At 41.9% G+C, this 60,948-nt stretch overlaps 1 protein-coding gene across 1 annotated transcript; it reads left to right on the forward strand.

Annotated features, from left to right (window-relative positions):
• Positions 1–33,909: 33,909 nt before the first annotated feature.
• Tnfsf8 (TNF superfamily member 8) lies at positions 33,910–58,944 on the forward strand. The gene is made up of 4 exons (XM_038335068.1): positions 33,910–34,252; positions 43,492–43,534; positions 54,538–54,609; positions 56,955–58,944. Exons 1-4 carry the CDS (start codon positions 34,043–34,045, stop codon positions 57,347–57,349), a joined length of 720 nt encoding a protein of 239 aa, XP_038190996.1. The 5' UTR covers positions 33,910–34,042; the 3' UTR covers positions 57,350–58,944.
• Positions 58,945–60,948: the final 2,004 nt, after the last annotated feature.

Genomic DNA, 60,948 nt, shown 5'->3' on the forward strand with positions numbered 1-60,948 from the left:
GACATCAACAAAACCTAGTGGCTCTACAACAGCAAGACTTCAACATCTAAAACAACACATAAAAAATAACTTTAGGAGAATGTTTGAAGCCCTTAAAGAGGAAATGAAAAATTCCCTTAGAGAAATGGAGGAAAAGACAAACAAAAAATTGGAAGAAATTATTAAATCCCTCAAGGAAAATCAAGACAAAGAAATCAAACAGATAAAAAAATGATTCAATACTTGAAAACTGAAATAGAAACAATAAAGAAAACACATACCAAGGGAATTCTGGAAACAGAAAATATGGGGAAATGATCAGGAACCACAAATGCAAGCATAAATAGCAGAATACAAGAGATAGAAGAGAAAATCTCAAGTGTTGAAGATACAATAAAAGAAATAGATTCATTGGTCAAAGAAAACATTAACTTTAACAAAAACTTAACACAAAATATCCAGAAAATATGGGACACCATGAAAAAAACCAAACCTAAGAATAATAGGTATAGAAGAAGGAGAAGTCTAACTCAAAAGCACAGAAATATATTCAACAAAATCATAGAAAAAAACCATTGCCAACCTAAAGAAAGATATGCATATGAAGATACAAGAAACTTACAGAACACCAAATAGACTGGACCAAAAAAAAAGTCCTCTTTCCACATAACAATCAAAACAGTAAAGATACAGAATAGAGAAAAATATTAAGAGCTGCAAAGGAAAAAGGCCAAGTGACACATGAAAGCAGATCTTTCAGAAATACACCTGACTTCTCCAAGGAAACAATGAAAGCCAGAAGCTTTTGGTCAAGGGTTATGCAGACATTAAGAGACCACAGATGCTATCCCAGAGTACTATACCCAGCAAAACTTTCAATCATCATAGACAGACAAAACAAGATATTCCATGACAGCACCAGACTTATCTAATACCTAGACACAAACTCAGCCCTACACAAAATGACAGAAGAAAAACTCCAACTCAAGGAAGTTAGGTACATTCACAAAACACAGATAATAGACAATCTCACAGCATCAAAGAAGGGAAAACACACACACAATAACATCACCAACAACGAAAACTAAAATAACAGGAGATAGTTATCACAGGACATTAATATCCTTTAGTATAAATTGACTCAACTTATAAAAAGTCACAGGACAGGCTAACAGATTGTATAGGAAAACAGAATCTATCTTTCTGGTGCATACAAGAAGCACACCATAACCTCAAAGACAGGCATCTGGTGTGGGACAATTCTAAATTCTGTCAATTATATTTTTAAAAATGCTGATTGGAAGACAGGCGACTGAACAGAGAATTCTCAACAGAAGAAGTTCGAATGGCCAAAAGACACTTAAGGTCATGCTCAACCTCCTTAGCTATCAGGGAAATGCAAATCAAAACAACTTTGAGATATCACCTTACACCTGTCAGATTGGCTAAAATCCAAAACACCAATAATAACCTTTGCTGGAGAGGTTGTGGGGTAAGGGGTACACTCATCCATTGCTGGTGGGAATGCACACTTGTGCAACCACTTTGGAAAGCAGTGTGGCGGTTTCTCAGGAAATTCGGGATCAACCTACCCCAGGACCCAGCAATTCCACTATTGGGAATCTACCCAAGAGATGCCCAATCATACAACAAAAGCATATGCTCATCTATGTTCATAGCAGCATTATTTGTAATAGCCAGATCCTGGAAACAACCTAGATGCCCTTCAGTGGAAGAATGGATGAAGAAACTGTGGAATATATACATGCTAGAATACTACTCAGCGGTAAAAAACAATGACATCTTGAATTTTGCAGGCAAATGGATGGAAATAGAAAACACTATTCTGAGTGAGGTAACCCAGACCCAAAAAGATGAACATGGGATGTACTCACTCATAATCGGTTTCTAGCCATAATTAAAGGACATCGAGCCTATAAATTTGGGATCCTTGAGAAGATAATAAGAAGGTTAACTCCCAAAAAAAAAGATATAGTAATCCTCCTGGATATTGGAAGTAGACACGATCGCCAGGCAAAATTGGGAACTTGAGGGTTGGGCAAGACTGGGCCAAGGGAAGATGGGGAGAGAAAAGTGTGAAGGGGAGAACGGGGGGAGCTCGGAGGAATGGGGTGCTTGGGATATAGGAAGGGTGGTTATGGGAGCAGGGAAGCATATATCTTAATTTAAAGAGCTACCTGAGGGTTGTCAAGAGACTTGACCTTAGAGGGGTTCCCAGGTTTCCAGGGAGACGCCCCCAGTTAGTTCCTTGGGCAGCTGAGGAGAGGGAGCCTGAAAAGGCCAGTTCCTATAGCCATACTGATGAATTTCTTGCATATCACCATAGAACCTCCACCTGACGATAGATGAAGAAAATGACAGAGCCCCACATTGGAGCACCGGACTGAGCTCCCAAGGTCCTGATGAGGAGCAGAAGGAGAGAGAACATGAGAAAGAAAGTCAGGACCGGGAGGGAACCTCCAGCTGGCGACAGATGGGGAAGGTGACTGAGCCCCACATTGGAGCACTGGACTGAGCTCCCAAGGTCCTGATGAGGAGCAGAAGGAGCAAGAACATGAGGGAGAAAGTCAGGAACGAGAGGGGTGCGTTCACTCATGGAGACGGTGGGACAGAACTAATGGGAGATCACCAACTCCAGTTGGAATGGGACTGATGGATCATGCGACCAAACCCGTCTCTCTGAATGTGGCCAACAGCGGGGGCTGACTGAGAAGCAAAGGACAATGGCTCTGGGCTCTGAGTCTTCTGCATGGACGGGCTCTGTGGGAGCCTTCTCAGCTTGGTCGATCACCATCCTGGTCCAGGGGGGAGTTGGGAGGACCCTGATCTTAGCATAGAGTGGGGAACCCTGATGGCTCCTTGGCCTTGAGAGGGAGGGAGGGGAGGTTTGGGTGGAGGGGAGGGGAGGGAAGGGGGAGAAGGAGGGGAGGGAAGGGGGAGGAGGAGGGAAGGAGATGGAAATTTTTTAAATATAAAAAAAAAATAAACCATGAGGGAAAAAAAAAAATAAAAATGCTGATTGGATGATAACCAGGCAGGAAGTATAGGCAGGAAAACCAGACAGGAAGTGAGGTGGGGCAATGAGAACAGGAGTATTCTGGGAAGAAGGAAACTCGTTCCTTAGTCCTCCCCAGATACCGAAGAAACAGGATGTGACCTGACCCACTGAAAAAGGTACCGAGCCATGTGACTAACATAGATAAGAATAATGGGTTAATATAAGCTACAAGAGCTAATAAGAAGCCTGAGCTAATGGCCAATCAGTTTATCATTAATATAGAATCTCTGTGTGATTTTCTTTGGGGCCAAATGGCTGTGGGACCTGGTGGGAAGACAGAAACCACAACAAGTAGGCCCTTATGTTACAGAATGTTACATAGACAACTGCATCCACATAAAGCCTGACAGAGCTTGGGAAGTAATTCTAGACAGAAAAGAATAAAGCATGGCTTCTTGGTAGCAGCAATTTCTTGATTCTGCTCTGCTTGCTAGAGTCAAGAATTCTTATTTAAGAGAGGCTTCCTGACTCAGCTTTAGATGTAAAACTCTGCAGCTTTCTAAGAGGTCCTGCCATAAAACACTTAAATGGTGTTGATAATTTATTTTGGTTTCTGGTTGCACAGGGGTAAAAGTCTGTTATGGTAGGCAAAAAATGACACCAAGTAATAGCCATAGTGACCAGAACAGGAAACTGAGAACACATATCCTTAACTATGATCATCAACGAGGGAGTGACCACTGAGGGAACAGGACCAGGCCAGAGTCAGCAACCTTCGTGGGAGCAGGTCCGGGCAAGTAACCTCTGAATGACCTCCAGGATTGCAGAGCAACCTCCAGGAGCAACCAAGCAACCTCTGAGAACACTGTGTGACAAAATGCTGACCACATGCTTTTTGGTTTTCAGTGATAGCAGAAAAAAAGCTGCGCCATTTTAAATTGCCAGCTTTCTGGGCCGTCCTGCCAGTACAAACTCTGATTCTTTCAGGCAGGTGGTCTGACTACGGAGCATTTGAGTGTGGTTTGTGAGCACACTGCTGCAATTTGCTTGCTGGCAGGGACCTTGAAATGCCATATAACATGGCAATAAACATGGCTATAGCCAGTACCTCTACCATGAGGCTGAAAATCTCAGAAAGCTAAGAAATGGGCTGGATCCAGCCGTCAAAGCCAAGGCATTAATTCTACCCATATTGCTTAGTAAATTAAAGACTCGTGTGGTCAGAAAAAGAGAGATACAGTAAAGATAGATTAAAAGATGAAAAAAACCTCTCAATGGTTTACTGTGTGTTTAAAAATATATGCAGGCTTGGGAGAGAAAAGAAAAAGGTCAAAGTCCTTAAAATAAAAAAGAAAGAGAGTAGTTGGGTGTGATGGTACACACCTTTAATACCAATGCCTGGGAGGCAGAGGTAGACAGATCTCTGTGAGTTCAAGATGTGGTAACATACACCTTTAATCCCAGAACTGGGGAGGCAGAGACAGGTGAATCACTGTGACTCCAAGGACAGCCTGGTCTACAGAGTGAGTTCCAGGACAAAGATACATAGAAAACCTGTCTCAAAAAGCCAAAAGTTAAAAGTAAAAATAAAAGTAATAGAGTATAAAATAAGCCGTGTAAAAATGGAAAACACACAGAGAATCTGGATATTGTATGTTATTGGGTTCTCTTTGAATTGTTTGAATGCTGAGGAAGGAGCAACAGCTGCTAAAAGATATTTGCTTATAAATGCTGTTGAATTAATCCAAGATAGGTATTTTGAAAATACCTTGACTTTAAAATTGAAGCAAAAAAATATGTTACTTTGGAGAAGAGATTTTGCTTTTGTTTCCACAGGAAATGAGAGACTGTGGATTCATTCTGAGTTAAGAAAAATCAGGTTTGATCAAGAAGACCACCTGAGAAATCTTCAGTAGGAACAAACGGCCTGGATGTCTGAGTTCTACATCCAGAACAGATTCAAGATGCTGTCTGAGATGATCAAGCTTCACAGGATACTTCAGTCAGGACTTGATCATAACTTTAAATTTTCTTTAGGTCCCCATAAGATTATCAGTGCCCCCAACCAGCCAGAAGTAGCCTGGAATACTATGCCCACATTTCCAAAAAAAATAAATAAATAAATCAGACTATGGATGTTCTTGTTTTCTTTAAAAAAAAAAAAAGAGGGGGAAATAGTGTGGGACAATTCTATATTCTGTCAATTATATTTTTAAAAAATGCTGATTGGCCAATAGCTAGGCAGGAAGTATAGATGGGAAACCAGACAGGAAGTGAGGTGGGGCAACGAGAACAGGAGTATTCTGGGAAGAAGGAAGCTCTTTCCGCAGTCCTCCCCAGACACAGAAGAAGCAGGATGTGACCTGCCCCACTGAAAAAGGTACTGAACCATGTAGCTAACATAGATAAAAAATAATGGGTTAATATATGCTACAAGAGCTAATAAGAAGTCTGAGCTAATGAGCCAATCAGATCTTATGGAGACCTCTGTGTGATTTTCTTTGGAACTTGTCAGCTGTGGGAAAAGGGCAGGACAGAAACCCCAACAAGCCCACTCCTCATGTTACAAGCATCACTTCAGAGTAAAAAGAATTCCAATCAAATGGACCTAAAAAAAAAAGCTGGTATAGCTATCCTAATATCTAACAAAATAAACTTCAAACTAAAATCAAACAAAAGAGACAAAGAAGGACATTTCATATTTCCTACAGGAAAAATTAATTAAGAGGAAATCTCAATTCTGAACATCTATTCCCCAAATACAAGGTCACCAATAGGTAAAGGAAGAAATAAAGGAAGAAGTTACAGACTTCCAAAATTAAATGAAAATGATCACATAACATGCCCAAATTCATAGAAGACAATAAAAGCAGTGTTAGGAGAAAAGTTTATAGCACTAAATGCCTACATAAAGAAGCTGGAAAAATCCCCATACTAGGGAGTTAACAGAACATCTGAAACTCAAGAACAGAAAGAAGCAAGCTTACCCAGGAGGTCTAGATGGCAGAAAGTAATCAAGTTGAGAGCTAAAATCAGCAAAATAGGAACAAAGAAAACAATACAAAGAACCAATGAGACAAAGAGTTGGTTCTTTGAGAAAATCAGGAAAACAGACAAACCTTTTTTCAAACTAACCAAAAGCCAGAGTGAGAATATCCAAATTAAGAAGATCAGAAATGAAAAGAAGGACATAACAACAGACACAGAGGATATCAAAAGAATCATCAGGTCATATTTGGAAAGCCTGTACTCCACAAAATTGGAAAACTGAAAGAAAATGGAATTTTCTGGATAAATATTACTTCCCCAAACAGATCAGATAAGCAAATTAAATAGACCTCTAACTTCTAAAGAAACAGAAACAATCATCAAAAGTCTTCCAACCAAAAAAATCCCAGGACCAGATGGTTGCAGCACAGAATTCTACAAGATTTTCAAAGAAGAATTAATATCAATATTCCTTAAATTGTTCCACACAGTAGAAACAGAAGGAATATTGCCAAACACTTTTTATGATGTTACAATTACCCTGATACCCAAACCACACAAAAACATTATTAAGAAAGAGACTTACATGGGCACATGATGTAAAAATACTCAATAAAATACTGACTGGAAAATCAAATTCAATAACACATCAGAAAAATTATCCACTGTGACCAAGTAGGCTTCATCCCAGAGCTGCAGGTATGGTTTAACATATGAAAATACATCAAGGTAATCCACCATATAAATAAACTGAAAAAAGTCCACATGATCATCTCATTAGATGCTGAAAAAGCCTTCAACAAAATTCGACATCCCTTTAGGATAGAGGTCTTGAAGAGAGCATGGATATAAGAAACATTCATAAACATAATAAAGGCAACATGTAGCAAGCCAACAGCCAACATCAAACTAAATGGAGAGAAACTCAAAGCGGTTCCTCTGAAACCAAGAACAAGACAAAGTTGTCTATCCACTCTCTCCATATCTATTCAATATAGTACTTAAGGGTCTCGTTAGAGAAATAAGACAACAAAAGGAGTTCAAGAAGATATAAATCAAAAATGAAAAAGTCAAACTCTCACTATTTGCTGCTGATGTGATATTTTGCATAAGTGACCCCCCAAAAAATCTACTGAGGAACCTCTATAACTTAAAAACAGCTTCAGTAATGCAGCAGGATATAAGATTAACTCAAAAAAAAATCAGTAGCCCTCATTTACATATTTGGTAAATGGGCTGAGAAAGAAATCAGAGAAACAACATCCTTCACAATAGTCAAAAATAACATAAAATATCTTGGAGTAATTCTAACCAAACAAGTGGAAGACCTTTATGACAAAAACTTTAAATCTTTGAAGAAGACACCAGATCTTCCCATGCTCTTGGATAGGTAGAATCAACATAATAAAAATGGCAATCTTACCAAAAGCAATCTACAAATTCAATGCAATGCCCATAAAATCCCAGAAAAATTCTTCACAGACCTCGAAAGAACAATAATCAACATCATATGGAAAAGGAAAGAAACCCAAGATAGCCAAAGCAATACTGTAAAATAAAGGAACTTCTGGAGGCATCACAATTCCTGACTTTGAGCTTTACTACAGAGCTACAGTACTGAAAACAGCCTGGTATTGACATAAAAATAGACAGGGGGGACCAATGGAACTGAATTGAAGACCTAGATGTCAATCCACACGCCTATGAACACCTGATTTTCGACAAAGAAGCAAAACCTATAAAATGGAAAAAAGAAAGTATATTCAACAAATGGTGCTGGCACAACTGGATATCAACATGTAGAAGAATCAAAATAGATCCTTATCTATTGCCACACACAAAACTCAAGTCCAAATGGATCAAAGATCTCAACATAAAACCAAACCACAATGAACCTCATAGAAGAGAAATTGGAAAGTACACTTGAACTCATTGGCACAGGATACCACTTCCCAAATATAAACCACAGACACTGGGAGAAACAATTAATAATTGGGACCTTCTGAAACTGAGAAGCTTCTGTAGAGCAAAGGACATGGCCAACAAGACAAAACATCAGCCTACAGAATGAGAAAAGATTTTCACCAACCCCACATTGGACAAAGGGCTGATCTCCAAATTTATAAAGAACTCAAGAAATTGGTCACTGAAAGAACAAATAATACAATAAAACAAATGGGGTACAACCTAAACAGAGAATTCTCAACAGATGAATCTAAATGCCTGAAAGGCACTTAAGGAAATGCTCAACATCCTTAGCCCTCAGAAAAATGCAAATCAAAACAACTCTGAGATTCCCTCTTACACCTCTAAGAATGGCCAAGATCAAAAACATTGATGACAACTTATGCTGGAGAGGATGTGGGGTAAAGAGAACACTCCTCCATTGCTCGGGGGAGTGCAAACTGGTACAGCTCCTTTTTATATCAGCATGATTTCTCAGAAAATTAGGAAACAATCTATCTCAAGACCAAGCAATACCACTTTTGGCTATATACCCAAAGGATGCTCAATCATACTATAAGGACATGTACTCAACTATGTTCATGACAGCATTGTTTGTCATAGTCAGAACCAGGAAACAATTTAAATGCCTCTTGACCAAAGAATGTATAAAAAAGATGTGATACTTTTACACAATGGAGTACTACACAGCAGAAAAAAATAATGACATCCTGAAATTTGCAGGCAAATGGATGGATCTAGAAAACGTCATATTGAGTGAGGCAACTCAGATCCAGAAAGACAGATATAATATGTACTCACTCATAAGTGGCTTTTAGACATAAAGTGAAGAAAACCAGCCTACAAATCACAGTCCCAGAGAACCTAGACAACAAAGAGGACCCTAAGAGATATATACATGGATCTAAACTACATGGGATGTAGAAAAAGACAAGATCTCCTGAGTAAATTGGGAGTATGGGGACCATGGAATAGGGTAGAAGAAGGTGGGGAGGAGGCAGGGGAGAGGAGAAAAATGTATAGCTTAATAAAAACAGTTTAAAAACAGCGAGCATCAAGCAGAGAGAGAAAACTGGGAGTGGCACAAGGCTTTCAACTCTCACTCACTTTCTCCAGTAATGCCACATCTCCTAAAGCTCCTGGCATCCTGTGACTTCATTGCTTTCCTAATAACAACACCAGCTATGGAACAAGTTTCAAATATCTGAGCCTGCTGGGGACACTTTTTCAAACCACCACACTAGAGGAACTACAAACTCACTTCTACCTTCAGAGAAGATGGCTCTAAGAAAATGAGACTTAAATGAGAATTTCAAAACTAGCCAGCCTTGTTGAGGAAGGAACCATTCAAGTAGAGGGGCAAATGCATGCCTATGAAGTGGAGTATCAATCACTTCGAGTAAGGAGACTTGATGTGATTGATTGGCTCAAAGGAAAGTGTGAAGGTGAAAGGCTTCTGGAACAATGTAGCAAAGACAGTGCTCGTTCTCAATCCAAAGTCAACACTGTGTCTCTGCATGACTATATAAGTGGATTTATAAAAAGATGCTTGCAAGGTTGAGAACAGGATTTATAGCCTTTTCCTTACATAGTCTTAGTTTAATTTTTTGTTATAAAATATATCATAGCAAATGTAGCTTAAGGAAGAAAGAGTTTATTTTGGCTCACAATTTGAGGGTACAGTTCTTTATGACAAGGAAGTCCCGGAAGCAGGAGTTTGAGGCAGCTGGTCACATTGTAACCCCAGCCTGTGTTCAGTTGGCTTTTCCCTTTATAGATAATCTAGGACCCAAAGTCAAGGAATGGTGCCGCCCACTTTAATGAGTCTTCTACCTCAGTTAACCAGACCAAATTAGTCCCTCACAGGCATATCCAGAGATGTGTTTCCTAGGTAATTCTAGATCTTGTCAAGTTGGTAATATCAACCATAGCATATCATTTTTACATATTAACAGAATCAAATCCACAACCTAACAGGAGGAACTACCAGCCCATGAGAAACACAGCCAGTATGTCTCTCTTTCCCAATACAACATGTCAAACTCAACCATAGCTGATGATCCGTTCTCTCCATGTCCGTGACATCTTCTGGAAATGGTGACTCCTGAGGAATGTCTTCTTCCATTTATGAGTGGTGGATACTTTGGAAGCTGTTTTTTTCAAGTAAATTCCAACTGTGTTGCTGTACCACCTGCTCCTGTCCCTTACCCCTCTTGGAGAGTTGCATACAAGATTCCCTATAACCTCTCTTGCATTGATTCTTGAGCCCTACAACAGCAGCAGTAAGCACCTACGTCACCACCACTGGCTTTTTGTGTTGGAATTATTGAAGAGAAAGTACTTTTTTATTGTACTGGGACTAGAGAACATTGGATTAATAACATAAGCAGTGGTCCTCAATTGTTTTGGTCTGAATTTTTTTTTGAAAACAAAAAACTTTTATACTTATGACTTTAGCTATGTCATATCAAGAAACTTTTAATATTTTGTAAACTGGTTTTAACAAAACAATATTGATCCCATTACATCTTAAGATAAATGTGTCAAATTGAAAAGACAATTTTTTAAAATTACTAAGAAGAGTGACATTGGTATTACAATTATAGGTAATACAAGGCAGGGAAATTCTCATATTTGTGCCTTCATTCAGTCTATTGCACATATCACATGTCATCAAACCTCTGACAACTCCATTTACACCGGTAAGAAAACGAGATGAAAAAAGCCCAGAGCAGGTTGGAACTGCAATGGAAATAGTTTAATCTCACTGACGCCATGAAAGGATTTTAGTGGCTGCTGTGGTTTAGATGTGAACATCCCCACATCCCCCATAGGCCATGAGTTTGGATACTTGGCCTCCAGCTGGTGTTTGGGAATGTGTGGATCCTTGGAAAAGTGGAGTCCAGTGGATAAATGAGATGCTGAGTGGCAGGCCTTGAGGCTTATACCAACCTAACTTCCATCCCTCCTACCTCCTGCTTCCCAGCATATAAGGGGAGGGGTCCCAGCTGTAAGTTGCTGCCACCAACGGACTGCCTGATACCATTCCTTCCTCTTTGTCCATCTTCCCAAACCATGAGCCAAAGCAAACCCTTCCTCTTTTAAGCTCCTTTTGTTCACAGTATCGAGGAACACAACTAATACAGGGATTCCTGAGTCACGTGCTGAGAACCATGGACCCAACTGCAATACAGCAAAATTCACTTACACAAACATTTTGTTTTAATATTCATTGTGAGTATGTCACTTGGGTCCACCATCCATCCCATTATCTCAATTGCACTACATATGAACAAATATGAACCTGTATGTGGCAGGCAGAAGTCAGCATTGGATATGTTCATCTGCCACACTCCACCTTACTTTCCAAGACTAGATTGTGTGGTTAATCCAGGGCTCACTGACACAGCTGGACTGTCTGGCTAACGAGCCATAGGAGCCTTCCTATTTCTGCCTCCCAAGAGCACAAATGTCAGCTTGTGTTTATTGATTTATTGATTGGTTGGTTGGTTGGTTGATTTAATGTGGGCTCCAATAATTAAACTCTGATTCTTCTACTTATGCAGAAAGCATTTCAACAACCGAGATATTTTCCTGGCTGCTCTTCCAGAGGACCCAGGTTCAATTCTTATCAAGAACTGTTTTTTCTTCTCACCAAAAAGTATATCGGTAAACTTCAAAATCAATGCCTTATTATGTAGTCATGTCTGATACACAGTCCCTATCAGACACTAAGCAAGGATATCTTTTTGTTGGCTTTCAAACTCTTTATTCTAAAGTTGTATTTAGAAACTAGTTCTCTAACTAGTGGGTTTCCCTAAGGCTTTATCCCACTTCCTTAGCTTTTATTAATTCACCCACAATTACTTCTTCTCCCCCACACCCCTGCCTCATCCCTGCTTAATCCTTTAACCCTCAGGATCCTCACCTCTTCTCTTTCCCCATGTGTTCTAGTGACTTTAAGATGGATTGTCTGTCAGGAGATTCCTTGCGGCTTTTCCTTTGTGTTAACCCTTCCATCACTCACCCCTCTTTGACCTCACACTCCCATACTCTTTTCTAGTTAAGCTTTTCTCAGTATCCCACCTTGCCATATTCATTCCATCTATGACCTTCTATCTAGCTTCCCTTAACATGTTCCTATGCCCCACAAAGACCTCTTTTGCTTTCCTGACTTCTATTTATGCTCTTAACATTAGAGGTAGGGTTCACATATGAGAAAGAACATTTGTCAGGCATTTGTCTTTTTTGGCCTGAGTCACCATATTCAATACTTTTTTTCCAGTTCTATTCATTTCCTTTCGCATTTCATAATTTCATTTTTCTATACATCTGAGTACTACCCCACTGTGCCTTTGTATCACATTATCTTATCCTTGATAATTCTCACCCCATTTGTCTGCTGATGGACAGGCATATATAGGTTGATTCAGTTTCAGGATATTGTGAACAGAGCAGCCATGAGCATGGATATGTGTGTCTCTACCATAGGCTATAAAATGAATGTAGCATCAAAGAGCATGGATGCATGTGTTTCTACCATAGGCTGTAAAGCCCACTGGATGTGTTCCCAGGAACAGTGTAGCTGGGTCACATGGAAGTTCTTTCTATGTCTGTTTCTCAAGGATGAAAGGGTAACCTTTCATTTTGATTTCCAAGTCACTATATTAGTTTATACTCCCACCAAGAGGGATTAAGTGCTCCCCTTTCACCATACCCATTCAACATTAGATGTCATTTGTATTCTTGATAACAGATAGCCTTTTTGACTGGAGTGAAAGAAATCTTAAAGAACTTTTAATTCGCATTTCCCTGATGGTTAAGTAAGATTGACAAATACCTTTAAAAAATGGACAGGATGCAGAATTAACACACAAAATTTAGTATCATTTCTATAAATCAATGACAGACTGAAAGAGGAATAAAGAAATAAAGGAAACAACCCCATTAATAACCACCAAAAAAGAAATAAAAATGTTTGGAGAACAAATTTAACTGGCAGGGGGAAAGACATCTATGATGAAAATTTTCAAACACTGAGGAAAAAATTAAGGAAGACATTGGAAGATAGAAAGACATCCCATGTTTATGAATTGGAAGAATTAATGTAGAAATGACCATTCTACCAAAAGCAACCTGAAGATTCAGCCCAATTCCAATCAGAATCCCAATGTCATTCTTTACAGACATAATTTTTTTAAAGTATATGGAAGCACAAAAGACCAAGGCTAGCCTAACCCATCCTGAGCAAAAAGAACCCTGTTGGGATATCACCATACCTGATTTCAGATCCTGCTATAGAGTGTACTAATAAAAACAGCACAAAAGTGAGATGAAACAAACACACAAATCAATGAGAGACAGTTAAGAACTCATATATAAGTCCACACAATTAAAATTAACTAGTTTTTGGTAAAGATACCAAAATACACACTGGACAAAGAATGTTTTCAGCAAGCTGTGCTAGGAAAGCTGAATTTCAAAATGCAGAAAAATGCAGCTAGATCTTTATTTCTCTTCCTACACAAAAGTCAATGTCAAGTGGATCAAGCACCTCAGATTAGACTTTATATCCTGAAACCTGCCAGAGGAGAAGGTAGGAAGCATGATCCAACTACAGGCCCAGTAAGGGCTTTATGAATAAGATCTGTGAGCACAGGAAATAAGACCAGCAATCAATAAACAGCATCATGAGAAGCTAAAGTACAGCAAGGGAAGCAGTGGAGTGAATGAAGGGACCAAGTGGAAGGAAGAAAGCTTTGTCAAGTATTCACCCAAGAGAAGATTTATGTAAAAAATATACAAAGACTTCAAAAACTAATCCTTAAGAAAAGTAACCACAATATAGGAGAAGAAGATGTGCCGATAGATTTGATAGATTTATTAGTAAGAGCTTGAAGGAGAGAGGATGTGGAAGTAAGGTAGGGGTTTCAGAAAGGGAAGAGTTTAGAAATGATTTGGGGTCTGGCTCAAAAGATAGAGAAGAAAAAAAATCCACCCCAATTCAGCCTTCTCTTCTTCCTGCTGACAGTTTCGCCACACATCCCTTAGCACACAGATGTGTACAGGCTTTTACTACATGCCAAGCACGCCATTCTGTGCTGGAGGACTTTAGGTGGATGCTCCCTAATTCAAGTCAGTTATGAAACTCCATAAGTGTATCTAGCATCAGAAGCCCGGGATTCAGGCTCAGTGGGGTGACATTCCCCCAAGTTTAAGATGTATGCAAAGGCCCAGATGTGCCTTGTAAACTAATTTTTAAAAACTTTTTATTGATTCTTTACAGATTTCACATCATGCATCCTAATCCCACTCATCTCCCCATCCCCCTACTTCTGCCATCTGCTGCTGCAACCTCCCCCACAAAACAAAATTCAAAAGTAAAACCAAACAAACAAACAAAAAAATCTCAGCTTGGAAGCTGTACTGTGGCCTAGTAAGTCCTTTAATCCATACATCTTTACTTGTAAGTGCTCATTTCAATGAGTCTTCGGTCTTGTTTGAGACCTCTGGCTTCTGTTATGCTATGGATACGAGACCCTCACTGGCACTTCTCTTGAATATCCTATTGTATGTGTGATGGACCCTGTCTCCATGTCCAGACTCTTCACACACTCCAGATGAGGTGGGTGTTGGCGTGGGCTGTCATAGTCCTGGTTCTAGGCCTGGGTGGTAGCTTGGGTGTTCAGCCTGTCCACTTTCCCTCACCGTCACCACGCACACAAGCTCTCCAGCTAGCTCACCCAATGCAACGGGCAGCAAGAAACTCAAGTAATATTTAATGCCAGAAAGTATTCACAAGAGCTTTCCATTTTCTACATGGCCTGAATGTGGGCTTTTCTCTCTCCCCTCCTTCTCTTCTTCTTTTGTAAACCTTCCTTGGGCTCTCCCTTAGTAAAAAAAAAAAAATAGTAAACTCCTTACACACAACTAAGCAATATTCTGGCAACTCACCAATTTCTCACCACAACTCACTTGTATCACTCACACAAGTAGAAGTCTGTGCTAAAACTTCACAGAAGTCATAGATTATATATAAAAATGTTTTTATGTCCCCAAAAATCAGACTAAAAGATTAACAGCAATGGTTCTTAAGAGATGTCTATTCTATTTCATTGAAGACGAACTTCCTCATGCTTAGAAGTTGGCATAGGAGGGTGGTGGTAAATGATAGCACATTTGAGACCACAGCCAGCATTTCAAAGATAAAACACGTCCTGTTGCTAATAAAATCACAGGAGAGATAGCTGAATCTCTCCAGTGGTTTTCTGATAACCAGCCCACACTTTTCTCCTGGGAATCTATGCAGGCCTGTTCTGTTTGATGTTCCCATATGGAGCTCAAAAATGTTCCAGGGGTAGGAAGGAGGAGGGTGCTGGAGAGATGACTCAGTGCTTAAGAGCACTTGCTGCTCTTCCTGAGCATCTGGGTTTAGTTCTCAGCACCGTGTCAGGTGGATTATAGCCTTCTGTAACTCCAATTTCAGGGGATCTGATGCCTTTGGCAATGTGTGTATATGACCACATGCGGGCGTACATCCTCCACATAACTAAAAATGATAAAAATTAAATCTTTAAACAAAGTGCTACATCTTGTACCAGAGAGCAGCCCGACAGAGACCGTTACTGAAAACCACAGCTGGTCAAAGCGCCCATGTGATACCCAGCCCCATTGATCATTTTCAACACAACTCCTACACCTAAGTTCAGGGACACTGAGAAAGAGGAACACAGTGTCTGCTGTGAGATTTCCTTTCCTAGAAATGTCAGGGAAGTATCCATGAAGTTTCAGCAATGCAGCAGCCTAAATGAGGAGAACACCAACAAACAGGCTAACATGGAAGGGGAGAGATTTCATGGTCTCAGCCCTACAGAAGAAATTACAGGTAAGTAAGGAATTCTGAGGCAGGAGAAAACAGCCTTTCTCAGGAAAAGTCCACAACCCCCAATTGGTTATCCAACACCAAGTGGTCAGCCCCAGCACTTGCACAGGTATGTGCACACAAGAGGCCGGAGGCTATGGATTTGAGAAACAGCAAAATAGAGATGTATAGGAAATGGAGAAAGAAAAGAGAAAGGACAAAATTATATAATTACATTTCAAATCATAAATAACATTTATATAGTATTTAAAAACAAAACAAAACATACAGGCATGACTGCATGTACCTTTAATCTCAGCACTCAAGAGGCAAAGTCAGGTAGGCATCTGTGATCTAGAGGCCTAGCCTAGTCTGTGTAGTAAGTTCCAGTCAACTGCAGGTACTAAATGAGACTCTACCTCTACACAGACACACACACACACACACACACACACACACACACATACACACACACACATACATGAAAATAAAAACAAACAAATACAAATGTTCTATGGGTTTATTGAAAATGCTTATTATGTAAAAAATAGTTCCTACAAGGACTGATGATCTGAGTTCAATCCCTGAGATATACAGCATATAAGGAAAATTCCCACAAGTTATCCTCTGACCTACACACATGCCATGACACACTCATGTACAATAAATAAATAAATTCTGCCATATTCAATGTCCTTGCCCAGGCCACACATCCAGTATACTGACTGAGTCTGTTGTGCATTCCTGAGCCTAGTCTATTCACATCTTATGCAACCTCCAGTTCTACCCAGGTTACACACCCTGTGCTCCAACCCAGTCTGATGAGCTCACTTAAACCTGGTCCCCCATACCCTCCCCAAGCTCCAAACCTAGCCAGGTGGCACATCCTGTGTTCTGGTGAGTCCTGCATGTACTGTTGCCTAATATTTTGGCTTAGCCCATGCAACACATCCTGCCAGCTGGCCTAATCTGTGAGTTCCTTGGGTCCTACCCTACTTGTACCATATCTACCTTCCAGGCCTAGTCTGGAATACACATTTGTGCCTGGGCTGGTGAATCTCTGGGAGTTTACCTGCCTGTGCCACCTCCAATCCTCAGGCTTAACCTCCATCTGTAGACTGTGCTGCAGTGGCATCACTTGGTGGGTGCCTATTTTAGTGATTCTTCTATTGCTCTAATAAAATACTGTGTTCAAGGCTACTTATAAAAAAGGCATTTAATTTCAGTTCAGAGTATCAGGGGGTCAGAGTTCATAATGGTGGAGCTGAGAGTGTACATCTTGATTCAAAAGTAGAAGCAAAAAGAGAGACACTAGGAATATCACAACTCTTTTGGAACCTAAAACCCTGCCCCCAGTGACACATCTCCTCCAGCAAGGCCACACCTCCTAATCCTTCCCAAACAGTTACAGTAACTTGGGACCAAGTATTCAGACTTATGAGTCTGTGGGTGTTGTTTTCATTCAAACCACAGCAGTGTCCATGGTCCCTAACCAACCACAGTATCCTTGCAGTCCCAGACAGCTTCGGTAGCAGAGCTGGCACACCAGCCCAAGCAGATCTTGCCATTTATCCCACTCACATTCTTTCCTGTTTACTGTTGAACTGGAATCACTGTGTCCTTTCAATCCATACTCCACACTGAGTATCTGAAGGATCCACCTACCCACTCTACATAGCTAATCTTAAATCAAACAAACTTGGGCAACAATAAAAATAGAAGCAAACTTCCACCCAACAGAGGCAAACTAGAATCTCATATCAGACATGCAGACAATGAAATAAATCTGATTGCCTAGGTATCATCACAAAACCCAAATTATAAAGGCCAAGACAGCATGCCCCACCCCCAATGCACCGGTGCTGTAGAAACGTTCTCCAGTGAGATTTAACTAGATGAACCTCAGTGCACATAGCTTGAAACAACTATCACAAAATTCATCCAGGAATCCAAGGACTTTAAGGAAACAAACAAACAGCCAAAAGACAGTACAATGAACTTAAAGTAAATACCAACAAATGCATATTCTTTCTTATTTGTGATTCATAGTTCTAAATCTTTAAATAAGTTGGAGTAAGCATGCAAACAAGAAAAGTAAAAGGGACAGAGGTAGGGGCAAGAAGTAACTCTGCATAGGAAGGCAGGAGGACTCAGAGGAAGTGAACTGGGGAAGGAGAAAACAACTGGGGACTTTACCTTGGGAAACGAAAGAGAGAGCAATACTGAGGGATGGGGAAGGAGAAAAGGGATGGAGGAATAAGGATGACTAAAAAGCCATGGGGAAACATTTTGTGTTTAAAATACATATATGTGTGAATATATATGCATATATATATATATATATATATATATATATATATATATATATATATATTTTCAAGCTATGCCATTTGGGGTGCTAATGATCCTCACAAGAGCCAAAAAATACCTAACAAATCACTTTATTGTTAGCCATGAGAAACATCCCTCAAAGCCATTCATCAGAGGACTCCAAGAGACTCCAGAAACAACACTGGCTATTGTCTCTCAGAATTTGCACTTAAGACCCTATTGCTGAAGACACCACCTGCTTCAGGCACAGGACTTGGAGGAATCCCAGCTAATCTGGAAGCCTGCTCCTGAAGATTAGTTCTCATATCTGAAGGCACTGTTCAAGCCCTCAAGGAGAGAAGCATTTCAAAGTCCTACCCAGCTAGAAAGCCTACAAACCACAGCAAAGAGCAGCATTGCAAGTTATACTCCAGGGCTCAACAGAAGCACTTATGTTGTGGGGGTTACCAACAGCCACCTTCTTGGACTTAAGGTCAATTCAATAAGAAGTACACCATGTCTGCTACCATAACCCTAGCATCAACCCCTGTGGCCGGTGAAGTCCTAGACCCGAGAGGAGAAGCCACTACTGCCGCTTTCCTAAAGTGGTGTAATTCTTAGCTGCATTTGTGGTGCTGTACTCATTTATGAAGTGATCAAAAGGAAACAAATTAACAAAATTTATAAATTTAAAACAGAGTTGCATGACTCACCACTGTCCACAGCATAAAGCCCTAACTCTCTTCCCTGGAATTATTGTACTCATGGGGGATGCCTTGTCTCTCTTCAGTTTGTCAACCTGCTTTTTCTCTCATGGCTCCTCTAGCAGCTTCCTACTGATTCCAAGGTAGCCTATGGCAAAACATCCTAAAGAAACACATATGTTGTCTCTTTGGTTCACACACAAATTGCTTTGATTGGCAATGCCCAACACTGCTCTCCTTTCTCTGGTCTGTCTTTCCACTGTTGGTACCTGAGACCTATCTGTCTGGCAAAGTGCCAGTCACATGCTTGCACCCTGACCAAACCCTTAATATTCACCTCATCTGTGGCGGTGTTAGATATCACTCTGCCCCCAGTCATCTGCTAACATTGTATACATCTGTCTCCCTATGGTTCCAGCATTCTGCTAGGAAGAATTATACCTTTAATGCCTGTGGAGATGCCCTCCCATCCCTGGTAATCTATATAGATCCCAGATAGAAGTAGTGTTTATTGATGGCTTTGAGCACTTACTTAATAGGATGATGAAATCAATCTGATCATAGCACCCTCCTTCTTAAATTCATCCAATGCCATTTACTTCACTCAGACTGAAAACAAATTCTTTCCACTGTCAGCGTCCATTTCCAGCCTCTTCTAGTACTACTTCCTCTATGTCCCTACATGTACAAACCTCCCTGCCATGACTCGGGAACATAGAAACTTGTCCAGCCTCAAGACCATCAGATACATTTTTACATATTTTTAAACTCACTTCCTCCCATTAAATACATAATCTATAAATTCTGACATTTCTGGTTTCAATACAAAAAGTCATATCCTCGAAAGACTCTTTGAAGTATACATCCATTGGGGTAATGTCGGGAACCAGATGTTGTAGACAAATGGGGTAAAATGTTCATAAGCAGCTATAAACTGGAGGGTTTAGAGACACCAGGAAGAGGAAGAGACAGTACAGCTACCGTGGCTCGTGATAACGGAAGAGGACTGAAGCAGGAGGGGCTACTTTTAATTCAAGCACTAAGGAGGCAGAATCTCTGTGGGTTTGAGTCTAGCCTGGTCTACATAGCAAAGTCCAAAACATCTGTGAATACACAGTAAAACCCTGCCTCAAAAATAAACAAATCAGTAGCATTCAGTACAGGATTTCACTCAAGTTGCAATGTCTCATAAGAATCTGATAGGGAATACCCAGCTATTCTCCTCCCTCCATCTGGAGAGCAAATTCACAGCAGAGAGCAGAGAGATCTTCAGGAAACCCATGCTGATCAGGCTCCCTGGGCTAAGGAGTGGTGAAACAGGTACCCAGCACACTTCTCAGTCTAGCAAGACTTATTTGCTTGCATTTCTCCCAACAGCTTATCCATTTTCTTCTTAGAAGTCAGTAAAATGTCCACTTCTTGCTTTGACTCTTTTGGCTTATTTCATAAGCACCTTTCAAGTGTACATCTCATGGGCACAATATCATAAACCTTGTTTCACAAGCACATTCTGGGTTCCCCACAATCCAACCTATTAAAGATGCTAAATATTTGCCATAGAGAGGATTTGTCTGTATGGTTGACATGGGCCATCATCAGATGTGCAATGCATATGCAATTATACATTTAGATATTTCAGCTTCAAAGAGATAAACCTCAGATCTGAAATTAAATACCAGAACTCTTCATACTTCAGTCAAGTCAGTGTGGGGAAATGCTGTCTGAGGCAAAGCTTACACTCTAACTTTAAACAGAACAGACTATATTCTAAAGCAGATGGGGAATTCTTTTCCTATCACTTTCCCATAAAAACACCCAGCTAGATGAGCTATGACCCAGCACTTTATATCAGATCATTGTCTTTAGTCCACAGTGCAGGTTATGCCAACAGAAGACTCCACTTTGAACACTAACCTTTATAATACCTTCATCTCTCCTTCAAAGGAAGAAAGGTACTAAAAAAATCTATTCTTAACAGTTCTATACATTTTCCCCAAACCTATATTTCTCTGGAGCCTTGTAGTAATGTTGTGAGGGCTCCACACAAAACCTTCTAATTAAGTTCTCCATGACGTCATGCCACGTTACATGTTAATTTCACTTATGTTGCTGTGTTAGAATGCCCTGACTGACTTAAAGCAACTAGGGAAAGAAAGAGTTGATTTGATTAACAAGTTCAGGTTATGTTCTATCAATGTGGGAATGTCGAGGCTGGAACTAGGGGCTTCATATTCATAAAGAAGAACAAAAAGAACAAACACATCCTGCTTTCTTCTTAGTGTCTTCACCAGAAATCAGCCTAGGGAATGGTGTTGCCCAAAGTGGGCTAGGTCTTCCTATATCCATTAAAAATCAAGATAATCAACCTGACCTATTATTTTCCTGTGAAGACTCTTCATAGGCGATTCAAGGTTGTGCCAAGCTGGCAGCTAACCCTCACCGGCATGTATATTAATGCATTCTATATAGTTGTATTTGACATAAACACAAACTTTCAAATTTTCTTTTTTCTTCCTTTCCCCAACATAAACATACTTTAATGGGCAGCAAATAATTTTACTTTAGCATTTTGTTAGGTATGATTCCAGATACTTTACTTCAGTTTCTCAAATGACTCATGAACTGTAGTGATGAGCTGCGGGCAGGCCTGCTTTTCATCCTGCCCGGCTCCCAGCCACCGGCTAGCTTAAGTCCCGAAATAACAACAAACAAACTGCATTCATTTAAACACTTCCTGGCCCATTAGTTCCAGCCTCTTACTCATATCTTGATTAACCCATATCTGTGTAGCACCACGAAGAGGTGCCTTACCGGGAAGATTCTAGCATATGTCCATCTTGGGCCGGACCTTCATCACGTCTGTCTCCCTGAGGAGAGGCACGGCAGTCTGGCTCAGTGAGCAGAGGCATGGCGATTTATTAACTTCCCTTCCCAGCATTCTGTTCTGTCTACTCCACCCACCTAAGGGCTGGCCAATCAAATGGGCCAGGCAGTTTCTTCATTAACCAATGAAATCAACTCAAACAGAAGACCCTCTCACATCAATGAACCATGATCTTTCCAAACACAGGAAGTCTGCACTTCCTCCTTTTTACTGTGAAATGTCCCTTTCCTTTTCAAAAAAAAAAAAACTATAAACAAAAAGGTTAATAACTAGGCCATGGTGATTAAATGACCTAAACAATACATAAACATCACTTAGTATAAGGTTCAGAACATAGTAAGAGCTCAATAAGTGCTATTATTATCATCAATATTACTATTTTATTTCCTAATTATTCTTTACAAGAAGCAAACCTCAGTTGGCTATATTTGGCATCACCAAGGAGATGAGATAAGACTTCTGAGCATGCCATCAAAAAGGGCGTTTCTAGAAAAGTTTAACTGAATAGTGAAGACCTGCCTTGTATGTAAGTGCTACCATCTCATGGGCCAGGAGTCCTAAACAGAATACAAGATGGAAAGAGGACAGCATGAGTAGCAGCATTCATCTCTCTGCTCCCTGGCTGCAGAAGTGATGTGAGCCTCCTGTCACCACAGTAAACCTTCCTCCCCTGAGTGATTTGTATCACAATGAGAAATGTCATAAAATCACCTGATCTCCAAGTCTCTGAGCAAGTATTATTCCCACTCCAATAAAGTTCTATGTCCACTATCAAAGGGGACCATGTGCCCTTAATACATATATGTATGTGCATATATAATATTCTGTTTCCTTTTTATACCAAATTAATAAGACTACATTATCAAACAAAAGGCACAAAAGTAATACAATTCTCTAAAGAAGAAAATCCCAAGAGGATTGTTCAGCAAGTGCATGAATTATTCGTCACCATTGTATCAAGTTTCTAGAAAATTGTTTTGGACTTGGTGCTCAGAAGACACTGGAAGAAGAGAAAATCAATTTTCCCTCTCAGCCTGTGCCATGACAATCACCACATTTACATTCATCTCCTCACTTTCCACTCTTTGAAGGCCTCTAAAGAGAGACAGTTAAGAAAACTAAGGCATCAAGAAGCCACATGAATAGAAATTCCAATTTTCAGAACCACAGGAGGGCCAGAGCCCACAGAAGCATATTTCAAATCATGAAGTGTCTTTGGATGGGGAAGAAAAATGCAAAAAAACATGCTATGGAATAAAAACTTCTGCCCTGTCCAAATTTGTGTGCTGAATGGCTTATCCCAATATGCTATCATTCTGAGGTAAAGAATTTGGAGGCTCTTGGGTTTACATAATAATGTTGTTGGGGAGATGTTCTTATGATTAGCCCTTTCTCTCCCCTGTGAACACAGCAGAGGACATTTGTCTTCAAGACAGAAGTCCCCAGAAGTCAAGCATGCTAGCACAAGACAGGAGAGAAATAAATGTCTGATGTTTAATTCATATTTAATCTGGTATTTTATTACAGCTGCCCAAGCAGGCTCATGGTCTCCTATTAAAAACTGGAGTGCGAGATTCTTTCTTTCAAGCATGTGACCATGAGAACTTCAGTCTTATTAAAGAATTTCCTATTAGTTGTCAAGGCCAGGTCTTAAAGCATACTTTTCTTTTTTTTTTCTCCCTTGCTTCCTTCCTTCTTTCCTTCTTTCTTTCTTTCCTTCTTTCTTTTTTCTTTAGCTTTTTTTTTTTGTTGAGATGGGGTTTCTCTATGTAATAGCACTGTAGAACATGCTGGCCTTAAAATCACAGAGATCCACCTGCCTCTGCCTCTCAAGTGCTGGGATTAAAGGCGTGTGACACCACACCTAGCAAAATATAATTTTCAAAAAAAGTAAAAAATGCATTATGATCACCACAGTATTTCTTCTTGCAGGATACACATACACACACGCACACACGCATGCACATACACACATGCACATACACACATGCACATACACACATGTGCACACACATGCACATACACACACATACACACATGCACACAGATACACATACACACACACGCACACACATGCACACACATTGTATTCCCCAGCCTCACTTTTTTTTGACATTCTCCAATACTTTTATTATCTCCAGTTTTATGGTACCATATTATGCTTTTCACACTGTTTAAATTTCCCATTTTCAAAATGCAAATACCAAAAAATTATCACGTATTCCCTTATACAGTCAGAATAGGTTTACTGGAATGTTTTCAGGTAGAGCTGAAGGCAGAATATTACAACACATAGCTTTTGTTAATCCGTAACTGCGGAAATGGCCTGCAAAGCAACTACAATATGAAAAGAATGACATTCTTGCAAATACTGATGGGATGGTTATGAATCTCCTTCAGCATGAGAGTCAGGACTCTACACAGGCTTCCTGACCACCAGAATGACCCCAAATTGGGGTCAGATTCAATTCCATCCTATAGAATGCAGGCAGCAGTACAATAACTCCCAAATGTTCCCCAGAGACTATTGCATGTGTGATGTTCCACAGTCACCTTGCTGCAAGGGTTTGAACATTGATGTTGCCCTTATTCACTTGCCAAAGGCTTGGTTCCTGGTTGGTGCTGTGGGGAATTAACCCTTAGAGAACCCTTAGAGAATGGAACCAAATGAGAAGTCTCAAGGGCATTGGCGCATGCTCTAAAAAAAAGACTGATCCATTCCCTTCTCCTTCCTCTTTGGCCTCTTGACTATGAGAGCAGTTTGTTCTCCCATAGGTTCCCTGCCATTAGCATCTGAGCCTCCACTTCAGTCATAAAAAAAATGGATCTACCATATCATGAGCTGGAATCGCTAAAACCATGGACAAAACAACCCTTCCTTTTGTGAAAGTCAGCGTCTTAAGTAACCCGTTAGATTGAAAGGGAATTTACTAAAGCCTGCTCCCCACTTTCGAAGCTACTGGAACTACCTGCCACAGATTACATCTCACAGAAATGAGAAATTGATAGTCCCTGATATTTAAAGGTTAGCAGTTTGTGGGAGCTTATCCTTGTACTGCCTTGACGCATTTGAAGACATGTGCTAGAACACTAGAAAAAGAAAGGAAACGATCAAAAGTTTCAGGCCCACCTTTTTCTCAGTTTAGAGAATGAGACTAGAAAGTCATATCCTCTCTAGCCCCAAATTACTCACCCGTGTTACTCACACATGAAGAGATGATCATACATGGTCCCTGCTTTCCCCATCTCTATCTGGAAGCTGAAGTCAATGCTTCATTACAGCCTTCCCTCCCACACATAGGCAAGGCTCTCTATGTACTGGCGAGTCATGTTGTTTTCACTGAAACAAAAATAGTCCATACCTAGAGGGGCCATACATGTCCTGCAGTTTGACTAGAACAGGTTCCATTTATATCTATGTACATACATACATATGTATGAATGACTGGTGTGTCTAGATGTGTGGCCTAGGTAGAATGATCTTCCAATGTGTCTAACACTTCAAATCAACAAAAGAAAAGTTCAAGTATATTCTGAAAAATGCAAAAAAGTACCCACTTTGTACTTGGAGGGATCCCAAGTTTTCTCCAGTCCACAGCTTCCTCCCAACCCAAACTTTACCAAAAGTAAGATGATCACTATATTCCAATGAAAGCAACCAAGGTTTGGGATGACTGGATGCCTTCCCAGCTCAAAGACTGCAAGCACCTGCCCACCTGGGGCTCTCCTCAAATGCTGCTTTGAAATACAAGGAGTAGAAGGAGACACGAGCTTGGTGCTATATACTCTGGGTTCCTTTATGAGTGGTTTTTAAATACCCACCAGCTGCTAACATTTCATCGAGGCAAGATTTCTCAGCAAGACCCTCCACCTAAGCTTTCTAACTTGGGTCCCCACAAAGTCGTATCTCTAACCCCATGACCCACAGGTAACAAGTACATTGGCACACTTGGGCATTTTTAGCCTGCCAGTGTGCCCTGCATTTCATAGCTAAAAGATCAATATTAGAAAAGGTAAAGTTGGGTCAGGATGTTTTTGTTCTCAGCAAAAATAATCACTGTGCAAAACGCATTGGTGTAATCTCTTCTGTTCACCTGTTCTTCCCTGCTTGGCCTTTCCCAGCCAGAAATATGTGCCCCTGCACAGCTGGCATAGCTGACCGAGGCTTTACCTGGCTGCCCTAACCATCTGGAGATAAATTGATTTTTACTTCAAAGTCATGACTGCTGAGCTTACATATTTCCTAGAAACTGAAAGAAGAAAATGTAGCCCACTTAAAAGAGAAAAATGTCACTTCCTGATTCTGCATCAGAAACGAGTTCTGTGGGGCATGGGTGTCTCCTCACACCTCCCATGATGCTCCATGCGTCCAATACAGTGTGCAAAGAGACTGCTCACATTAAATATTTTCTTAGTTGGGCCACAAAAGAGCTATTTTTGTAAAAACAACAACAAACCGATTTCTACTAAGTGTCATTGTATAATCATATGGTTCCAGAACTGAGGTAGCTGAGGCAGGAGCATCGTAAGTTTGAGACCAGCCTAAACTACAAGGTAAATCCTGTCTAATAATAATAAATAATACTAATACTACTAATAATAAATAAAACAAATCAAAAACAACCCTCACACCAGAAACTTCCAAAATGTATGGCCCTCTTCGCGCCTCTACCCCTCACTTTCTCCTCTCTGTAAATGGCACCACTGGTCTGTCCACTCTTTTCACAGTCGTTCCCGGGCATCCATTCTGTCAGTAGAGTGACAGTTTGGGTCTCTTCTCTTTAGAAGACATGCATGTTTGCTATGCAAAGCAAGGGCTACCATGGGGAGGGACAGCACTGGGGGATATATGTATATATAAGCTGGCACTCGGGATTGTTGTAAAATTACCAAGACAGTGAACAAATACATTCATGAGGGAATGACACAAACTTGGAGTTTACTAACATGCTAACAAGTTGGATCTATAAAGCAATTGTTCTTTTTCTAAGTATTACTAGTAATCAGAGGAAGAAGCATGCTATAAGCCCTAACAGAAGAGAGGTCGGTTGTAGTGGTGCACCCAGTAGGATTTGCTGAAGGAGGTAGAGACAGGAAGATCATGAGTTCGAGGTCAGCTTGAGTTAAACATTTTTTTTAAAAAAAATAACAAAAAGGAAAAAAAGCAAGAGAAGAGGGTTTTATTGTTTACTGGATGTGAGAGGAAAAAGAATGGCAATATTTGAACAGTAACTTAAAACATGTAAATACAAGTAACATTACATGGACTGAGAAGATTGTATTTATATATGTAGGAGTGTGTGTGTGTGTGTGTGTGTGTGTGTGTAGCAACAACTAGAGAAAATATCATGAGGTTGGAAGATTGATTGCCTAGTGTTTAAGAGCACTTGTTGCTCTTGCAGAGGACCTGGGTTTAATTCCCAATACCCACACATCAATTTATAACCATCTGTAACTCTAGTCTGAGTTAATCCCATGATTGCTTCTGACCTCCTCGGGTACCAGTTACATATGTGCTGCAAAGACATGCATGCAGGCAAAACACTTATGCACATAAATAATAAAATTTCTAAACATATTTTAAAGAGAGGTTATAAATTTGAATAAGGGCTTCAAAAATTAAAATAAAAAATGTGGTGAACTCCAAGAACAAGAAATGCAAGAAAGAGCTTCTGATGTTACCAAAGCAGCGTCATGGAAGAGGCTGACAGGTACATGTGTTGGAATAAAGCATTGCACCTCTAATAAGGGAGTGATTCAGTAGGATGGATCAGATGAGAAGTAGAGGGAGGCAAAAGAAGCCTTGCAAAATGGTCTGGCCAGGATTCTGCAGGCAAAACAGATGCTGACAGATTGCAGTCCAGAAGGGGAAGGAGTTGGATGGCTTGCTAAGAATTGGTGGTGGATTCCTTCTTGTTAGTAATTTACAGCTAGTATAGAAGTCAAAAAGATACTGCAGCCCCACCCCCACAAATGAACCCTAAAGCATGGTAGATCAGCATGAGTTCCCCATGTGTGCGCACAGCACTCTGACCAATGTTAAGAGCACCATCCATGTTATCTTACAGGTACTTGTTTAAATGAGCATCATAGTAGCCTGCCCATAAGCCCCATGCAAGAAAGGATGATTCTTTGTATCTCCGTGATGTGATGATGCTCACCTCCTTCTTTGTCATCTCAATAATGTGATGATGTTCACCCTCCTTGCTGTTATCTCGATGATATGATGATGCTTGCCTCCCTCAATGTGCCTTGATGGTGTCCTGCACATAGACTCCCCATGCCCAGTGAGGATGCCTCTTCCTGTACTGTTACTCAGCAGCAAGGAAAACCCTTTCCTCAACTTACCACACAAATGCAGTGCTAACAGTATTCTGAAGGACAATTACAAGCGTTTGAGTTTTCTATACCAGCTAACTGGAAGAGGTCAGGGAATTAATACATTTTTAATCTCTTGTTTCTTTGTTTGGTTTTCCCACTTTGATCATTAGTTCTGTGTCACTGAACTAATTAAGAAAGTAAATTTCTTTGCTAAGGCAAGTTCTCACTGGGTACTCTGGAATAGTCCCAAACTCTCAGTGCTCCTGACCCTGTCATCCAAGTGCCAGGATTATAAGCATGTCCTGACAGGTCTGGCTAAAGCTACATTTGCTTTTAAAACATGCTTCAATGTTTCTACTGGTTAAAGTTGGTTGTTATTCTAATTCTTCGGAATGGAATTTCAAAAATTATATATTTCAAAGTGTCTTTATAACCAGTAAATTGTGAATTTCTACTTTTGAGATCTTTGTTTTTCATGAGCAAAGGAGAGTGATGTAATCCACTATGCTCCCTTCTTTGCCCTGATGACCAAGAAGCTTATAGATACCTGTCATACTCAAATGTATTTCTCAATTCATTAACCTTACTCCCTCCCTTTAAATCTCTGAATTTATGTTGACCATTTCCATTATTACCCATAAATTTTAATTGTCAGAAAACTTCCACATGAAATCTATAAACAAAGGCATGGAAAGCTGAGAGTGTCTGTGATATGTGTCTCCCAGATGCTCTTCACCCCACCATCTTCTCAGATGCTAAGTTCTTTCCAACAGTCAGCTTTTGTATTGCACCAACCCATATACATAGCTTCTCCACAACAGCTGAACCCTCAAAAGAATCTTATTATATGAAAGTATTGGTTAACAAAGTAAACTTTCACAAGGATTTATGAAGGAAGTTTAACCCTGTCTCCATTATTCCCCCAAGCCTTCTTGACTGTTTTGCTTTGAGTATATTTTAGCATTCTAAATCAGTAGCCAGCAGACTCTATAAGGTGCTAAGTAGTAAAGATTTTAGATTGTTAAGATTATGATGTCCTTATTGTGTTGACTGAGGTTTCTGTCCAACCAGGTTCCTCAGCCATCCAGTCCCAATGAAACACACAGTGGTCTACATTAATTATAAACTGATTGATGTAGTAGCTCAGGCTTCTTATTAACTCTTATAACTTATATTAGCCCATAATACTTGTCTGTATTAGCCATGTGGCTTGGTATCTTTTTTGGCAAGGCAGTCACATCTTGCTTGCTCTGTGTCTGGCTTCCTCTTTGTCTAGGTGATGACTGCAGACTTAAACTTCCATCTTTCCAGAATTCTTGTTGCCCTGCCTCTACATTCTGCCTGGTTTCTCCACCTAGCTACTGGTCAATCAGCATTTATTTAAAATACAAGTGACAGGGTACAGACCATTGTTCCATAGCATTATTACAGCTACTTATCTCTACCATTATAAAAACATCACAGCCACAGAAAGTACATAAATGTTCATGACTATTTCAATAAAACTTTATTGAATAAAATAGATGACTGCCAGATTTAAACATGAGCCATATTTCATTGTCCTTGCTCCTAACCTGTCACTGTTTCACTCACAGTGACTCTTAGAAAATTGCCAAGTCTATTGTCCAGGTTCTTGAAGTTAGCCCCAGAAAGACTGAAGGCTCTCAAGTCCTCCTCCAAAAGTAGTTTAATTCTAGGCTTTGTTGCTTAAAACATACCTTAGGTGAATTCATCCCCTTTCACATATACTAGCTATTTTTAAAGTCTTTATTATATAAAGATATTTCAAACAAACTATAGATAAAAAATCATCTCCATTTTGTTCTAGATATATCTCCATCTTCATGAGCAACAGTAGGTTTAGATCCCACAGTTGTAACTGAGGTTAGACAGGTGGCTTACCAAGGTACTGGAAAAACAGTCCTCATACAAGCATTTCCCAACCATAGACTCTGTAGACTAACTTTATTCTTCACTTTTCACAGCTACATAGTAGTATAGGATACCACTATACTATACCTGCTCAAAGCTGACCTTAGAAGCTCTTTCTTACCCATTATCCTACTGTTTGTCAGACGTTCCCAGGATACTCCAAGGTGCGTTCCCAAACATGTATTCTCTGATATCAACTCAAGCAATTGCTTCAGTAGCTCCAGGAGCTTTTAAACTTCACTCTTTCCCTGATGCCGATGGTGCTGAGCTAGAGAACACCCCTTAAGTGCTCCTAGTTTGTATGGTGGAGTTCCCAAACTGCATGCTACTAGGAAGCAATGAAAGGTAAGAAGCCATAGCTGTGTCCTCCCTACTTTTTCAAAATGATGTTTACTTATCAAAGGATGAGAGATTAGCTTATTTAGCACAGTGTCAGGTGCTGGAAGCAACCGGTACCTTAACAACTCCTGATACACTAGAAGGACACCAGTGGAGAGTTTCACTAGAGCATGCTAGAATGGGAGTGCGGCTGGGGGATAAGTATGGAAGGTGGGACATAGGAAACAGCTGAAAAGCAAAAGAGACAGAAAAGTCATCACACAATTCTTTTGTATACCCAACCCTCTAGAACGTTCTTGTTCCATAAACACCAAGTTAAGACAACCATTGATTGAGAGTTGACCATTTATAGACCCAGCCCTAAATTATACAGATAGGATGGAGAGAATGAGAAAGTATGTAGTGGCTTGGAGACTGTTATCTCACAAGGTAGGGAAAAATTTATACACAGTCGCACACTTGTAAATAAGTAGAGTTAGGTAGGTAATTAAATAATTAGGTCACATGACCTGGACTTGGGTATCTAGAGAATATGTTGGTGGACTGCTTAGCTATAGGCAAGTTTTACATAAGAAGATGAAGCCAGATGGCCAGAGTTCAGAGATTAGAAAGACAGAGCCAGAAAAGGTGAGAAAAACATTCAAGGAAACCTGCATGGGCTCAGCATAGTGTCAGCATAGAGAGCTGGAGAACAAGAAGAGGGGGGAAGAAACCTGTTACTCTCCCTCCCTTTGTGGACCTACTCACTGCATTTGAGAAAGGGGTATGTGTGTGGTGTGAATGTTCATGTCAATGTGTGTGCAAGTACACCATGGAGGTTACAGGTCAGCTTCCAGTGCTATTCCTTAGAAACCATTGGTCTTGCTTTTGGACACAGGATCTCTCAGTATCCTGAAACTCACTGGTTAGGCTGGGTGGACTAGTCAGCAAATTCCAGGGATTTACCTGTCTTTATCTCGCCGACTGTGTGATTATAAATAAACCCATTCCACTGTGCCCAGCTTTTATACGTGGGTTTTGGAGAACATACTTGGGTCCTCATGCTTGATCAATGGGTGAGTTCCCAACCCTTCGAGTCACTCCATTTCAGTGTTTCCATTTCCTTCCATGAGAAACGAGTAATTTGAGCTAAGCAATCAAAAGGCTCCATATTCTGTCTATCTTATAATGACTCTGGGTCTGATACAGCAAGCAATCAGCTAGCATCAGCCTTTCTGCCTGGCCCTCCTTTGCTCCTACCAGCAAGTTCTGCTTTTATTTTTTTCATTTTCCATTTTCCATTTCCTGTGCAGTTTTAGTCCAAGAAGGATTTGAAAATCACTCAACAAAGAACTCTATGGGATCCTTCCATTTGTATATCGTGTGCCGTAGTAGAGATAGAAAGGATCCTGTTAGCACAGAGAACTGACTCCTGGGTTATGGACCAAATTCTATGAGTGTAAAGCACAGAATAGTTGAGAATGAAGGAGTAGGGAATAGGGAGCCATGGAAATTTCATGAGCAGAGGAGTGCACCAGCAAAAGAAGTGAAATTTGGCCCACAATCTGAAAATCTCAACTGTTGAGAGGGTTCTAAGAACAAAGGGTGATTTTCCCCCGTGTCAGCCTTCCTCCCAGGACACTGTACAGTATGCAAAACTGTAAGCAGAAGACAAACATTTTTTTCCACTGCCTCCTCAACCCCACAGGCCTTCAGGAAGACCTGAACTTTAAGCAAAGCCCTTTTATTTTTCAACACCCACAGCTTCCATTCAGCAATCAGAAGTTTTCCATTTTGATCAAAGGGGCTAAACAGAGAGAGCCAAGGGAGCAGCCAGTTCTCAGCAGCCCTGGGCATATTGCCACCCACTCCTTGTCTGTACCCAGCAAAGGACGGGGCCTTCTCCCCAAGTCAACCAAGTGTACCCCCCCAAAATACTAGCTTACTTCATCTTACAAAAACCATCAGGCAAACTAGTGTCGACGTATATTTCTTCCAAACCTAAGCTCAGCTGGGACCACGGGGGTTCAGCCTCCTTGACAATCAAATGGAGAAATTGGATGCCAAGAAACCTGTTCACCAGTTCATCTCTCATTGCCTCCCCCACCACTGTGGATTTTGATTTTATAAACCCACCAGAAGGGTCTCTAGATCATCTTCCAAGTCTAAGCTGCCTTGAAGAATGCTCAAAGAGAGATCTCCAGAGAGCCAGAAAGTTCCAACCCAAGGCTGGCTTTGGGCATAGCATTTCTTTGGGGCTTCTGGTATCTCCCATGGCTCACAGAGGTGACTACAATCAAAAGGGAAGGGAAATAGAAAATGAGGTTTCTGAAGGCCACATCTGGAGGCAACTATGATACAGTGATAAGTACTTTAAGAGGTATTCTGAAGTGAAAATGGTTCCTATCCACAGATGGGATCCAGCTCTATGTCCCAGGGACTCTATTTATTATATTAAATTCCAGACATGGCCCAGAGGGCAACTTGGGCTGTTTAACAGGAATTGTTCAACAGCAGCTGCCAAGCCAATTCCCATTCAGGAAGCACTCTTACATCATCTTGTTTGATCTTCTCAATGACTGTAAGGCAGAGGGGGTTAAAGCAAGGGCTACTGTGACTTATCCCAGGGCCAAAGCTAAGTGGAGGAAAACTTAGGATGGGGTACGAGGCTTTCAGCCAGTAGCAGAAGATTCCTGCAGGCTTTCGGGACAATGCTGGTTTGGATACACCAAGTTCTTCCATTATATTAGCACTGTTAGGTTTCACGAACAAGTTTTCATGCTTGTCGGGCCTCTGTTTTCCACTCTGTAAAGAAGAAATGTTACCTGCCTCTGAGGCTGGTGAGAAGTGTGAAGTCAGCCACTGAACCAATTTCCAAAGACTGTTGCTGAACCAGAATGCTGAATTCTAGTACCATCCATGCATGAATTCATCACAAATACATGGAGCACTATTTGCACCCCAGCACACCCCACAGACACCTCACTCATATGCACACACATTCCATACCATTCAACCTCCCCGTCCTGACACCTCACTAATTTCTTCCTTTTATATGAACTTGTGGCAAGCCAGCTCCATCGGCAAATTTAGCAGACCCCAAACACTGCAGGCATTTAGGAGTTTTAGTTCAAATGCTAATTGTTTCCAAATTCCTATTCTCTCACCGTTTTTTTGAAACTATCCTCAAATGTCCTACAGCCACAAGTTTGTCACCAGGTACGTGAGTGTCTACACTGCGGGCTCTTCTTTCCCAAGAAAGTGTGTTTCCAGTTTCCAGCAGGCTGTGACTGTCAGGGAGCCCTAACAGTCACTGCAGGATTGTAGTCTCCCTGGGACCCAGCAAACAGACTAATCTGGAAGCGTTTCGGGGCCACCAGCGTGTAGAATGCAGTGTGCAGGATACCCAGGGGAAGGCGTTCTGTGGCTGAGTCTAGAGGAAACAGAAGTGGTTGGTGCGCACAAATGCGGAACTGTCTTCCTCCTACCGCCCTCTGATACAGCCATCATCGCTCGCTACAATTTCTCTGCACTCAAATTAATCCCGGGCAATGAAAAATGAACCTCTCCCCCACCCTTGCATCCACCCTTCGCTTCACGCCCCCAGAGAAGAGTTCTTCTGTCCGGCAACTGGTGAAGGCTTTTTTCCAAATCACATGATCCAGGATGCAGGGGGAAAATCCTTCTTGGAACAGAGCTGAGGGCAGAATCGAATCAGATGAGGAGAGATAAGGTGTGATGTGGGGCAGACTATATAAAGCATGGAGCCAGGGCTGCAGCAAGCAGGCAGCTGTGGGGCCCTGTCCCCTGCCCCAGCCATGCAGATGCCACCCGACTCGGTGGCTAGCGCCTGGAGAAGCACAAGGTCCTGGAGAATGACCAGCCACAGCTACTTTTACCTCAGCACCATCGCGCTGGTGTGCCTCGTTGTGGCAATGGCGATCATACTGGTCCTGGTAGTCCAGAAGAAGGTGAGTAAGCTTGTCTTTGCTTCTCTTTCCTTATTTATAATCTGTACCCCCTAGAAGAGAGAATAGAGAAATTGGGAGCAAAAAATTAAAAAATGCAAATAAATAAAACTATGCATATATACAGACGTCGTAACAGAGAAAGGGGAGAAATAGGGATGAGCTCCCCGCACTAATTTGTACTTCTTTAGAGAAATGTAACTGGACTTGAGCTCAAAAATTTCCAGATGTGTTTGAGCCAAAAGAGCAGAGTGGAACCACTGGCCTTGAGAAAGGACGCTGGAAGCCCGGCTGAGGCAGAGCCTCGCAGTAGGCAGAGAGAAGTCACCTCTGAAAGGCGCTCAGGCTGCTTCTAGAGTTATGTCCTCAATCCATGCTCCCAGGACTTCCCAGGCCTCTCTGCTGCCAAGAGTTTGTTGTTACTGTTGGTTTTGTTTGTTGTTTGTTTTTAGTTGTTTGTGTTTTAGCTAAGTTTCAGAGACTGTGGTATAGAAAAAACAAAGGAAGAGAAGCCAAGGCTCCCTCCAGAGCTCTGGGTACTTTAATGTTAAAACCCACAAAAGAAATTGAAAGCTTCCTCACAAGTCACTAGCTTTGAAGAGCCTTGGGTGTTGAAAGAAACAGAGCAGAGGAACAGAAAATGGCAACGTTTTTTCAACCGTACCCTCTGAGATGCTCACACAACATGAAAGACGGCAATGATTTGGAAAATTTACTTTGTTTGAAATGGGGGAGGGCGTAAGACAAAAGAACTGAAGGCAAAAACCAAAATGTAGAAAACTAGAAACTCAGCCTCTAGAAAATACTGTACCATCCATATGCACAACTCACAGGCTTGGGTGAGAACCAGTCATGGGGATTTGGGGATGTATGAATGACACCCATGTAGACAACTCCCTGGCCAAGTGTGAATGTGTCTGATACTATTTCATAATTCTCACTCATCGTCATATTATAATCTTCTAGACTTTTTCCTGGCTTCTCCTTTTTTGTCTTGGATGAAAGACTCAGCAACTTTCTAGTTGTTGAGAGAGAACTCGGGCCTTAGTGTCACCAAGTACTGACATTTAAGGGAAGTGTTGAGGTTACTCTTCTGCGCGGGAGTGTTAGAATCGTGCTGTTGACATTTGATTTGGCTGTCAGGGCTCGTGAGGCTCATCACCTGCTAAGAATGACTCTCTAGACAAACCTGTGGGCACCTTCTGGACACACTTGCCACTGTCAGTGTGGTTTTGCCACAGAAATGTGCTGTTGTAAGCAGTGGTCAGATAAAACAGACACGGGTGCCTTGAGATGTTCTTCAGCTGAAGGATGCAGGTAGAACTGCTGGGTGTGAGGGAGAAACCAAGATGGGAAGCAGTGATGATGGTGGTGTGCAGAACCAAAGGGAACTCTTTCCCAGTCTGCTGTAGAAATGATTCCTCCTGTGAACGCTGGACAGGCTTTTCTCTGCCCTGCTTCTGCAATACAGAAAACGAAGCCCAGGCAGGGGACAGGGCTTGAAGTCAGCTACCCTGAGCAAGTGGTACGGGGGTGGGGGGACTGCTTAATTGCTTTTGATTGTTCCATGGGAATGCTTCTCCCTCTGCTTGCACTGACAGTGGCAGAAAAGTGGAAGGCCTTGGTTTCCATTTCTCTCTCGGAAGTTTATCCTCTAGGGCATCGATTTGACTTACCTCCGTGCCTGGCCATGGAAAGATGCACTTCACAGTCTGAGTCTATGTTCTGGTGTGCAGGGATTTCCCAAATGGCCAGTACTTCATCACAGGCTAGGGCTTTCCATCTTAACTCTTATGGCATAGAGAATCTAATGCTTTGTGTATATGATTTCTAGTACATTAACTGTGATGGGACCTAGGGAAATGTGAGGTCCCCAGGCCTGGGCTCTCAGGGATACATCCAGTAGGAAGAAGGATGGGGACTGTTAGAAACAGGTAGATTTGGCATCTGAAGATGCTCAGGGGGAAATCTGTCAAAGAAACCAAAGAGAGGGTCCAACGGGTTCAGACTCAGATCCTAGTATTAATCAGGGATGGGTGAGGCCACATAGCATTCTCTGTGTGCCAATGGGACTGGTTGAGGAACTGTGAAAATAGAATCACTTTGCTGACGTACATAGAACCACCTGAGAGCACCAGTGAAGGGTGTTTACCCAGCAGACTGAAGAAGAAATTGGTGTCTGGTCAGAGTTAGAAATAGGAATACTTTTCAAGGAATGAATGAAGTGAGCAGTCTGAGAAAGAAGATGGAGAAGGGTCAGTTAGCCAAGCATGAGACTTGGCTATAGGACCAAGTAGCTCCACATGAAAGCTCCAAAGGAGAGACAAAGGGGAAATAGAGGCATCAATCTTGGTGTTCATCGAGTATCTGCTTTGTACAGGGCACTGTTATAGACACCGAGTACACAGCTTTAGCGAAAATTTTTAGCAAAGTTCTGTCCTTGCACTGCTTATCCAGTTCTCTCGTGATGTCTATGATGCCTCCTGCAATATCCGTACTTATTTACCTTTAACAAAACATTTATTATGAAATACATTCACATTGCTTGGGAAAACTAACCAACAAGGGGAAAGAAATTAAATGTTTCTCACATCTTGTCCTCCTAACAGCAACCTGTATTTGCTGAGAAGGCTACCATGGGCAAATTCCTGTGCACTCGTACATAAATATGAGAACCTACAAATACCTAACACACACCTGTCATTCTATTCACTTGGTGGTGTATCTTAGAGATCCCCCATGTCTTTGTGCAGAAGCGCGCTTTGTGCCACTGTAGAGCCACATTTTACTCTGTTGTGCCGATGCTTCGTGATTTATCTGTGCCTCGTAGGGGGCTGTTACATTTCCCTCTAGGACTTTTTGCCCTTTGTGCATTTTTTCCAAACCGTCACGTGTAAATAAAGCCCTAGCAATGGGAATCAAATGTGTATTTTGTTACCTGAATAAATGTTATCTATCAGCCTCCACATAGGTGGTACTATCTTGAGTAAAGGAAAGTCTACCATAAAGGGCACATCCTTTTACATCACTATAGAAAGAAAGAAAAACTGAGTAATCCGGGTGTATGGATACTTTTCCCATAACCTTGGAAAAACTCCAGAGTCAAGATGAACTGTCAACACACAGAGTAGAGCAAAAGAGAAAATACAATAGAGCATCTCTTATCTCCCCCGGGAAAGAGGAATCCATGATGGCTCTGGCTTCCCAGTCACTTTACAGACAGGTGTTTACATTTGAATAAAGCTCTGGACCCTCATCCCCTTATTCACTTCTGTGCTTCCTAAACCAGGAGGCTGGGCTTCTCTAGGCCAAGGCAAACACACACACAGTCCAGAGTGGTATAGCAAGGTCTCGGGTTGTCTGATTTCCACATTTTGTATACCATCTCTAGAAAGAGAACGCAATTAAGCCGACCTTTCTCTTTTGAGAGAGAATGAGTGAGTCTGGGTCGAGAGTGAAGTCGAGCACTGACATGGTGTGGTGATATTTGGGAGAGCTGGGATAGAACTGGGGCTGTTTAGCAGTTTGTTATTCAATAGTAGATAGTGGAAGTGAGTTGAAGTGCCCTGGGACACTTTTTAAGTGACTCCCTGAATTTGGATTCATTCTATTTAAGAATTTGTTTAACTAATTGAGCTTTTCCTGATGCTGAGAATTTTCTAAGGACCAAGCCCTACTCAGGGTTTTGAAGGGAAGACTCACATGGACTCTCCCAGTTTGAGAAAATGAAGCCTATGAACTTGAGCTTCAGGCAAAATGTTCCGGACCAAGCGAAGAGTAGTGACATCCGCTTAGGATAGGGAGGGTTCTGTGCCGTAACTAGAATGTAAGCTGAACATGAGAAATTTAGAAATGGTCTTTTGAAAATGTCCAAAACTGGTATGATAAAGCCCATGTAAGCTTCCACCTAAACTGATCAAATATCCATCACATTCATGCTGCCCCTCTAAGCATCAGAAAGCAAGCTGTAGGCAGTGGGGCTTCACTCGCCTGTATTCCTGCTGTCCATCTTTATTCACTACAACACTGTTCCTAGAGCAGAGAAAGTTCATGCTAACTTGGCAATATTGCCTAATGACGTACAATCAAATACAGTCCATATTTCATCCCCATGTCTTCTGTGGCTGTTTTGTTTTATTGTTATTTGGAGAGTCTAGAATTCAACCTAGGCTCACACACTGTCTTACGTGTGATCACTACTTATGTTTAAATCTGAAACACTGTGATTTAATGGGTAGCCCTACCAGGTTGGGCATCACATACCTGTGGTCCTAGCTATTCTCAAAACTAAGGAAATAAGGTCACAAAGTTCAAGTAGTCTTCTTGGGCAATTTAATGAGACTCTGTCTCAAAATAAAATAAACAAGCAAATAAATAAATAAATTGTCGCTGAGAGCTTCTTAGAAATACAGACTTGGTTTGAGAAATGGCCTACTGGTTAAATCCCTTGCCACCAAGCACAAGGACCTAAATTTGCATGTCCAACATCTAGGTACACAATTGTAAACCCATTGTTCCTAGAACAAGAAAGGAGCTAGAAACAGCAGAATTAAAGTAGCTTCTAAACCAGTTAGTAGGTAGTAAACGCAGTAGTGACCAACAAAGAAATAAAAATGGCAAAAGCTAAAAACTGATACTCAAGGCTGTCCTTTAACCATCACAAGTACATCATTTCGTATACATATCACACTCAGACTCATGAATATTAACAGATACACACCCACACAATAATGCACACACAGAGAGGGATTGAGATATCCTAGCCCCATCCCAGAGCTACTGAGTCAAACTTTCATTTTAAGAATCTTCCCAGAACATTTTTAAAAACAAAAAAAAATGGCAAGCCCTGAGCTAACCATCATCACACCTACCCTAAAGTGTTGGTTTTGTGGCATTGACTATTCTGCAAGAGACAGGCCAATTATGTAGTAGAACAACATACATTCTGGGTCTGCCTGAGGTTTATCCATGCTTGGTCTTATTATACCATATCTAGGGGCATATGTCTGGTTATCTATGGCTATATGTTTAGTTCCATCATTAAGGGACAGCTAGCAACAATCTGATTTGTGAAACACTCTTTCTTGGGAATTACATTTCTTGTGAATATAATCTATGAGGTGGCATTCTGAAGACATGTCTTCCACTCAGCAGTCTGGCATTTTTTGATGATCCTTATCTGAATCCTTTACCATCCTGAGGATTGATGATGGAAGATTACTAGATGCTGTCATTCCTTCCACTCACTTGCTATGTTATATAAAGATGAGCTCTCCATTAGCAGGATGGAAGCAGGTGGAGGTGGGACCCAGCTAGCCATGCAAGGAGTGGAGGCATGCATGGCTCAGAGAGTTACTGCAGTATGAACAATGGCCGTCCTCCAGAGCAGACAAAGACAAAGCAGGAAGTGGAAATAGATAACAAAATACATTGATAGATGAAGCTAAGTACCAATTCTATCTTCAGAGGAGGAAGATTTCCTCATCTCAATCTGAGTCCAACTCCCTGAAGCCATCTTTCAAGATCACAAGTATTATACTTGGCTATTGTATCTTGAAGTCAGAGACTCTCACAGAGTGGGCCACGGCTCAGACATGCTGACATAGCCAGGAGACTAACTAGACCTATGTAACACCACAGAGCTTACCCCAGACGCTCACAGGGTGGGCCATGTCTCAGACATGCTGACATAGCCAGGAGACTAACTAGACCTATGTAACACCACAGAGCTTACCCTCTGCATCAGAATCCCTAGTTTCATGAATGTCTCACAAGATGGTAAGTCTTGGCAAGTAGGAAAAATGCTGATTAAGTCACTGTGGTAGCAGTTTCAGACCTGCCAAACCACAAGTTCCCAAGACAAACACTTTCCTTGGCAGTCTTCGATGACTGTCATTCAGTCTCCCCTTGGGTTTTGGGAAAACATGCTGCTGTTTTGTCTGCCTGAATCTAGAGAGGCAATGCTGTATGTCACTGGCCTTCACAGCCAGTATGACCAAGTTTCTCATCTCAGTGATCTTTTGTGATCCTTAAGTCACTTTTGTATGTCTTAGACAACTTCTAATTTTGGGTATATAATTAAAGACCAATACAATAAAGCCCAGAGAGGCTTTGACTCCCAGAGCAACCTACGTTAAATCTTTAATCATCTTAGTGTAAGGATAATAGAGATGCTCATGTGCTGTGAGCCAGAGACCCACCTTAGAAGATAGCAAAGCCAGAAAGACAGATGGTCTGCAATTCTCTCTACAACATCCACACGTTGGTAGCCTTTGGTAACTTTCAGTAACAAAGGATTTGGTTTGATAAGCAAATTTGGGAAGCAAGGAACTTGTACACATTTGTTCCATGAGCTTCCAGGGAATTATGACAAATTAAACACATTCAAAGGCCCAAGCAGTACCTCTCAAATAGCCACTGTTTTCAAACAATTGCTAACAATTTACATCTTGGTGTGATGCCTAGAGTAGGAATCACTGGCCCTCTAAAAACAGTAATGGAAGAAGAGAAGAAAGCAGTGCTAGGCTAATGATTAAGGTGGGGTCATTTCACCTGGGGATAAACTAAGCATCCATTCTTTCCTACTTGCAGAAAGAACTCTAGGACTGTTGCAATGCCCATCACATGTCCAGAGGCTAAAAGAAAAGAGGAAATATCTTCAAGGAAATGTATAAGGGGCTGGTAACCATGGTGACTGTTTTTCCTGAGCTACTCTATGGGGCTGAGACAACAGCCAGAGGGTATTCATTTGTTTGCATCTAGGTCAAGTCTGTGCCCTACCTTACCCAAAGCCAAGACATTAAGCAGGATAGCTCTCCTTTCCCCAGTCAAGGTCTTGAATTCCTAAGCAAGGTTTATTAAAACAGTTTCCAGACTGCACTCAGCATAGTGCCCGGGGTCTAAACAATCTCTGACAAAATCTAACAATAATTGTCATGTCTGATGGAGTGAGAAGTCATCATACCCTCAGGCTTTGCTTCTCCATCCTCCAATACAAGGACTGCTTGCAAAATAGGGAGAAAAGAACAATGAACCACTCTGTCCTTGGCCAGAAGGAAGCTCACTGGAGAAGTTTAGCCCAGCATTGGCCTTTGACTAGAGTATCTTGGCATCCTTCCTTACAAAATCAACTTGAGGTTCTGAAAGATGTCTGGGCTTGTCTCTCACTTTAACTCTGGAATCCCATCGACTATAGGTAGCTAGAGGAAGCTGTAAAGACCTCGTGTTCTTCAACATAGGAACAGTCACACTTCTGTCCTGAATTCCCTGAACCCTGGGTAAAGGATTAAGCTACAGGAACCCTTGCCAATGTTTTTGGCATTTCCCTGCCTAAAGAGAAAGAAGGAACTCTCAGTTAACAGGCAAAAGCAAGGCCTTACCTTCCATGACTGCACCCCCATCACATACAATTGATCCTCTTCCCAGATGATACACTGCTTATACCCTTGATGTTCAAAGCTGATGCTTTTCTGGAGGCCAGGAGTGTCAGCATCACCTGTGAACTTGTGAGAATCATGGCAAGCCAAGCTCTAACCAAACTTGCTGAATGAGAATTTATAGATCAATCCTCAGAACCAAAGCTTTAAGCACTCTGGTCCTTTCTTAGCTCTGCCACAACTCACAGTGATGATTCCATATTTTCCAGTAGTTCTTCAATGGCTGTGTTTATAAACTAGGTTCACAGCATATCTATATGACACAGTGCACACCACAGGTCACCCAAAGCTGAGCGAATGATTCACTGGCGTCTCTGCCCCTGCGGTGGCTCTGCTGGTGTCTTTTCTCCCACCAGTCACTCTAGCTACCTAGTTGGATACAGGGCACTTGGTGCATTCAGTCACGTCAGGCTTCATCTAAATGGAGATTCCTTTTTTCGTGTGTTTGAACTTCATGTCAATCGAAACTCATGCTTGGTATTGAGTCAGCTGCCTGATAAGTTTTGAAGTGCTGCCTGTTGTCTGACAGAGACGACATAAAGGGGAATTTTGTGATGTCAGGTTTTCCTAAGAAGCATATGGGTGATCGTGCAATCACAGATGCCAAACAGTATTACCCTCGTTCAGAACTCTCAGGGGGAAAAACACAATCAGAAAACAAGAAGAGGGGAAGAGATCTTCAAAGTCAATTTCCCATCCCTTCCCCTGAAAAACTGAGGCCCAAATTTATAGACTGTCTCCAGATCAGTGTGAAACCAGAACTTGTATTCCCAAGGCCGCCGAGGCTGAGCGCCACCTTTTGGACTAGAGAAAAGACCTACTTCTCAGATAACAGTGTCCACAGAAGGAGAATAATGGGGTCCCTGGGGACATAAATTAAAATGATACCTCCAGATGGTCATCAGCCCTTGCCCAACAAGTCCCATGGGGTCAGTGGCCACCTTCCAGCTTGGTAGATATGGGGATGCTATTTTTCCCACATGAATACTCATCCTTTCTGTTCTGCATTGTTGTCTCGGCGAAGTGCACTAGCGGTGACTATGACCTAGCTGTCCAAAGCAAATGTGACATTCCATTCCTTTATGAAAGATCTCTTTCATGCCCTCCTAGACTAACATGGTAAGTGAGGGCCACAGGAAAGCTAGTCTCTGAGGAATCTGTTGGAAACCAGTGCCCCTCCATCTCTGTGGGCCACCTTCTCAGAACACTGTAGCTACCTTTCTCTTTAAGCCTCTCTGACCCCCAGCATAGTTTCCTCCTTAGCAGACAATGTTCCCACCAACTTCTTACCCATTTACATAAAGTTTATGTAGACATTTATGATTACTACAGAAAGAATCATATGCAATACAATGTGAATGAATATACTTCTGTTCGTGCTACATATTTATAAATAGTTGTTCATTATAGCTGGACATAAACTTGCAATAAATCCATGAGGTCAGAGAACCAGTTTATTTACCATATCATCACTATCTTTGGAATATAAACACTAATTAATACAGAATTTCCCAAAACCATCTAAGTAGAAAGATATTTTCCATGTATATTCACAGCACTTAGAGATGAACTAAATATGGAAAGAAAAAAGTACATATATTTATTGACTTTATTTGATCTCATGTTGACTTAAGGGGAAAACCAGTCACATGTGAGGAGAGTAAGAGAGCTCTCGACTGGGAGGTGAAAGCTTCACTTTTGGGCCCGAGTTCCGTGAACTTGCTGTGTACCCCTGGTCGAGCCATCTTTTCCTGTTTCTTGTTTGTGAGATATGGATGTTGACCCTGCTCCTCTCTTTCCTTCCAGGAATCCACTCCCAGAACAACTGAGAAGGTTCCCCTGAAAGGAGGTAAGAGCTCAGATTTAGGATGAATCATTCAGATGCCATCACAAGAGGCAGTGCCTGCTTATCTACAAGAAATGCCATGACTGTCCGCAATAGGAGTAGGGCGGATGAGCTGGGGGTGAGCTGATGCTTCTGACTTCTCTGGGTAACCCCTGATCACTGTGCCTCGCCATACAACCTAACAAAACTCACCATTGGTGCAGCCAGGCTGTGGACTCTGGCGGGGACACAAGGCAACCATGTATTTACAGCTAGAAACACAAAATTGAAAAAAATTAATATAACTGTATGTCCCACAAGGAAATCTATTACACTTCCCTTAAACAGAAATTACTGTGCTTATCTCTCTGTGGTTCTAGAGGAGCCAATCAGAGCAAGCTCATAATTGCTTGGCATAACAAGCAGCATATAGTCATGGCCAAATAACTGGCAATAGCCAAAATGCCTTATGAGCTGAAGACCTGTGAAAACAGACTCATTCCCTCTACATTACCAGCCACAGAAGCTATTGATTAGCATATTGTCCCTACTAGTCCCTAAGGGCATATAGGCAGAGTTCAGATAATACTGAATATTAAACTCAAGATCATCTATCTAATGTCATATCTCAGAGAAAGACAAATCAGACTTAGAGAAAAACATAGTGTCTTGCTCAATATCATAAGGGCTACACAAAAATGTCTATGTCTCTCAGTTTTTCTACATTCAAAACATCAGTCCCCACCTAAATTCCACCCACAATTTTCAAAGCCTGGGTAGCAAGCACAGATAATTAACCACAGAACTAAGAGAGGAAAGGAAAGCAGACAGGATAGGTATGTAGGCCCTCACCATACCTATCTATACACCAGGGTAGAGATCCTGGGCATCCTCGAGACCAGAGCACATAGAGAAACAGATTCCGGTCTTACACCAAGAGCATTGCACTTGTAGTTTCTTTTCTTCAGGGCATTCTACTGGATACTTAGAAAGTGTGGGCAAGGAGCCCTGGATGGGCAAGCATTCTGAATATTTTCAGACAAATAACCTTAGCTTGATGAACAATATCTCAATATTGGCCAAAGTCACTTAGTCCCTAGAGTGTGATCTTGTTTCCCATGCCTGAGCAAGGTAAAGTGTAGAGACCACAGACATTGTCTCTAGAGATCCAGACTGTAAATATTCCAGGCTCTGCACATCTCCTCATCTTGACTGAAATCAATCCTGCAGTTTGCCATGATTAGGACGGACAGGCAATTGTGCAGACCTGACTGCATTCCCTCTAGAACTCATTAACAGAATGAGCAGTGGTTGGATTTGACCCAGGGACTAGAATAGCAGAAGTATGTGATATATATATATATATATATATATATATATATATATATATATATATATATATATTTGTGGTACAGGAAGTATATACAGTTAGACATTCTGCTAACTGTTACATATGTTCCCATGAACTTTTCAAGGAATGATCAGCACTGATTAAAGATAATCCCCCCCCAGTCTATGCTTCCATTGTCCTCTGCCATCTCCACTTAGATATTTCTCAGCAAGACTGGAAGTTTCCATTTGATGAGGGGCAGAGGCCACCTCCCTTGGAAATAGTGCCAATGACAAAGATAGCCTTGATTAGGCATCAGGACCTCAGCCACAGTGAAGACATGTTGGTTTTTGTTTGTGGACACTCCAATCATAGGTTGCCACGTACAAAAATCTACTCCAATTAGCAGGTTATAGTTAGTACCAGATCACATGGAATAGGAAATAGATAACAAAGCTTTCCTCTTGCCAGCTAGTCAGTTACACTTAAGGTGAAAACATTCTTGGAACTTACACCCTCCTGTGTTTTGGCAAAAATGCCCCTCCCTTCAAGGTAGGAAATTAATATAGATAGATACCAGTTGTTTGCTCTGTCACTGATTTTGCTCTAATGATAATAAGAAGCAAAATAAAATCTGTTTTCTCTATGTTGCTCCCCAGATTTTTATTTGAGGGAGAAATTTATTTAGTTCATGAGATCGGAAATTTGGGGGACCATGGGTTTGACCATTTACACGTCCCTTCCTTCCCTAGCTCATGATTCAGAGCATCAGAGCAAAAACTAAAAATGACAAAAACTAGCATCTGGTTCAGTGTTTCTCCAAGCAGGTTATGTCCATCAAGGCTGATGATATCCTACCTTTTCCCTACTTCCTTTGGGTAGGTCAAAGTACCAGCACCAAGAGCTAGAAATACAGGCATGGGGTTATGCCAGAGACCAGAGTGTGACAACTGTGAGAATTCAAGGTTCCCTCTGAGGAGCAAGCACCCTGCTCTGTGATGCCCCTAACACCCACTTTTAATGCACACCTGCACTTGCCTTAGCTCTGCAAACTGTGGCCAGGGTAGCAAGGTGAGGGAGAAAGAATAATATCTGAGGTCAAAACCTGGTTCCCCACACCACACCTCTCCAAATATCACTACTAAATATTCTAAAGGATTTGAAATTGGGCCTGGGAAGAGTGCTCACTGCACAGACTTGTAAGTAAAGTGCCTACTATAGCATGTGAAAGCTACATCAGATCCTGTCGTCTGCAGAAAAACCAGGAGCCACTGTGGATACTTATAACCCTGGCACTGAGAAGGTAGAGATAGGAAGATCTTTGGGGCCAAATCGGAAGGCTCAAGGTTCAGTGATAGACCTTGTCTTAAAAAATAAGATAGGAAGCAATTGAGAAAGATATCCAGTGTTGACCTCTAACCTCTACACACATATACATACAGGAATACACACACACACACACGCACACACACACACACACACACACACACACATACTTACACACACAAAAGAAGTAGCAGAGTTCTTTGATACTTCCTGCAACGAGAACCCTCTTGTCCTTTATACAAAGACAGAAGGAAACAGCCTGACACTTGTCTGAAGAAAATCTGAAGCCACAGCCTCTTTCATCACCAAGCTGGGCTTCAGCATACACAAGAAGCAAACTGCCTTCTTTGTAAAGGAAAGAGGAGGAGGAGAAAAGGGGGACACTGTTAAGAAATACCCCAGGCAGGGAAGACCTACCTTCCACAGTTTCTGGAAGGGAATCCCTGGGGTGTTGTGAGCTTTGTCCCAAGGACAGAGCCACAAGGAGGGGGAGCCCTCAGTCATAACAGCTGTTGTAAATCTTCCACCTCCAGGAAACCAGCCGTGACCGGAGCCTGGGATGCAGGCTCTGCAAACATACCGAAATACCCTGGCACAGGATATCCTTAGCAACAGGGAAACCACAGAAAACCACACCCGTGTTGGTAATGAGTCCTACCGCAAACTTGCCATTCCTGGCCAGGATAGGCCCCAGGCAACTGCCAACCTTCACTCACCCCACTTGTGGGGCATTCTGAAGGCTCAGATGGATTCATGGCCAAACAGAAGCGCTGGGAGGCAAGCCTTTCCCGCGTTCTTCTCACTGGGCTTACAGAGGCAGCAGACAGAGGCAACCTGCCTCCTGCAGGGAGCCTACCATGAACATGAAGTGGAACCAAAATTATATATTCATTTTCCTCTTCATTGAATCCGTCTTGTCCACCTTGCTCTCCCATGTTCCATGAAATGACCCTACCTTCTCCACCTACTAAGGCTCCTGCATCTCTGTATCACTTCATAGTCAAATGTTCTGCTTCCACGGAATTAAGAATCTTTTATGTTCCTTGTGCACTGGGCTCATTGGTCCAAATCTCAGATCGCAGCCCCCTTTACCTGAATTTCCCAGGAGTCCCAACAGAGCCTTGCTTCTTTGTATGGCAATGTCTGCAGAAAGATTTGATACATGCAGAAAAACTAGCATGGCAACAAGGGACAGCACAAGGTCTCCTGGTGGGTGACACTGTAGAAACCTCTGAGACTCTGCCCTGTATGGCAGAAGCTATTCCAGCCACTAGGAACTTCTCAAAAGCTAGCATACTCTATCATTAAGTTCTGGAACACAGGGGGCCACTGCGGCTTCTGGGTAGATTTGAGGTCATGTGACCTGGGTTGATTCCATCCCTGTTGATAAAAAAAAAAAAAAAAAGATATCTGTTCTCTGCAAAAGTTATGTGGTTCATGGGACCCAGAGGTCTTGAAGGCCAAAGGAAACTCAGACATTAAATGCAGGTTCTGGGGATCCCTACTGCTCACTATCCAGTCTGGCTTGAATTATGCCTCCAGCTGAAAATTGACCCCAAAGACAAAGACCTAGATTAGAACATGGCATTCTTATAGTCCTGGCTTGGAACGTGAAGCAACTGTTTCCTCCCACTTGTGTTTCCCACTTCTGAGGGTTTATCTCATGGCTAAACCATACGGCTGAAGCCTGGGACATGTGGATTTTGCTTCCAATATAAAATTTGCGAATAGAATAGCTATTCTAGAATTTTTTGACCATTTCATTATGTCAGTTTTTTTACATGTTTTGGCAAACTGCCTCCCCAGCTTCTGCGACTCAAAGGGAAACATGTGTGTCCAAAGGGACTACATGGGAAGGGCCCTGTAAGAAAGCCATCCCTGAGTGAGAAAACTGAGCACCCAAGCTGACCAGGCTCTCCCCAGGACACCACTGACCCAGGCAGTCTATGGCCACGTGCCATATGGAAGCAGCACTAAGGACAGAGATGACAGAGTGGCAGCCTTCCTTTCTCTCACAGTCCCTTCCCCTCAAGAAAGTAAGAGAGCTGGCCCAGCTCCACTCTGAGGGATCGAGCTGTATTCAGAAGGCCTGAGTCTCCAGTTTGTTACTTTGGGTTTCCATTTCGCCTTCTTTCCCTTTTGCAGGACACTTTCCCACAGCGCGTGGGGCAGGTGGGGGCAGTGGTAAGTTGCCTTTCAGCCAGTTACTGCACTGGCCACAAGGACACTATCTGTCCTCCATTCAGTCCGAACACTCCCTAAAATCCACTCTGACAGCCACTTTCTTACTCGAGGCAGAGCTAACAGGAACCTGCAGAAAATACCCAGGAAGTGAGCCCTCCAGACTGCAGTGCAATGGAGTTCTGGAGAGGCTCTCAGAGGCTCTAAAGTCACCCTTCCTAATCCTACACCCAAAAAGAATGAGGAGGAAGGGAATACAGGCAGGACATAGAAGAGGAGAGAAAAGGAAGAAGGTGGAAAGGCTGAAATTTGATGCTGGGATTGGCAGATACAACTTGCAAATCTCTAACCCAGAGGCTATGTCACCTTGTGCTATTATCCTAAAGAAAGCAAAGGAGAGGGAAGGAGGAGGAAGAAGGGCAGATAGTCCTAGACTTCAAACTGGTTGCTTTTTATACTCCTGAATCCCGGCCAGCCAGGTTGCCCAGGCCCCAGGCCAGAGAAGAGAAACCAACTACTTGGTATTGTTTGTGTGGTATATCAGTGTGAGATAGATAACGGGGCAGTGGAGTACCATTCAATCCTCTGGCCAGCTGTTGAGGTGTATATTATTTTCACCTTGGAGAAGAAAGAACAGTTCAAAGTGGCCTACATGCTTGTGCTAAGCCATACAGCTAGCATGTAGCCAGGATGGGATTTAGACCCGTGTCTGAGCCAAAGTCTAACTTTCTCAGAGTATTTCTGTGCTTCCTCATTGCAAATAAGCTGAGCACTGTAAGGGCTCTTTAGAATGTTAGAAGAACTTGAAGGTGTCCCTTAAACACCAGGCCCCAGCAATGCCAGTTCAACCTGCCTTCACTATACATAAACTCCAGATAAGTACTCGACTCAATTATATTTACCGTACATACCACAACAGTTTGGGATTTAAAGGCTTCCAGCTCCCAAAAACCTTTACAGGATTTGTGCGAATTCCAACTTGATTTCAACCTTTTTTTAACCATTGTTTTTTCCGTGTTCAACAATAAGCGTGCTATTTATCTGGGGTTTCCCAAATGCTGTCCTGAATTCAGAGCCATCATCCATGTGTCCTTTACAAATGGCTTCTTACTTGCTCTTTATGTCTGTGTCATAAATGCTCTTGGCCTGGTGGCATTAAGGAAATGGTTAGATTTAAGGCCTGTGAAATGACCCACCCCTTTACTCCCACTTCAACTTGACCCCACCAGTTTAAGGGTTGGCTTTGGTCCAAAATGCTCCTGAGAGTGGAGATTCCTCTAGATGTCGCTGTTGGGACTTTCCCGAGTGCTCTCCAAGGGAGCTGAAACTAAAATACAGGACTCTCTGTTTCTTCAAAGATTAAAATATTTCCAAGAAGTCTTTATACTTCCCTAAAAGTATCAAAAAGCCTTGAACGATTGTTTTCAGAATCTAGAAAGTCTAATCTGACAGGCAATTCCATGGGTTTCATTTTAATGCCGTCTCATTAGCCAGTCCTCTCTACCGTGCAGTGCCGCGAAGTTGTGCCAAGGTAACAAGAGACAAGAAGAGAGGGACCTCATATTTGCATGCCTCTGAAAGCCATGTGCTGGGCCGGTTGTCATTTGTAATCTTGATGTGTGTCGCATCAGCCCCAGTTAGTAGTCCTAACTTTGCTGGTACCGAAGCTGAAATCCGGGAGAGGGAGAGATGGATCCAAAGCTTTCACTAGAATCACAGTCTCTGAGAAGCTCCGTCTGCCCGGTCCCGACGGGAGAGGCTCTGCAGGGCATAAGCGGACTATCATTTAGATCACATATCATCCGACTAGAAAGCCCAGTTACCCTGACCTTTGACTCGACCCAGTTCTGAACACAGACTTGAAGTTCTCTTCTGCCATTCTCCCACACTGCAGGATCTGGAAGGCTCCAGGGCTGCTTTCCCAGCCCCTCCCTGTGTCTGAGACTTCAGCTGCACTATGTGAAATGGCTACAGACTTTAACAGCCCCTGATCCACAGGAGGACAGAGCCCAGCAGTAGGAGTGAGGACAGCAAGTGTTCTGAGCCCAGCGCTGGTGATCTTTCACCTGCTGTGAGGTTCTCAAACTCCACATCTCTGGGCTCAATCTTCCCACTCATAAAACCCATCATCTCCATTCGCTTGAACCTTTGGACACAACGTTATAAAATCTCCAGGACGGGGTCTAGTTTTAAGTTTGCCACACTCCTTACCATCCAGTGCACGGTCCATTCAACAACCTTCATCAATCTCCATCCCTACCCCCTTCTCTCCCCTCCTCTCTGGGAAAGGAGACATTGGGGTATCATTGACATACCTTTCTCTCCAGTTTTCCAAAGCAAAAGATTAGTCCATCATCCTTCAGAAGTCAGAGCTTCTCAACGAAACACAAAGCACCAACCCCATCTATCTGAAAGCTTTGATTCCCAAGACATTAATGGAGTCCCCAATGATCTAAAGACAGATTGGCCAGCCAAAGAATCTGGAATTTTAGACTCATGTCCTGCCTCTGTCACTAACTCACTCTATGACCTAGGACTAGCCTGTAATGGGGCAACATTGGCAGCATGGAAAGGATATGCTTGCCAAGTTTGGACAGGGGCTCTTGAAGGCAGCTTCTGTTTCAAAAACCATACCAAATTCTTACAAAAGAAGAATGTTCATAACTTAGATTGCCACTGAGGTGAATTTTTTCTCTTCTGTCCCCTGGGGCTCTGAAAATCTGAACATGTGCAGACATGGTCTCCTACCTGGGGTTAGAGCAGCAGGCACATAAAAGTAAAAAATTGGAGCCAGAACTGACTTCCTGGCCCCAGTTCCCAGCCCCCCGCCACCCTACATTGGTACCAGCACTGCAGAGATACATCAGGTCAGTCTGTTAGAATTATCTAGAGAGGCATTTCCAGATCTCAGTCTACAGTGCTCTCTCTAGATGGGAACATAAAATCGAAAAGAGAAACTCCCAGAATCCCAACACCCAACCCATCAATTTAGCCTCCATGTCCAGATAGTTCTCATATTCTGTTTCTCAAACTAAGCCCCTTTAGACTAATATTCACTGGGAGAAGCAGAGAACAGAGATTCACAGTCTCAGCACTCAGTCCTCAACGCTCTGGGGCCCCTGCAGGGTTCCGGTTACATGGAGTCTCCCCTAGAAGTTTTCATATCCACAATAGAATGTCTTATCATTGAGTCACAGGCTGATGAGATTTGAGCTACATGGCTGGTACCCCACAAAACACTGTATAGGTCATAACAAGAGTCCTGTGATCCTGACCAACCAAATATTCAAGTTTGCATCTCTCTGACTTGGGTTATAACTTAGGGTGTACTTGGTGTATGTCTGTCCACCACTGTGTGGGAAAGCACATCAGAGGGGTGTTAGTCACTGGCTGAGGGCTTTTTAATCCTTCAGAAAGCACTGAGATCTTTGGCGTTTGGGCCTCACCAAGCATCTGTTACTCTTCTTCTCTGACAATATGTCCAGGTGTGAAAGAACAGACATGTTGCCTCTGGGGTCTTCCTAAGCTCAACAGTGTTACTCTCTTGATAACCAGCCCCCTCCTCGAACCAGCTCCAGCAACACCATTCTTAGAAGGAGAAGCCCATGTTTCTCCTTTAGCAAGAATTGATTCTTTAAGAAAAGCTCAAATATGCCTGCCATTTGACTTCAGGAAATGCAAAATAAGATTGATTTTTTCCATCGTTGGGTTTCTCAGAATTACAGCTGAGGTTACCCCACTATACACGTGAAGACCAAAGGGGGGAAAAACAGAAGAAAAAACCCTGCATGTGTGAAAGGCAAGCCTGGGCTTGTACTTCTGCCACCATCCATTTGTAGATGTTCAGCTCTTGCAAATGTTACCACAAGCCACCTGATGCAAAGGGGCCTTTGGACAAGAGAGATAGAGCCTGTATTTTATGTGACATCCTGACTCTGGTTAAGGGCATGATTTCTACTTTCCCAACTAACTGTGGGAACCTGTGAAAGTGGGATCAGTGTTCTTCCTGTGAGGGTGGGGGGACGAGTCAAGCATCCCTGCTCACCACACTGATGTTCCAAGTACTGACTGAGTTGGTACCTACCAAAGGAGGTAAGAAATGACACCAGCAGCAAATGCTTATGAAGCATCTTCTTGGCTAAGCAGCAGGAGAGACTAAACAGGAGTCTCTACCAGGGTGTGTTTCAAAGGACTTGACAGAGGAAGGGATTCCAAGGGCAGGAACAGGAGGTCTTCAGGCAAAAGCATATCTATGTGGTTGTTTGGGGGGACCAGCAAGCCTCCAAACTCAAATGGGTGGGAGAAAATGTGTTTGGACATTAGAGTCTCATTGGCTGAGTTTTAATCTCCACCATCTCCACCCTACTAGTAACTAGCTGTGTGGCTGAGAATAAGCAAAACTAACCTTTAAAGCCTAGAGTTTCTTATATCCATGATGGAAACAACTCTAAACTCTAAACTGTCTCTCACAGGACAGTTGTGAAAATGAAATGAAATCATGACTGTAATGTGTTCAGCAAAGTACCACAAAAAATAGTCAACATTAGCTATGATGCTGGTAGTGATGGTGACCTTGTTTACTATTAAGACACAGAGTTAAAGGGGGTGAGGGATGGTACAGGCTGCAACTAGAGATACAGGGAGGAGTCAGAGCCCAAGAAGTCATGAATACCACTCATGGGGGCTGTAGGTAACAGAAATCAGAGAGTGGTTACCAGCAAAGAGAACCAGATTTGCATCTCTCTGTTTTCTTCTGGTTGATGTTCTACAACCTCCAAGACGACAGTGGACAACAGGAGTCTACTGTAGTCACAGTCCATTCAAATATCACACTTTGGGATCGGGATTCTGATTATACACACCCCATGTTTGTGTGAAGAGCAGCAGCAGGCCTCACAAGAACACTGCTTAGATGATGAGCCCGGGATAGGACCTAGAGAATGAATGCTGGCCATCAGCCCTTGAGGAGCTACATGCTCTAGTGGGTCAGGAGCGGATGGGGAAGATGCTGCCCCCACTTCTGCTGGGGCTTCCTCTGGTAGTGAACTTGCTCAGACAGCAGAGGGAACTCTTCACTCAACTTTGAACCACTCTCAGGTTCCAGGGATTTTTCTCAAATCTGGGCAGAAAAAGCAAGAGGATGGCTGGGGTGCTCATACTGTTCAGAGACGAATAAGAAAGCACAGCAGGGCACAGGCCCTAAGGCATGAGCTTATGCCTGTGAGTCTCTAATGGCTGGACTGAGTGGTTATTTTTGGTGACATTGTCAAAAAGACATCAGCCATCAGTTTACAGACAGGGGAGCCAGGACCCAAAGAAGAGAAGAGATTTGTTAAAAGTAAATTGAATTTATGAGTCATTACAGAAAATGTATAACTTGCTTCTTATCATGCAAAATAGCTCATTATAATAAGAAAGAGCTATCATCCTTAGTTAAGATATTAAACATACTTATATTTCTTAGATGCTGTAATGACACAAATACTGTGCTTCCCACTACCAAAGAAGCCTCAGATGGGAGGCTTCCTGTAAGATGCCATTAATGCTCTTTCCTCTTAAAATTGAGTGGGATGTTTTTATCTTTGTTGTCCAGCAGGGTGGCCTAAAGAAAGATTTCTATCTTCTAAAATGAGACATATGTAGGGAATCCTAACATTTCCACCTGTTTACTTAGACTTAAGTATGTCCTTGAGTGTCTTCATAAAAGTTGATCCTGGCTTAGTCTGAGAACCAGATTAGCTGATGCAGGTAAAAGCTGCGAGTCTAGTGTCCACACAGCAGGCTGGATAGCAATAGCTCCATCAGTGTTGCTGTCGGGAAGACCAGTGTTTGGGCTGAAGGACATAAGATTCCCAGCCTCCCTCCACCTATTAGAGGTACTCAATAACACCTTTCATGAGGACTGTCAGAAATGGTGTCCAGCACACTATGGCAACTCGGATCACATTTGTTTAACCTCAACAATCTTCTATAACAACCCAAGTAGCAGTAATAAATAAAAAATAAACTCCAGAAATGTGAAAACCTTAAGCCTTTTAGCAGAAAAATGAAAATCAAAGTTTGGAGATGTTTTACTTTAATCCCAGAAACAGGGTAGTAAATGGCGGTCTCCGAGGGTCACAGCAAAGGATCTGTTTGTCTGCAGTCCCCAGAGAAGCACAAGATGATTCACACCTGATCTTGTTTGTAGGAAACTGCTCGGAAGACCTCTTATGTACCCTGAAAAGAACTCCCTTCAAGAAGTCATGGGCCTACCTTCGAGGTCAGTAACCAAAGACAGAAAAATCTAACCTTGTAAAGGCCATGCCGTGTGCCAATTTCTACCCCAGAATACCCAGTTAGAGTCCTCTAGCTAAACCTGACCCGCGCATGTGCTCTTAACTACATCATACTTTTCATAAATTGGATTTGAATGTCTTAGAGGAAAAAGATGAGAGTATTTTTCTCCAAAGCTACAAGATTCTTCTTTCCTTAGCTCCATTTGCTGAAAACAACAAAAAAATTTAGTTGTAGATTTAGAAATGGCACAATTCAGAGGCACAATTAAAATAAATAAATAACCGTGAGCTTGGAGGAAGCTGTGTTAGGGGTTGTATAGGGGGTGAATATGGCCACAGACAGGTGGACAGACCTTCAAAAGCTCCCTCAGCAGGTAGGAACCACTGCATCACCCGTTGTGCTTCCTACCTGGCCTTTGAGGACACTTTTGTCCCTCACCTCCATCACCTCTCCCTTCTCCAAATGCCCCACTGCTGTGCACCTGTCTTCTCGTTTGGGCCGAGGCTTTTCCCCAGTATAAAGAAAGAACAACCTCCATCTCTACCTTTTCCAAGTTCTTCTCAGGGGAACCACAAAATTGTCTGGCCCTCAGACTGACAGCTTAATGAACTCCTTAGAACAGGGCCTGTTTGCATTTTGCGGTGTCCTTCAGGTGAGAGTCCCTTGTAAATGAACAAATAAGAGGCACTTAGAGCATGAAAGAATGAACTTTGGAAGAGATGGCCAAGATTCTCTGAACTGCTGTTTTGTAGTTAGATTGGTTCATGTCTTTCAGCTGAATCGCAGCAAGGTTAAAGAAAAAGCACTGAATCAACTTAAACTAGCACACCAGCTTCCCAGGTCTGGAAGCACCTTTACCAGTCAGTGCTAATTTTCATTCGTTAGGTTTAAGAGAATTGGCTTTCACACAAACATTTTAGCTTAGAGGCTCTTTTGATTCTCTGTCTTTCTAACAGTCTTAGGTGGCAGGCCTCTCACTTTGCACGTGAGAGGCCCGTGCAAGGATGCTTGACTGCCCTTTAAGGAAAGGATACATTCAAAATTTCAGACCAAGTTAAAAGGTGTATCTTATTTTTTTATTAGTATATGTCAATTGTCTGTGATAATGGGTTTCATTGTTGACAGTTTCATACATAAAACGTACTTTGATTTTATCTTATACACAAAAATTAACAGATTCTCCTGGGACACTCAATACTGAAACTGAACAATATTGAGTGTCACCACTCTGACATCATCTTCAATGCCTATCAAACCAGTAGTCAACACTAAATGCTCATTCATGACAAATGACACAATAGCATAGACCTTACTGCAAACTACAGTCCAGGTAGGCAAGGTCTAAAAGAGAAAGGAGCCAGGGAAGTGACTTTGGGGTAAAGTGATTGACTTGTAAGCATGAGAATCTGGGCTGGAGTACTGGAACCTTCTTTTTAAAAGCATGTTTACAATGCCAGGACTCTTAAGGCAAGGACAAGGGTTCCCTGGGGTACACTGGCTGGCCAGCCTAATCTATATGGCAAGATTCTGGCCAATGAAAGTCTCTGTGTCAAAAATACAAGTCAATGGGATAGAGAGATAGCTCAGCAGTTAAGAGCACTTGCTGCTCTAGAGAACCCAAGTTCGGTTCCCAGCACTCATATCAGGTGTCTCAAAATTGCCTGTTTTGAGTTCCATCTCCAGAGTATCTTATGCACACCTCTGGCCTCCAAAAGCACACACACACACACACACACACACACACACACACACTGCATATAATCATATACATATACATACACACAAATACAAATAAATCTTTAGGGGAAAAAACAGAAATAAGATACATAGTGTGTTAAGACTGATACCCAAAGTTGTCCTCTAGGCTAAATATACACTTGTACATGTGTGTACCTACACCTAAACACATTCATGGATCTAATACAAACACATATATATGTATACACATAGACACTGAAAAAAATAAAAAGAAAATATCAACAGTCATATGTGATAGAAAATAATTAAAACCATCTTTAGGTGCTGCCTTCCTTTAGGAAACCCTCCTGCTAGGTCTTTCCTTTTCCTGCACAGTGTTGTATGTGGTCCAGCCTCCAGCTTTGAGCATTAAACAACAACAAAAAAAGACAGGTGGTGTTCTTTCTGTGCCTTCCTAAATAGAACAATGAGCTATGAAAGGATATTCAGAAAGAGTATTTCAGAAGATGTTAAATGTGTGGTACAGTGGGCAGTGTTCTAGACAACAGGGTTGCTGAGAGGGAACCTTGAAGAAAAGCTTTCCAACCTGTACCTAATGTGTGAGCAATAATTCTGCTTCTACCATTCCAGTGTCAAAACAGCTCAACAGTACCAAACTGTCATGGAACCAAGACGGCCACATTCATGGAGTGGGATACCAGGATGGGAGCCTGGTAGTCCAGTTCCCGGGCTGGTACTTCATTATTTGTCAACTGCAATTCTTCGTGCAATGTTCCAATCATTCTGTGGACCTGACATTGCAGCTTCTCATCAATACGAAGGTCAAGAAGCAGGCACTGGTAACAGTGTGCAAGTCTGGAATTCAAACCAAGAACATCTACCAAAATCTCTCTCAGTTCTTGCTGTATTACTTACAGGTCAACTCCACCATATCAGTCGTGGTGGATAACTTCCAGTATGTGGATACAAACACTTTTCCTCTTGAAAACGTGCTGTCCATCTTCTTATATAGTAGTTCAGACTGAATAGTCGCTCTTGGCCTTTAGGTAGAAAAACGCTGTCTGCCAAACAGCACTTCATCTGTCCAAATGTGGGCAACAAGAGAGTGTTAGTGCAACTGAAACTAAGTGTATGAATTAGTGTACTCTCCTTCTGTCTTTGGAAACACACAGCCTTGAAACATGAAATCTCTTTCAGATGGAGAGCAAGGAAGGGATATAGTGTGTGGACAGACACTCACGTGGGCTCTAGAAACAGCCGGGTAGCCCCAGTCTAACCACTAATTCATTGTTTGATCTTGAACCTTTTTCCTCCCCCTGAAACTCAGGGTCTGAATCTGAAAGGCTAGGAGGTGGATTTGTGTCTCCCCAGTGTTTCCTTCATCTCAGAAGATGAAACTTGTGAGCTGAGATTCCAGATAGAGTTCTGGAAGGTCCCAAACAGAGACAGGCCCCACATGTCACCATGAAACTGATACTGCCAGGAACATCTGTCTGCTCATCATCTCAGCAGGTCCCAGGGACTTCCATGCTGCCTTGTAGAATGATTGATACTCTATGAGCTTGGAACACCAAGGTGATGCTGTGTCTTGCCTAGGGAGGACCTGCTGACATCTCCTGGGATGTGCATGTAGTATTCCCTGCTTCAAACACTTCTTAGTCCATTCTTCGTGTGGCTTTTAAGTCCCCAAGAAAGTTGCTGACAGACAATGAGAATTGTGAAAAAGAGGAGTCCTTCAGGACAACAAACATCAAGAGCCTCTCCTGACCTGAAATGCCACTCAGCTCCCCAATCTGGTCAGACTTAATATTTCTGCACCATTGTGGGGGACAGACTTTGACAAATGATTTGAACTGATGTGGGAGCCCCTAGGAGGTACACTTTAGCAAAGAAAGCAAGTCCTGCCTGTCCTGTATGAAACGATAGAGAAATACGAATTTCTCTGAAATAAAAAGAGGAGAAAGTTTTTAACAGAAAGCCTAGGAAAGAGTTAAAATTATAAGAAGAAAACTCAGCTGTTTGATGTGTGAGTGGAATACAAGAAAATAGAGCAGAAAGGAAGGCTGCCTACAATTCTTCTCCTTGCTCCCCTCTACAGGTTGGAAAAGGAATTGCATTGTACAGGTCAAAAAGAATCAAGTTTTGTGGACACAGTGCTGGAGAATAAGGGGACCTGCAGTGTCTGTGCTGGACTCAAATGTGGGGCAATAAGTCAACTTGAAAGAACCTTGTAGAAAAGGCACATGTAACGTACGTGAGAACTAAACAAATGTTCTACCCTCTCAGATTCTGAGTCAAGAAAGATTCCATTTTTGTTTTTCATAGACTATCCTCTGGGCAGAGGTACTTGACCTTTGCACTATGGTTTGATCTGTTTCTAATTGTAGTCTCTATAAAGGTTCAGAATGGAGGGCACTTCAGTTAAAAGAAAAAGTGAAATGTAGCAAAATGAAAATAAATAATAGATAATAATTATTGATAATTCAACCAGAATGGAAATAGGGAGTGCACAATCCAGGGATTATGATACTTTTGAGGGGACTGCCTGGCATACCTGCAATAATTATAATTTTCATTGACATGACCTGCTAGACACAACTGAAGAGAAAGATAATTTTGCCTTACACTTTAGGAGAGGACACAGTCCCCTCAGCTGGAAGACATGGCAGCAGGAGTGTGGGGAGCTGGTCACAATGGATCCACAGTCAGGAAGTAGAGAGAAATGGATGCCAGTACCCGTCTCACGTCCTCCTTTTCTCGATTTATTCAGTCAGGGATTCTGCAGGGCACCACTGCCCACATTCAGGATGGGTCTCCAATCCCTAGTTGAATCTCTCTAGAGACCTTCCCACAGAAACAACCAGATGTATGTCTCCTAAGAGACTTCAAACCCTGTCAACTTGACAATTATTGGCATCAAGCATAAGTAAGTGAGCATGCTTTTCTTTCTTTCTTTTTCTTTTTTCATTGTTTTGTTTTGTTTTGCTTTGGCTTGGTTTGTTTTTTTTTTCCCTTGTGTTTTGACACAAGGTTTCTTGTAACTTTGGAGCCTATCATGGAACTAGCTCTTGTAGACCAGGCTGGCCTCAAACTCACAGTGATCTGCCTGCCTCTGCCTCCCGAGTGCTGGGATTAAAGCCGGTGAGCACATTTTTCTAACTGAATACTTAGGCTACCTAATACAAATGCCTATTTAATAAAAATTCAGTGATTTTCCACACTATGCACTCATATGCTCCTCTTATACTCTACCCACAGCATGTACACACACACACACACACACACACACACACACACACACACACACACACACACACACACACACACACACACACACCCAGCTTCATCCCACCCTCAAGGAATGGCTCCCAGCCTCCTGACTCTTGCTCTGCTGTTCTCACCATGTTTTATTGGGCCTCCTGTAGCCTTTGTGACGTTTCAGGTCATATTTTTCCAGCCCTGCATCTAGGGAATCCTCCATCCATCCCCCTTCTCCACATAAGTCATCTCCACCTTCTGTATTGGTCCATGACCAAGTCACAGAAGAGGGTTGTTTTGAGCTGTTAAAGTTAAACTGTAGATGTTTGTGATCAAGCCAATATCATTTCTTGATTAAAATAATAAAACGCATTGTTTAATTTGTACCTATTCACATGTATAGGTGTACATGAAAGTGTTCATGTATGTTTGTATATACACATATATGTTTGTGTATCCTTTTCCAATCATGCTTTGCATAACATCTGCTTAGCATGGTTAGGGGGAGGAAGCCTGACTCTTGTTTGAAAATTGCAAAACTTGTATATGATTATATATTTATTTTTAATTAAGGAGAGAAGTGAAAATAATATTTCTCCTAAGCTTCATCAGCTTATTTAATAATTATTAATATTTCACCATATTTACTTCTGCTTCTTTGAAAATAAAAAAAAAATGCAGCCTGAGCCTAGCCCTACTCTCCCATCCCCCCACTCTCTCAAGGGAGTCATAACTGCCATCTAGAAGTCTGTGCCTGCCTTTCATTTACATAAATTTACATTTATTTTCTAATAAGGATATATAGTACAATTTTGTGTGCTTATAAATTTTTAATAAAAGATATACTTTATGTAATATTTTGTGACTTGTATTTTTTCATGTAACAGGAAAATTTTGAGGTTTATCTTGACTGACACACATAAATCTAGTTCATTCACTTAAATGTGAGATATTAATTTCCTTGTTTCAATATACCTTTGCCCATTCTCATAAGAAAAACATTTAATTCACTTCCAAAACTTCACTATTAATTGCAGTATTGTGTGTGTGTGTGTGTGTGTGTGTGCGTGTGTGTGTGTGTTTATAGCTCCCACTTCTCACTATCATACAAAGGAAAGTGGTGGTTCCCCATAGCTGCTAGTCCACCTTGCCTTGGAGGACATAAACAGCCTGGAGAAGTGGATCTCAGCCCTGGAAATCTGAAATGCCCCTTCCATAATGAGAACTGCCCTTATCTGTAAACGCATTTGGTGCTCCTGTCCTGAGCACCAGTGTACAGCAAGTCCCATGTGAGGCAGCAGCGTGTGACCAATCATGGTGGAGCACATTTACACTCTGTCTTTCCGAGGCAGCCTGGGTCTTTTCT

This window comes from Arvicola amphibius, chromosome 6, assembly GCF_903992535.2.
Source record: "Arvicola amphibius chromosome 6, mArvAmp1.2, whole genome shotgun sequence".
NCBI classification, from domain to species: domain Eukaryota; kingdom Metazoa; phylum Chordata; class Mammalia; order Rodentia; family Cricetidae; genus Arvicola; species Arvicola amphibius.

Coding starts and splice junctions, on each gene's coding strand:
- Tnfsf8 (XM_038335068.1), top strand. CDS start 34,043: ATGGAGCCAGGGCTGCAGCAAGCAGGCAGCTGTGGGGCCCTGTCCCCT. Junction 34,253..43,491: donor TCCTGGTAGTCCAGAAGAAG/GTGAGTAAGCTT, acceptor CTTTCCTTCCAG/GAATCCACTCCCAGAACAAC. Junction 54,610..56,954: donor GTCATGGGCCTACCTTCGAG/GTCAGTAACCAA, acceptor CTACCATTCCAG/TGTCAAAACAGCTCAACAGT.